Source organism: Sinohyriopsis cumingii, chromosome 15 (assembly GCF_028554795.1).
Source record: "Sinohyriopsis cumingii isolate HCF-2022 chromosome 15, ASM2855479v2, whole genome shotgun sequence".
Lineage (NCBI taxonomy): Eukaryota > Metazoa > Mollusca > Bivalvia > Unionida > Unionidae > Sinohyriopsis > Sinohyriopsis cumingii.
Window position 1 is genome coordinate 38,205,154 of NC_142975.1, and position 72,089 is coordinate 38,277,242.

At 37.3% G+C, this 72,089-nt stretch overlaps 1 protein-coding gene across 2 annotated transcripts; it reads left to right on the forward strand.

The window, feature by feature from the left end:
• The first annotated feature begins 23,932 nt into the window (after nt 1-23,932).
• LOC149781635 (uncharacterized) lies at nt 23,933-55,819 on the forward strand. Of its 2 annotated transcripts, none has more exons than XM_089935699.1 (4): nt 23,933-24,122; nt 40,268-40,403; nt 52,399-53,031; nt 55,091-55,819. In XM_089935699.1, exons 2-3 carry the CDS (start codon nt 40,325-40,327, stop codon nt 53,022-53,024), a joined length of 705 nt encoding a protein of 234 aa, XP_089791825.1. In that variant the 5' UTR covers nt 23,933-24,122; nt 40,268-40,324; the 3' UTR covers nt 53,025-53,031; nt 55,091-55,819. The 2 variants fall into 2 exon arrangements, with proteins under 2 accessions (XP_089791825.1, XP_089791824.1); XM_089935698.1 differs by lacking the exon at nt 23,933-24,122 and adding an exon at nt 39,785-39,914.
• Nucleotides 55,820-72,089: the final 16,270 nt, after the last annotated feature.

Consider the following 72,089-nt stretch of genomic DNA (forward strand, 5'->3'; position numbering starts at 1 on the left):
TGGTTGTGGATGTTGGAGTGGTGACTGGCACTGGCACTGGACACAACGTTCCCGTTCGAGGAGAATTTCAGGGAGGGATTGGGAAGCAGGTAACCGATGCAACTGCTCAATAAAATGGTCCACAATTGTTTGTCTCCTTGTTGCAAACTCAAATTGGCGATGGCTGCCCCGATGACACAATACACCACGAAGATTTGGCAGAAAAAGACGATTTGCGTTTTAGGCACACGTTCTCCACACCACACCCACAAGGGTTGTTTTTGTAAATCTTGCACAGAAGAACTAGGGGAAGAAGGACTGGTCGACGTAGCTGCGTCTGTTGCTGTGTGAAAGGGCATGATGGTCACTTCTTCTTTTTATAGTCGATGACTTGCGAAGCGTCGATCCAAGAATCGAAACTGGGTGGATATCCTTTCCAACGTACTTTGACTTCTTTGACACGTCGTTTGCCCACTTTACGGGTTCTGCGTTCGAGAATGCTTTCGATGTCGTACACGTCGTCTTCTTTTTTGGTGACACGTTGTAACTCGGGCAAATAAAACGTTCCTTTGAGTACTTCTCCGTTCATGTCTTCCAATTTATAGACGGCAGGATGACGGCCATGCACTCGTCCAGTGACGCGAAACAATTCGGTTGTCCAGTTAGGTAAGTAACCTTTGTCGAAAGTGCGTTTGGTTTTGCCAATGCGCACCCAATCTCCTACGGTCAACTCTCCACTTTTCTTGGGGACAGCCCTCGTCGGGGACGTACCGAACAGACGCTCAAACACCAGCACTTCGTTGTCGGGAGTCACGTCTTGCGGGGCACGTCCGATGCTTCGATGGTAAGATTGGTTGTACGCTTGCACCAGGTGCGGTAAGATGTCGATGTACTTCAGAGTGTGGTGATGCGTAAAATATTTCCACATGCGTTCTTTCAAAGTGCGTTGAAAACGTTCCACGATGCTGGCTTTGGTTTCGGGATTCTCGGTGGTAAAAAAATGAATGTCACGTTTCTTTAATTCTTTTTGGAAAGCTTGGTTCAGAAATTCGGTGCCTTTGTCCGTTTGCCATCGAAGAGGGCGACGACCGCTTTGTTTCAACACCCGTTGCAGGGCTCGCACTAACTCGCTGCTCGATTTGGAAGTCAAGGGCACGACCCAGGCAAATTTGGAAAAGACGTCGATGACACAAAACAAATATTTGTAGCCGCGATTGTAGCTGGCCAAATGAGAGACATCGGCTAAATCGGCTTGCCATTGATGATCGATGCCTTCCACTCGGGTGCGACTTCTGGCAAACTTGCGTCGAATGGGTTTGTGTAAAGTGTAGGTAGCTTGTTCTTGTAACCATCGTTGCACTTGAGGTAAACGGAGACTTTTCAGTCGCGTTTTGGCAGCACGATACAATTTTTGAACTCCTGCGTAACCTGCAGGATGCGAGGGATCGTAGTAAATGCTGGCTAAGACTTTTTCCATTTTTGTGTTAATAAGTCACCCACTCTTCGGTGATGCTACTTTGGGTGGGTCGAAAGGGTGGTTTGGAAACGGATTTACGTGTCCGATGGGCTACGGGAGTAGAAGTCGAAGGTAGTGGTGGCGGTGGAGGTGGCAATGGAATGGCTTTGGTTTTCTTTTCTTTTTTCGCTTCTGGTTTCCCTTCTTTCTTTTTCACTTCTGTCGAAGGAGGCGTGGACATCATCTTTTTAACCCAAGCTTTCATTTCTTCTCGTTGGGGTGTGGGGGACGGGGTCAATAAGGATGCTGCAATCTTACTCGAAATGGGAGCTGCTGACGGTGTTTGAAACACTTCGCGCATCTCTTCTTCCTCAGGTCTTTGTGGGGTAGCATCTCTGGTGACCCTTGGGGATGGTAGTGGTGGTAATGATGATGATGGTGCTGGACTTTTCATCAAGGTCTTAAAATCTTTTAGAGTGGGTAAAGCTGTTTCGTCTAAAGCTTTCTGGTGAAAGAGTTGCAGTCGTTGCAAGAGTTGACCGTACTTTTGCGATTTTTCTGTTTCGGACAAATCTTGGCGATCCATCAAGGACTGCAATTCGTGTTGTAACTGGGACATCTCGCTCAAATTGGGATTGGGAGGTAAATGCGGGGTGCGTTGTTCTTGCCACCGATGGTATTCCATCCATCGTTTGTAAGGCACTAAAGCTAGTTTTCGTCCTTCCATGGGGTTGTCAGGGGTGAATTCTGAGATCTTGGGACTTCCGAAGGCCTTTTTATCTTGCTCCCATCAGTCCTCCCAACATGGTTCCCAAGACTCCTTTTAGTATGGGGCCTAACAAGAGAGGTAAAATGCCTCCACGTTGGACCAACATCTTCTTTTTTTGACGAATGGGAATTTTCTTTTGAACCATTTTCCGAAGAACGTGACGATGTTTGCCTAAGCATTGTTTCTGGTGTTTGGACAAAGGGATCGTGCCTTTCAAAACGTTCAAACAACATTCGCACACGGTATCGATGACCTCTTTGGAGGCTGTTTGAATGAGTTTTTTTCGTAGGGGTGGAGAAGCTTTGGACAGGACAGATAACATGTCCCCATGTTTGGCTAAACGTGGTGGCAGTCCTTTCCTTTTTTTTCCTTGGGGTTTTCTGGAGGGTGACATTTTTTTGCTTGTGGGTTCCGGGACATTCACCGAACAGACACTAACGTCGATGACTTAACGCACACCCTTTTATCTTTTTTTTGGGACTATCGCTTTGTCATAAAGGTAACAATGTTTTTCCGAAAATCGCCAAGGAATCCTCCCCTTTGTTGGCGCCTCTTTTTCTTGGAACGACTGTGTCTTTTTTTAGGGTAACGTCGATGCTTGGCTAAGCGCTTTGTCGGATGACGCGTCTGCCTTTGTCTCTTTCTTTTGTGGCTTTTTGGAGGTGACATCTTTTACAAGTTCACTGATACCCCCGACTTGGTCACAGGTCTTTTTATACTGGAACGCGTCGCCACTGATTGTCTTTACGTTTTATCAGTTTGAGGACAGGCATGACACGTCGTGCAGGGGTACGTAACGGACTAAATCGAGCCAGTTCTTGTTTGGACAAATCCAGTAAACTTTGTAACATGCCCGATCTTTCTTGGACTTTGATTTTGGGAGAAGGTACTTTGTGAGCAGCAGCCACTGCCGCTAAATTGGAAGGTCCTGCCACTGGGGAAGTTCTTTTGGGGGTCATCAACGGAGAAGTTCTTGGTGTAATCAACGTCTCCAAGTACTCTTCAGTTCCTGGTGACATCAACGGAGAAGTGGACAAACGTGAGGCTGCCGGAGACGCTGTGGCAGGTCGTGGCTTGCGAGTGTAAGGTTGCGTCCTGGCCGAAGTGCCTCTCTTGCGACTAGTTTTCTTCTTCTTCTGTGGACTTTTCTTTTTCTGGGGACTTTTTCTCTGTTTCTTTTTCTGGGGGCTTCTTTTCTTTTTCCGGGGTGATGGTGATGGTGTCTGGTAAGAGGAGGGTCCTGCCACTGGAGAAGTTATTCTTCTTGGGGACCTGGTCTTTTTCTTTTTCTTCTTGGGGCTTCGTTGGACTTTTGTCTTGGGGATAACTTTGGGGGCATTAGGATCCCATCTTAAGAGTGAGCGAATGATGACCCCTCCTAGAGTACCGCTCCCTCCAGGTTTCAAAATGATTTGTTTTTTGGTTTGAGTGTCGATGCGGGGATCGGCCAGTTGGACCAAAGCGACTTTGTTTCGATCGAAAAAGCGTTGGGTTTGATGAGGAATCTGAATGATTCCTTGGAGTAATTGACGTGCCGTCACCGTGAACCATCGTAAGACTTCTTTGAGACTAGCTTCTAAGACACGAGCTCGTGTTTGTGGATCTTTTTCTCGGCTGATGCCATACAAGGCACGAATCAATTTGACGGGAAGATGCGACTGAAGGGACGTCATGTTCACACTGTGTGAGACAGACGAAAAAGGGTCTGAGGTTTTTATAGATTTTTTTCATGGGAGGAGTGAAATGAAGTCGAGGACGGAGACGTGTACAGGACAGGCCCTCCGTCTTGGCACCAGTGGTGAAACAAGTGGGTACGAAATCGCAAATCCTCGGGGGTCGTAGGTTTCAAATCGACGAGTAAATAGGCGTGTGGCGTTTGAGTGGCATCGTCGTACGCCTGAGTCAGCCAAGGCGTTCCTAACTGTTTGGCTAAGACTTGCACTTGCGATTTATCTCGAGGGCTTTTAAACAAGACCACGTAATGCGCATTGAGACTGATGGTGCGATGGGCTTTACTTTGTTGAAACAAATTTTGGGTGATGTAAACGACACTGGCATTACGGTGATGCCCTTTGCGCGTGAACCACAATTTAATTTCTTCTTCGTCTTCTCCTAACATGTCGTCGAAAATGACCAAATGGGTTAGACGGGAGTCAGAGACGATGCCATCGTCTTCTTTAGGAATGCCTTCCACAAACACGATGGAATCGCCTTGACTTTCTCGCAAGAGGTTGTACGCCGATTGCCACTCTTTGTAACACCACACGATCCGTTGAGGGGGTCGATCGATCAAATGATGTTTATGTTCGATCAAACGTTTGACGAATTCGGTTTTGCCTGAACCGCTAGGTCCAGCAATGAGCATGTTAAAGGGATGGCGAAGATACAAAGCCTCCCAACTGGCACGATCTAAGTGTTCGTCGATGACTTTGACAGTGGAGGAAGAGGGAGCAGAGACAGCAGAGGTAGCCATGGTATGAGAAATGTCACTTGTGACACGAAAAACAAACAAGACAAGAGTTTATATACTTTTTCAGAACACGTTTATTGAATGTTTTTTTCAAACATGAATACGAAAGACAAAAATAAATACAACCCAAATAGTGATGTACAGGAATATAAAACACAGCAAAGCGATCAAAGTGAAATATAAACAAGTGTCTGTACAACATGTTTTGGTTAACCAAGATGTCCTAGGGACAGTGTGTAATGTTCTTACAGTTTCTACATGAGGTATTGTCACACAAGTGTCCTCCCGGAATGACCTTTCAGGCATGTCCATGACAGTCCTGTCCTGAAGCGAGTGGTTGTTCTCGGTGACGGGTTCTTCTGGCACCGTCACTAACACGGGTTGAAAAGTAACTTTTTTCCTTGAACAACTCTTGTGCATACTGAGCCACTTCTTGGGTCCAAACCTCAAAACCCCCCTTTTTCCAATCACGAACATCTGTCCAATGAGGGTGTAAGTCACAAGCTACACACACATCGTCATACACGTCTTGGGTCGCTAAAAGTTGACGAATCTTTTTTTCCTGTTGAGGTCGAGAAGTATCCAGATGAAAACGCAAGGCTTTGAACAAAAGGAGTTTTTCGTGACCATTTAAGGCCATGGAGGTGGTAAGTACTGATCGTAAAGAGTCCACAAAGAATCGGCTGGTAAACGAAATCCCAGAAAACAAGTCACTAAGACACACACCACTTGTCGTCCAAAATTGAATGGATACAGTTCTTGTAATAATTGATGGTAATGATCCACGGTTTGAATATGGTCATTGAGTTCCTTCCACGGAATCTGTTGGATGACATGTGACATAAACCGTGGCATGGCAGCCTCTTTTTATATTCTCTTTTTTTCGGATGCAATAGACGTACTTTCTAGCCAGAGATCTTCGTTCTCCAGTAGGGAATCTAAATCTTGCATACTGTAACCGAAACGTCAGAGTTCGTTTAGGTGTTTCCTCTTCCTCTAAGTAGATTCCACGTAAAATATGTTGGTAATCCTTTAACTTGTCTTCCTCAATGCGTTGCACTAGGTGAATCTCGAAGTAACCATAATCATGAACATGTCGATCATTAGCGACCTCAAAGTGTTGAACAATGTCTGACCATTGAAAGAATTTCTGACGAATCAGTTCTTTTATACCATTCAAGTACCAGTGGTTAAAGATCTGGTGACGTATCGGATGCAATTGTTCTTTACGTTTCACTTGTATTTTCACCAGCTCTCGGTAAATGCGTTCTCTCAACTCCACAGGCAAAGCACGAATGTTCTCTTGTAAAGTATCCATGAATAGGTCATACTAAATCCTCTTTGGTCTGACACAAGAAATGTACTCTTTGCACAAACATGGTTTCACTTCAGTGTCGAATTTAAATCGTTGAGTCACTAATCTACACATTACAATTCGTTCAGAAGTTTCCTCTTTCACCAAGTTGACATTGTGTGAAAGATGTTGGTAATTCGTTAACTCTTCCTCTGGAATTCGATGCAGTACGTTTACAATGTAGTAGATAGAATCGTCAATACCAAACCATTCCTTTTTATAACCAGGAGGTCGTTGATCAATGTCTGTCCAATGGAACACTTTCAATTGAATCAGTCCTTGTATAGCCTGAAGGTACCAGTGGTTCAAACACCGGTGACGTATCGGATGCAATTGTTCTTTACGTTTCACTTGTATTTTGACCAGTTCTCGATAAATGCGTTCTCTCAACTCCACAGGCAAAGCACGAATGTTCTCTTGTAAAGTATCCATGAACAGATGATTATGGTAAAAAGTTTCTTCAATGTCTCGGTCCCACTAAGGGTAAGTAATGACAATTCGGTGACCATCGAGCATGTTCAACGTAGGCCGAATCTTGCGGTTCCCAGTGGTGAAGTGACACACCGCAACTGAAGCACTTGACTTTATCTCCTTCGCCCAAGTAGAAAAATCCGGCTCTGGCTAATTCTTCGGGGGTCGGTCCTCCCAGATACTTTGGCCATTTTCCTTTGAACGATTGAAGACGATTTTCAAAGTCGCAGTATTCCGACAAACGCACAGGAAACGAATATTCGTCTTTCACAGGTTCGTTTCGATAAGGGTTGGGTGACATGAACAGGAGTTTGCTCAGGGCTGGATGACATCCGTAGGGGGGTAGACGTGAAGGTGAACATTCCCCTTTAAACCCGGTAAAATGTCTAAGAGGACGAGCGGCATCGCTTTCGCATCCCTCAGGTTTGACACGCACAGCATCACTTTCCATGACAGGGGCAGTGAAAACAAAGTTCCCATGATGCTTTACGGCATCACTCAGGTCACAACGTGCAGCATCGGTCCCATCGCAAGGCTCACAATCGCACTCGTCTGCAAACTCCGTTACGCAATTACAATGGTAACCACATGGACAATCGCAGTTTCCTTCCGGACATTTTCCGTCGCAATGCATGGGTCTTATCCATCCAGTATTAGTCACACTAGAGGAAGATACAACTTTTTTACAATCCCCAAACTGGAACGATGTCTTTTTCAAAGTATTCATCTTGTTCGCTCGGTCTTGGTAGTCACAATGAACTATCGATCTTGACCATAGCCCTTTTTTATACTAGTCTCAATGCAGTCTCCAACTTGTACATCTTTCCTTTTTTACGTTTTTTATGTCCTGTTCTGGAAGGTACCGTCTCTAAGGTACCGTCAACATTGTACCGTAGTGTGATGGATGGAAAGGCCATAGAAAGGTAAGGGCAATTCGGAGACCATCGAGTATGCTCCAGAATAGCTGAATCTTTATAGATACATAGATCCATTCGTAACTTCAGTCCGCAAGCGAAACACTGTACCTCGTATCCCAATCCTGACTCAGGTCCCAAGTAGACAAATCCTGTTCTAGCTAAAACATGCGAAGAAGGTAATCCTTCCCTATCCGTAGGCCATTTCTGAAACGTGTCCAATCGACGGGCACAATCACAATAGTCAGGTAAGAAGACTGGAAAATGGTAGGGTTTGAACTTGGAGTTCTCATCGGGTTTCTCACTCGATTCTTGCTGTGGCGAAGTCATCTTTCTGGTGGGTGGCTATCCTCTTACAACCAATGTTTTATACCAACGTGTCCATACGGTAAGGTGAAATGATTGGGAAGTCGAACTCGCTTCTGGTATACAATTTGATAGACTTTTTCCAAGGGTCGACTGACGATGTGGTGAGTGGGTAAACGTACAATCTTGTTAGGTTGATAGGTGGTCACTTTAAAGTTTCCATCCTCTCCCGATTGCAAGGCTTCTTTCATTACCCCAAAGTTGACCACTCGACTGGTACGATAATTCAGAGTCAGTCCTTTCACTTTGCACGTCGTGTGCACTTCTCCTTGTTTGTCCCGGTATTGGTAGCCGTAATTTTTGGGACCGCCACTGACAAAACTTAGAATCTTGTCGTCGGGATGCTCGTCTGTCCAGGCTCCTAAACGGTCTCCTTCGATGCTAGGGTGATGTTGAATCGGGTGATGGATGTAGATGCAACTGTCCGTGTCAAAGTACAGGACGCGTTCTTCTAACAGTTCTAAAGCTTCGTACAATTTTAAGCGAGCATGGGCTGTCACGTAAGCCGCAATGATGACATTTCCAAAAGGGTCGTCTTGTACAAAGTCCAGATCTTCTTCGTAATTGACCAAGATCAAATTCTCTCGAACGACGTCCACGTGTTTCATGTATTTGGTTTTGTCGTGAATCATCTGGAAGTAGCGGGAAGGTTCTGTCAAATATTCCGTCTTGGGTAAACACGGTCGTTGTGCCATTTTACCCCACAAGCAATTTAACATCACTTTGGCAAACGATCGCCTGCCTTCGTTTTTCTCGATGTGGTCTAAAGTGATACCTTCTTGTTCGTAATATTTCTCTTTGAATTTTATTTGGTCTTCGGGAGTGTGACACCAGGAAGGATAGCCGCTAGCTTCTTGCTTCAGTTTCAAAAAGGCATCCACGTAGTCAGCGAAAATGCCTTTCTGCGTGGGGTCACCCTTGCGATACTGTTGTGTCTTGGGAAAGTGGCAAATTTCGTACACTTCTAACAGTTGGTATCCCATGTCCAGAGCTTTGAACAATTCCACGCTGACCCAGGTTCCCGTCAAGGCCCGTTCTTCCTGGCTGTGCTGACAAGGCTGGTCTTGGTTGCACGTTTCGGCACAAGTACGGCACAAGGGAAACATCAGTTTGCCTTGACAATGGTGAGGTAAGACGGGATGGTATAGGTTCGTGGGAGGCAAAACTTTGCACTTGATCAAGCCTTCGTATTGTCGAATGTTTTTCAGGTCGATGTGTTCCGTCAGCAATTGCGGGTGCCCTACGGGAAAGCGACAATATTTGCACACGTAGGGATACAGCGAACACACGTCCAAGTATTTGATTTCTTCTCCTTTCTCTTCGTCGGCTTGGTACAGCAAACAGGTGGCATTGGTCCTTCCTCCGTACAAACTATCCCTCGGATTCAGCGGGTCCACGAACTGGTAACTTTCCACGGCACGTTTAAACTTGGGATCGGTTTTCATACGGTGATCGTACTCGTGTTCCCACATTTCCACCACTTGGTATCCTTGCTGTTCTAACTTTAGGCGTCGCTGACAAGTGTCCTGGTACAAGTCTTCCATGGTTCGTTGCAAAAACTGATTTTTAGTGCCACGGTCAGGGTAACAGACGGGACATCCGTGAAATAAGCAACCGTTAAACTCGTACACGATCTTGGGGTTTTCTAAGTCCCAGCCATCGACCGAATACGTTCCGATGGTCTTTTCACCCCCTCCGTTGCGGGCATGCTGAATCCACTTGTCTTCCTTGTCGCACAAGTAATGTAACCAACGTAGGGCTTTGACCGAGTATTGACGTTTGACAAAGTGGGTCGTTTGAGGACTGATGACAGCCACGGTCTTTTCAGGCATGAATCGATGTCGATACACTAAGGAACACGCTTTGGCAATGGTGCAAGCTTCTTTCAAAGGATCGACCCCTCCGTGTTCCATGAACAGTTCTCGAAATTTTCCACAGCAACGCCGTAAAATGTCCACGTCGGAACGACAATACTTCAGCATTTCTTCCTGAAAGTCGAAAGGGTCCGAGGTGTGAGCCTGGTACCAAGCGTAGAAAGCTTCTCGTTGTTCGGTACGCATGTTGTCGGGGTCGTAATAGTGAGCCTCAGGTAAATGGGGTAGAACGGCATGTTGATTGGCTTCCGTATTGAAAAAGTGTGGAAAGTACCCTTTAGCCATTTCTGTCATTCCAAACGTTTTAGGCATTCGACTCAAAGGCATGGCCAAATAGCTCATCGAATCTTTAAACTGTACTTGTCCCACTTGCATGAAAATGATTTTGGCCCCGTTCAAAGTCACTTTAGGACGTTCGGTGCCTTGTTCCGTATAGTACCTCAAAAGAAACTGTCCATCGTATCCGGAGAAATTGTGAGCCATCACCGTGGCATGACGATGACAATCTCCGTAACGTTCGATGTCCTCTTGGCTCCACGTCTTGTCGACGGGGTCTAAGACCCATTGGGCAAAATCGGCTAACGTGTTGGGTCCCCGAAAGATTTTTTCACGCCCTCCAGGAATCTTGCTGCAGTGAGGGCAATGACTGAAGATAGGTTCTTGAATGCACTTCTCGCACGCTCGATGAGACACGCAGAAATTAGGAATGTGAATGCCAGTCTCTTGCATGCATTCGAAATCGAAAAAGATGAAATTGCCTTTCTTCTTGTGACCGTCCTCTTTCTCTGGTGGGGGTTGGTATTTTTGCACGTAACATTGGTGTTCCAAGTCCACGATGTGGTGACAAATGTGACATTTTTTCTTTCCTGAACATACGTGTGCCTTGGTATTATTGGTACGTATGACTTGTTCACACGTAGAGCACAATCTCAGCAGTTGACAAGCACATTTCTGCTGTGAACCTTGCGTCTTCAAATGTTGTTGGTAACATTTAGGGCTGACAAACGTGCGCAGACAAGTGGAACAAGGCACTGGTTCTTCGCTCAGACAGGGTGGAGAGGCCAAACATCCTGAGCATTTCCATCCACAATGTTTGTGTTGCTCTCGATTATTATAACCATGGTCACATTTCTCACAATAATAAACATATCTCAGGAATCCAGTGATACTGGTAATGGTATCGAAATGGTCATCGTGATGATAAAGGTGAATGTATTTTCCGTCCTTAAAGTCTTGGCCTCGAAACAACAGAGGTCCGCGCACTTCTTGAGGGTGCACTTTCAAGGTGTAGCGTGGAGCTAGGGCATCTTGCAATTTTTGCATCTCAGGAATGCCACAGGGTGTGTCTTTGGGCAGTCCGGCTTGTTGTAACAGGAGTTCTGCTTCGTTTCGTTGTTTGGCTCGGTCGGAACGTTGAATAGTGTCCCAGGTTCTTTTCCATTCTACCGTGTCGTTCTTGTTGGCATAGGTTCGTCCCACCACGATGGCACGGGCTAAACACATCTGGTCATGAGGGTTGTTAATTCGGACGAGACTCGTTTTGGTGTTGCGAAGGTCGTCCACCAATAACATCTTTTTGCGTCCTGTCCCTTGAGGAGGAGAGACGTGGGTCATGTCCAGTGTGGCTTTACCATCGGTGATGTCAAACTGATCGTTAGATTGTTGTACGTGTTGAATCTTGTCCATGACTTTGGAAGCAGTCAATTCTGCAGGGGTGCTAAACTCGATCCAAACAGGGGATTTCAAACCGTCGTGTTGTATGGAAAGTCTCAAGCGATCGTCTTCTTTGGGTTGACATTGCTGCTTGAGTGAAGTGAGCAAAGAATCCCACACCTCGATGATGAACCCTTCTGCTTTCTCTAACGGCACTTCAGCCTTGAAATCTTTAAACTTCACCGTGTATTTGTAAGCCGTGGTTCTAAATTTTCTAGAGGAGCGCTTTTCCGTCTCTCGAATGGAATAGTACTTTTCAGGGTTGACTAAGGGTGGTGAACTTGGTTTAGAGGGTTCTGATTCTGGTTCACTCATGTCCTCTTCAAAATCACTGGCATGAATTTGTGCCAAGATTTCAGCCCTGGTACGAGGCGATAGATCACGTTTCTGCCTCTTACTTTCTTCTTCTTTCTTCTCGAATGAATGGGATCGTTTCATCTTGAAAGCAAAAAGTCAAATGACTCAAGTTCAAACACCATAAACTACTTTATAGTCATAGCAAACCAGCGTATATAAAAGGGTGTGTGTCTTGTCCTTTCACTATTCATTTCACTCTCAAACCAAGCACAACGATGGAAGAGACTGACCAGATGGAACGTTTCGTCAGAGCTTTGCGAGGGGTCATTAGAAAATTCTCTTCAGACCAGCCTACGGACTACTCTCCTTCCTTTAGAGATAAAAGTCAAGATACTTGCTATATCTGTCAGAAGAAAGGGCATTGGTCTTCAGAGTGTCCAGACCGTCAAAAAAGAAAAAAAACAGGGGATAAAAAAGACAAAAGTCAAGATACCTGTTATTATTGTAAAGAAAAAGGACATTGGTCTCCAGATTGCCCAAAAAAGAAACAAGAGGAGTCAGAAGAAAAGAGGAATTCTTCAGAAGAAGAGAGGGATTCTTCAGAGGAAGAGAGGGATTCTTCTGACGAAGAAAGAAGACAGGTGAAGAAAAAGAAACAGGAGAAAAAAAGAAGAAGGGAAGAAAGCGAGGAGGAAGAAGAGGAAAAGAGTGTGACGGTGAAGAAATTCAAAAAACAGAGAGACTAAAGAAGGAGAAAAGAAGAAATTAATGAACTTTTAATTAAAGTGTTGTGTTATAAATTGTGAATTGGATTGTAAAAAATGGAGAAAAGAATAAATGAATGATATAAGGTAAGTGTCTTTGAGTTGTGATTTTAAAATAAGAAGCTACACTCACGCACTCATACACAGACACGTACTAAAAGGGTAACATGGGTGAGTTTTTTTTTTTTGAGTTATTGGCAAATTGAAATTGTATTTCTTTTCGAGAAATGTGGGTGGCCCTGAAAAGGGCCTTTTTTCTTCATGGTGTAGGGGTGAGTTTAAGCAATCAATTTTAACTGCCTTAAGCCTTTGCCACGGCCAAGGCCTACTTCTGGACTGCGTAATGTTGATGATGATAATGATTGGGTTGAAATCACTAAGGGTGGTAAGGTAGGCTTAGTCACAGGGTTGACATGTTTGGCTCGGGAAGGTCGTATTCTCTTCGGTCGTGATAAAGAAGTCTGATACATTTGTTTCAGACTTCTTAACTCCGCTAAAATGTCCAACAGTACCGTAGCCGTTTGATTTTCACCCTCTTGTTTCTTTGCTGCTACTTCTTCTTGCTGTTGTTGCTGTTGTTTTTTTCTTACCTCTTCTTCTTGTTGCTGTTGCTGTAGGAGAAAAGCCTGTTCCGCTTCCTTTTGTCGTTGTATAAATTTCTCCAATTCTTCTTTCTGTCTCTGTCTAAAATTCTCCACTTGCGGTAATGAAGAAGGTAACGAAGGTTCCGGAACAAATTCTTGCGAGGAGAGAAAATCCACAAAATCCCAATTCACCTCTTCTGAAAGTAAGTCCGAGTTCCCTTGGGCAGTCTCCCCTGCTGGTGCACCCCAATGGATCGTTTTCTGAGTTTCCGTCATGTTGAATCACTGTCGCATAGATTGACTGCACACAAGCGCTAGCGAATCTAAATAGACTACGTGACGTCACAGACTGGTCTCTTCGGATTGGATGCGAGCTGACTGAATTCTGTAACGCGTGTTCGGATTGGTAAATGAACTCAATCCGTTTCAATCCTTCCTCCGCCTATAAATAAGCGCCGTTGACTGCATTGATTCACCTGTTCTCGTCGCTTCAAGATGTGGACTACAGTTGAGTCATCCACCCTTGTGTCTTCCATGATGTTTCGGACAGACTTGCTCATGTATGTCCGATCGAAGTGGACCGTTGTCCACAGGACCAACACCAGCCTGTGGATACGTAGGATCTACGTCGAAAGACAAGGATGCCTGAAAAGAGTGCTGATGTACGGACCAACAGTGAGACGTAGCCTAAGAACAAGAAGAAGACCAATGCGGTGCCATTTATGTTAATGAATACATTAACATAAAACCCAAAGGCCCTTTTCAGGGCCAGCCATATTTCTCGAAAAGAGATAGTCTTTGAATTGCCTACCCCTTTTTTAAAAAAATTTTTAAAAAAAAAATCCCATGTTAAATTCCCCTTGTCCGTAGAGTGACCCACGATTTATTGCCATGTTAAATTCCCCTTGTCCGTAGAGTGACCCACGATTTTCTCCATGTTAATTCCCCTTGTCCGTAGAGTGACCCACGATTTTTCTCCATGTTAAATTTCCATTGTCCGTAGAGTGACCCAGGGGTCCCTGTAATGCTAATTCCCATTGTCCGTAGGGTGCCCCCCTTCACTACTGGTGTGACCTGACCAAAACGTCCCATACTTTGTTCTTATATAAATTTATAGGTTTTATAAACCACTAGCAAAATTCACATTCATCAATTACTATTGGGTCACATCACCTTCTTCAAAAAAAATACTTTTCAATTCAGTAATCAAAATCTTCAATCCTAGCTATTTTTCGTTTTTTTTTTTAAATAACTAAGAAATAGACAAATCGTAATGGCAGAACCGAATACAGTCCAACTAAAAAAAGAACTAGGATTTATCCAAGTTAAAATGTCAATAATTACATTTGTACAGAAACAGAGAGTACAAATAGGAATAAACATATATGCTGCAGTGGAAAATTTACAGAAATAACTGGTTTAAATGTAACAGCAAAATAGTTGGATATTAGAAGTGAGAAAAAAAAATCAAAAGAGACATTTGGAAACGTCAATTCTAGAGCTACTACATTTGCAAATCATTGTCAGATGTGGCTGGAACATCACTGATTAGCAGATTTCCTCCAACTGACAGCTTAGCAAATAAACTAAAAGACGAAAACACAACTTTAAAATGGACATAAATAACCTATTGAGAGTTCTGACATTTAAATATCGATCGCCTTTTTCTTCATTGAGTGCTATCTAATTCACATTGGAATTTATTATTTTTCAAAATGCAAACATATTAATAAAATGGAAAACGTACGACACTTTCCTCGACTAAAAAGTGGGATAAATGTTTCATAAATGACGTGTACTAGTTGCATTGTAGGTCAGGAATTTGTTTCTAGAACCAAAAATGTTATATTAATATTAGTTATCAGTATCAGAGTAGATGCTAATCTGAATGATTCAACATTTTAAAAATAAATCTGCCATTTAATTCTACACTAGGCGCTTTATCCTATTTTATATTATGTATGTATGTGTGTGTGTTTGTGTGTGTGTGTGTGTCGGTTTTTATTTGATTGCTCATGATAGAAAAATGTTATTGAACACTTTTTCTTAAGGATGGAAGAAACTGAAAAACGATATTTTGTAGAAACATACAGTCCATATTCCTTACAACAAAGAATGCAAATCAGTGTAACAGCATCAAGTTTTGTTTTGTTTAGGTTTTGACATTACTGGGCTTTTGTATGCCAATAGAAAGGTATATCACAATCAATAGAAAAGAAAATATGCCTTACCAATCCAAATGATTACATAAACAGTAAAGTATATCCCTAAATGACAGATATTATATATTTTGTAAATCTGAAATCAATATCGTCTAATAAGACAACGAGAAGATAATAATTTTCACAATCTTGAGATGTACATATAAAAGGTAGTAGACGGAATGGATACAAATGATGACAACAATGAAAGTGTAGATGTTGAATCCTTGAAACACAACTCAGAATTTAAACATTGCTTGAAATAAGACAATAATGCTAAAATGTTAGGATTTTATGGCCACAAACTATGCAACATTTCTTGAATCTTGTTCTGTTTGAGTGTTGTAAGTCTATAAGTGTATGTTTACCCAATTGTTTTTCTAAATGAGTGGTTGATATTCAAATATAATCTAACTTAAAGTTACATTTTTGGATTAAATTCTTGTTTCTTGATCAACGTAGCCCACGATGACAAAAGCATACTGATCGCAATGCTTTCTAATGTCTCTTTTAACTGCACCTTTTTAATATAAAATCCATTAGTAAATATAGAATGGTCACACTACTTCAAAGATTGCCTTCAGCTTTACACTGTTCTTGTACAGTTATGATTTTATTAAATATATAAACCAATGAACCATCCACATTTGGCTTCAATTAGCTTGAATTCGTCGGTGTGATAAAAGTTGGAACGACACATTGCATCGCAGTGCTTCCAGACTTAGACACTTACCGAGAAATGTTGAAGTAATAATTGGCCATCCAGCGGATTAACCCAATATGAATATAAATATATTGAGTAATATAAAGTAGTATACTCAGAAAAGGTAAAGTCATTTCCGACATAATAAATTTTCGCCTTTAGAAAGTTTGATTACTTCTGGTTCAAAGACCTTTTTATGTGATGACTATGTAGAAACAAATCTACACAGTGATTACTTGGCTTCGATTCAACTTTGGATAATGACGTTTTCCACATATTTTGCAACAAAAGTCTTGAAAATGTTACTTATATCACCAGCACGGAGTAGGTTATTATTGGCTAACTATCACTTTGAGTAACGGGACTACGATCTGGGTACCAATCTCAATGATGCGACATATAAAACCGCATGAACATGTAATATTTTGCAATCGGCTACAGTATATTGTCATCATTGTCTTTCTTGTATAATTCTGTATTTCATTCTCTGCCTTTACATTTTATGAGTAGAATGCATAATACAGGCATGATATATGTTTTTTTCATTCTTTAAATACGTTTCGCCATGATTCAATTCACAGCATGTTTCAGTTACACGTGGCGTTTAAATTTCTGTACTATTCAAGCTTGTTCACGCCTGAAAAGATTTCTAGTAAAATCCTCAAATTTCTATCAACTGTAAGTAATGAAGATGACTACGCTACCATATGTAAAGAAAACAATACGATGAAACTACTCCGTTGTCCTAAGTGGTTAAGCGTCCACCTCGGATACTGTAAGTCGTGGGTTCGAGCCCATTAATTCCCCCCCTTAAAGGTTTCAGTCTTTATTCATTTTTTCTATTCACTTTAACCACTGCATCACAAATGTTTCCATCCAATGTCTCAATATCTCCGTGGCCATCTAATTAAAGTGCTACAAGTTTACAATATTATCTCCGTGAATGGTTTGATTCATCTCACCGAATTTTAAACAGAGAGCATTTTACAATATTTTAATTCGCTAAAACAATTGACATCCTTTGACAAAACAGTCATGACCAATTGACATACTTTGATAAGACATAGTCATGAAAAATGTGCATCCTTTGATATAACACATTCATGAATAATAGACACCATTTGATATATCATGGTCATGATGAATTGACACCCTTTGATATAACATAGTCATCAACAATTGACATCCTATGATATAACATAGTCATGAATAATTGACATCCTGTGATATAACATAATCATAAACAATTGACATCCAGTGATATAACATAGTCATGAATAATTGACATCCATGGATAGAATAGAGTCATGAACATCTAACAGCCTTTGACACAACATAGCCATCAACAATTGACATCCTATGATATAACATAGTCATGAATAATTGACATCCTGTGATATAACATAATCATGAACAATTGACATCCAGTGATATAACATACTCATGAATAATTGACATCCATGGATAGAACAATGTCAAGAACATGTGATGTCATTTGGATTTTAAACGTAGCTTTAACAATGCTTCAGTCATATCGGTACGATGTCTGCAATGTGGCAGTTTAAAGTAATGTCTAGCAGTGTCTACATGTGGCATGATGTCCCGCCCAGTCATATTATCATGACACCAGGCCGACCAGTCCTAACACTAACCTCTTAATGCTGAGCGCCAAACGAGGCAGCTGTTAGTACCATTTTTGCAAGTCTTTGGTATAACTCTGCCGGGGATCGAACCCACGACATCCCGTATCCGAGGCGGACGTTCCAACCACTAGACCATCGGAGCGGTCTAATCATGAACAATTGACATCCTATGACACAACATAGTCATGAACAATTGACATCCTGTGATATGACATAGTCATGAACAAATGACATCCTGAGATACAACAGTCATGAATAATTTACCTCCTTTGATTAAACATAGTTACGAAGATCTGACATCCTTTGACACAACATAGTCATGAACAATTGACATCCTATGATATAACATAGTCATGAATAATTGACATCCTGTGATATAACACAGTCATGAACAATTGACATCCTATGATGCAACATAGTCATGAACAAATTGACATCCTATGACACAACATAGTCATGAATAATTGACATCCTGTGATATAACATTCATGAACAACTGACATCATGTGATATAACATAGTCATGAACAATTGACATCATGTGATACAACATATTCATGAACAATTGACATCCTTTGATCTAACACAATCATGAATACTCGACAGCCTGTGATACAACATAGTCATGAACAATTGACATCCTGTGATATAACACAGTCATGAACAACTGACATATTATGATACAACAAAGTCACGAATCTGCTTCGAAGGAATTGCATAATTAAGAAAAATAATATAAAATGTTCTGCCCAACGTGTACATTATTCTTCAATAGACTAAGAGAGAACGTAGCAATGCACGATTTACGAAAAAATACGAAACGTTTAAATAATCTTTCTAATAATTGCAGTTATTGGTATGAAAATGTTAAGAAACTCGCAACATCCTTATGACAAATTAATATTTGTCAGTTAGGACAGAGAATAAACATACAAGACAAAGATATAAAAGAGAATCTATGCGGACAATTTTTGCAGAGGTTAATGTCCAATTACAATCGAAAAACTTACCTGTATAAAAAAACACACATTAAACAAAACTTAAAGCAATAAAGCACCAGGTCTTGACACATTTTTCAATTAAATAATTATTCCTTAATCTCCACTTGTATCAAAATTGCATGCTGGTTTTTTTAATTAAATTTAACAGCAGCAATTGATCCTTCAAATCGGAACACGATCTTACTATACCAATAGCTATTTATGGTGATCCATCCGATGCAAATGCTTTACATGGATAACTATGCTTCGCTGCATATGAAAAGTATTCACTATTATATTCAACGAAAGACTCCTCTTCGGTAAATAAATATTATATTAGTACTGACACAATTTAGTTTTAAGAAGAATAAGAGTACAGTATAGACAATATTGTTTTATTAAAGTTTTTTATTTAAAGATATTCCATGAAATGAAAATTCATTTTGTCCATTTATTGATTTTATAAGAGCACAAGATTGTGTCAAATAAATCAAGTATATGGCATAAAATTGTTGATTGTGAAGTGACTGGGAAAACGTTAACAATTATCAAATCTGTTTACAGTTCAGTACAATCATGTGTCAAGGTCTTAAACTCACACTAACACTGTTTCTATAGTTCACTTGGGCTTTACATGTTTGTGAGTCATTTACATTTGTTCTCGAGCGAAGAGATAGAGAAAACAGAAACTTCAACAAAAGTAGCTTTATTAAGGCTGCTATTAGTTGCCAATACATATTGATATGGTTCCATTCTGTAAATAAATATGTTTGAGCGGAATTCAAAATAAAAGAATGTAGATGTAAAGAAAATTAGCAAGTACTAATTTAATAATTCGTGAAGTGGATAAATTCTTACGCTACAATCCTGAGACTGATGAAGACGACGTTATAGTCATTGAAAGACTACAAATAGAACGTGTTTTCTCCAGAGAACAGGTTTCACGTTTATGATCGCACCATAAATATTATAGCACAGCCGAAACACAGGCGATGACAGTGGCAGAAGGTTCAAACAGTATATGCACCAGTGAAGGTACACTGAAAGCTTGCTAAACGAAAGTGCACCGTATAATGTGTCGGAAGAGAAAGTTGCTAAAGATGCACAATGCCAAGCGACGATGGTGAGTCAGACCAGAAAACTATATCAATGTTCTTACAGTAGCATAAGGTACACCCACTACAGGTCTCCGAAGTTTTATATATATATATATATATATATATATATATATATATATATATATATATATATATATATATATATATATATATATATATATATATATATATATATATATATATATATATATATATATATATATATATATATATATATATATATATATATATATATATATATATATATATATATATATATATATATATATATATATATATATATATATATATATATATATATATTCACACTACCGAAAATGGACCAACACATTTAATATTGAAATATATTTGGAAGACCACTGCACATCCGTTGGAACTTAATACATTTGGTCCTGTGATATAACTCTTGTATGACTATTTGGAACTTGATTTACAGTACTAAGTTCTTTTCAAATTTTCAGTTTGTTTTCTATGGAAATAAATTATTTGTTAAATTTTACAAATCTTGTTGTCTTTCGCATTTTTGATACTTTGTTTTAGACCATAGAGTTATACAATATGCAAAGTCATAAGTGTTCAAGGATTAATAATATGCTTTCCACTTCATAAGGACATGATTTTTGCTGCTTGTCCGTTTTGTTTGCAATATCTGTTCAGCTTTATATATGTCATCTTGTTTATAATATAGCAAATAGTATCGCCCTAACGCATGTTAACTAACTATTCAATTTTTGTAAACAAATGGATTGTATACAATTATGTGCTTAATTGTTAAATATTTTCTCGTTAAAGTTAGTGGAGTAACCAATTTCGAAAATTATTTTGTATTTCGAAATTCTGACATTTAAACAATTTTTCCTTAGAAACTCAAAAGTATAAAATGTCAGGGAGAAGAATATATCCAGTTTAACAGTTTCGCCATCCTCATATATCAGGAACAAGACAACTTTTAATTGTAAATGGTAAGACATTTCTGGGATAAATTTGTGATAGGTACTTTGACTAATTTCTTTCAATCAACATTTTATAATTACAGAATACACAAACAAAGGGTATTTTTAAAGCGTCATGGAAACGTGCATGTTTAATGAAGGAACATTCTGATTCTTGAATAGAACATACAGGTGCATTTTTGTAGCCCTTTGGTTGCATACACGAGATTGTATGGGAATGGCTTTAATTCGTGTAGCCCATTTTGCTGACAATGGACCTACCTTATTTTAGACCCATGGTATTAAGCACAATATTTCTCGACCAGTAGACGTATATTTTGCTAACCGCTTGGTTCTGTCTACATGATTCATCTGACGGTGGTCTTACGTTTTTCTACACCTTTGGTTCCATCCACGAGACTTGTCTAATAGTGGACTTATATTATTGTAGCCCCTTGGTATCAAGTCATATGATGTGTAGGACACTGGACATAAATCTTTCAAAACCCTTGGTTCCATGCACCAGAATGGTCTGAAACTGGCCTTAGTTTATTTAGACCTTTGGTTTATTTTGCCATTTGGTAACATGCACAACATTTGTCTGATAGTTATACTTCTAGCCGGTGGTTCTAGTCACATGATCATCTGACAGTAGTCCATTGGTTCCAGGCACAAGATCATCTGACAGTAGTCCATTGGTTCCAGGCACAATATCATCTGACAGTAGTCCATTGGTTCCAGGCACAATATCATCTGACGGTAGTCCATTGGTTCCAGGCACAATATCATCTGTCAGTAGTCCATTGGATTCAGGCACAATATCATCTGACAGTAGTCCATTGGTTCCAGGCACAATATCATCTGACAGTAGTCCATTGGTTCCAGGCACAATATCATCTGTCAGTAGTCCATTGGATTCAGGCACAATATCATCTGACAGTAGTCCATTGGTTCCAGGCACAATATCATCTGACAGTAGTCCATTGGTTCCAGGCACAATATCATCTGACGGTAGTCCATTGGTTCCAGGCACAATATCATCTGACAGTAGTCCATTGGTTCCAGGCACAATATCATCTGACGGTATCTGACGGTAGTCCATTGGTTCCAGGCACAATATCATCTGAAAGTAGTCCATTGGTTCCAGGCACAATATCATCTGACAGTAGTCCATTGGTTCCAGGCACAATATCATCTGACAGTAGTCCATTGGATTCAGGCACAATATCATCTGACAGTAGTCCATTGGTTCCAGGCACAATATCATCTGACAGTAGTCCATTGGTTCCAGGCACAATATCATCTGACGGTAGTCCATTGGTTCCATGCCCAATACTTAGTAGAAGTAACCTTAAATCATGATCTTTTCTCCAGACACAATTTTTGTCTCACAATGGACGTAATTCTTATATCCACTTCGATCTGACAGTAGACTTGTTAATTGCACGAAAGGCAATCCATTGCGTTAGTAGGGATCACCTTTATTACAATATGTTTGGACCACCTGCTTGCATTCAAGGTTTATGTCGTAACATTTAAAATGTCATTGTCCGTTTACTACATTTTCAAAGAAAATTACATAAGTAATCTTCAAGAACTTTGTATAATCGAGAACGAAGATCGACTTTGATTCTTCCTGGGGTGGGTGGGTTATAAGATATATTTTATTGGCTACAAGATTTTCTCTTGACAAAGTCTAAAATAGACTTACATCATATCCAACATTTCATTTCTGTAATATTTCATTTCTATCAAGTTGCTAAATATGGGTTACCCAGACCTTTCAAACGAATTAAATTTACATATCTTTGAGATATTTCATTTATGCATCTAAGCTCATTTTACCGTCTAGCTAGTCATTTTTGCCGGTTTACATGATTTGGTTTTCTTTCTAAAACGTTTTTAAGGCAGTGTGCCATTCTAAATTGTATGTTCTGGCTGCAGAGAAGTCATATCTTACGAAGACAGAAGTATTCAAATGTTATTTTATTTCTGCATTCGTCTTCAAACCTATGAAACAGGTAGAAAATTAGACCGCGCAAAATAACGATTCGTACGGTACTATGTATGTCTTATCTTTGTGTCCTAGCTGCAATGCAGTAGCTATTTATATGGCTGATGTTTCTGCTCTCGTCCTGGCTATCTTGCAACATTTCTGTTTTATTTCTGCCTTTAGAACTGGGAATTTCATATGTAAAATCGCGTACCATTATTTATGCATCTAATTCCATTTAAAGAAAGTATTCCCAAGTAAATTGTGAGAGCCTGTAGCCCGACCCTAGCTGCCGTATGCCTGTAGCCCGACCCTAGCTTTTGTACAATTTACAATGCAGAATAGTTAAATTGTTTTGTCATTAAATTTTAAGCGTCGAGCCTTCCTCTAATTGACGCTCAAGTCGGCAGAACCAATAATAACTTGGAATCTATCACAATGTCTTTTTTTCAGGCTTCTATGTCTTTTCTATATATGTGACAATGTTTACTTTCATTTATATTGATACAGAAACGCAAATTAACGTCTATCGTTGCTCGGGGCAGTCCACGAAATGCAAATAAACGCTTCGAAAGGTCTAACCTTCAGTTTAAAATTTTAATTTTAAATTTTAAAACGAAATGATGTCATGTGATGTGGCTGAGCGATGTTTAACTCAAAGTATACAAATGCAATAACATTGTAATACCGTATTACAGACATTGTACGGATTCCAATTTATCTTCATATATTTTTGACACTTGGGATTATAGATATGTTGTTTGCCCTTTGACTGAAGACATTTTTTTCTCCCAAAGATGAGTTAATTCTGCATAAATAATAATAATAATAATAATAATAATAATAATAATAATAATAATATTTGTAGTAGTAGCAGTAGTAGTAGTTGTTGTTGTTGTTGTAGTAGTAGTAGTAATATTAGTAGTAGTAGTATTGTTGTAGACAGATCTAGACTAAAACGATCCAGACTAGATAGATCTAAACTAGACAGATCCAGACTAAACATATGACAGATCTAGACTAGAGATATCTAGACAGATCTAGACTAGAGATATCTAGACAGATCTAGACTTTATAGATCCAGACCAGACAGATATAGACTAGACAGATCTATGCTAGACTGATCTAGACTAGACAGATCTAGACAGATCTAGACTAGACAGCTCTAAGCAGAGTATAATATTCAATGTAGTAAGTAATAGTTATATTTGCGAACTCGCTCTGGGGAATCTACAAATCGCTAAAATTTCAACGCGGCTCCAAACTCCAGCTATACGGTATTCATTCACAAGGAAGTGACTTTTGCAATATAATTTAGGCATCGTCAATTAAACATTCAAAACAGAAACTGAAAGGGCAGAAACACCTTCTTTCATATAACTGAATTAAAACATTAAGATCTCCATTTGGTACAAGAGTGGTGAATAAGTGACAGTTGAATGTGACATCCAGACGTGTCTTGATTGAAACGGCAGGATTTAATAATTAGAGTATCACGAACGATTTGCGTCTGTACATTCAGAGTGGAAAAAAGCTGTAAAGGTAGGAACATTTGTATATATTATTTAAAATTAAAATACAATCTTATATCAGGTGAGACATATTAAAATTTTTCTATAAGTTTTGAGACAGATATACATTTTGAGACAAATACACATTTTTTTCTATCAGTTGAGACATACATTTTTAATATCATTTGAGACAGATATGCAGTTTTCTATCATTTGACAGATATACATTGTTTCTATGAGTTGACAAACATACACGTTCTTTCTATGAGTTAAGAGACAGATATACATTGTTTATATGAGTTGACAGACATATATGTTGTTTTTTATGAGTTGACAGACATATTTACATTGTTTGTATAAGTTGAGGGACAGATATATATTGTTTATGTGAGTTGACAGACATTGTTTATATGAGTTGACAGACATTGTTTCTATGAGTTGACAGACATTGTTTCTATGAGTTGACAGACAGATATACGTTGGTTCTATGAGTTCACAGACAGACAGACATTGTTTCTCTCTAAACCAGCCCCTACTGCAGAATTTCATTTTTCCAATAGAATTGGTGTATCTGTTCAGTGCATCGTAAACAAACACAACGGCTCTGACCAATCGCATTTTTATGTGTCAATACTTATTATTCTTAAATATACAATTACAGGCATATCATTTGTGTCATTGGCTGGAAAAACGATGCGGAGAAAAAAATAATCATGATAAACACTATAATATAACATAGGACAAGATTAATCCATCATTATAACGTGAAGGCTGAGTATGATCGATTTAAAATAAAATTATTTACATTGACAGAGTATCAATGATACTATTTTGTCCCTAAGTACAGATAATGTTTTAGATGAATATTGTGGAAGGAGATAAATCATACTCAGATAGTGTTAATACGAACTCAACTTTACATGTCAAGCTATATTAAAGTCAGCATCTCCATGCTTCCAGGAGAGACTGGACAAAGACTATATTTGCATGACTTAAGACTTATTATATCTTCGACAGACTGATGACTATTCATTAGTAGTAGTCCCCCCGTCTTCGAAATACAGTTGATTAGGGGACGATCACCAGTTATTATGTACTTTTGAGAGAGTGACATATGCATTTAAAACATGCACAGTGGAGAGAATGCTGGCATACTTCTATGCTACATTAATGTAATATGGGTGATATTTCTTTGGATATTGTACTTTTGGAAATCGTACATGATCTAAGCACAATGCTCACTAAAATGACTGATCCTTTGTGCTAAAAATGTCAGCCTGAATTAGTCTACTAAAGTACTTTATCCATAGAAGCTATTAAAATAGGGAAAATGAATTTTGCCAGACTAGACAATACCAGCTTCTGAAAGTGCAATGAATGAATTACCAAATATATAAAATGTATTAAAAAAATTAGACTTCGACTCTTTTTTATACAATTTACTCTGACGTTAAGGGAAATAAATGTTCTCTGAATCACACCTAAGATATACAATATCTTTTTTTAAGTAGCAAGTATAACCAGTGAGGAAAACTGGAGAAATTCTTTTTCTTTAAAATTCTAATCCTATGAAAAATACGAAACTGTAGAGCGCCACCTTAAAGCAAAACTGAAAATGTATGCAATTATTTTTTTTTAAATTTTCATATCATTATACATGATGGTGTGAATAAAATATTAATTTCATATTGATGTTAAGCATGAAAATAAGCTAATTATGCTCATTTTGCTCTTGCTTACATGATTTGCCATGAGGCATGTTTGTGGGAGCAATGACCTTATTTGTGGGGAAATTATAACTCTTAGAATATAGGAATAGAGTCAATTTAAATTTAAAACTGTTGCAATAAGTTAAAGAAATATATAGGGTAAATGTTTATTTTCATTTATTTGCAATGAAATAAAAAAATAAATGATGGGAAAGCGAATTCGCTTCTTCCATATTAAAAAATAGGCAAATATATTACACTTTGACCTATGACCTTTATGAACCTGATCTGTTCCATCCCTTTTCAAACTGTAAAATTCGTTGTTGATATCTCAGAAATAATTCTGGCTAATGTCATGTTCCGTTCATTCAGCATAACATTGGTTGCTATGTTTACATAATGTAATGTGCATTTTTAAAATAGCTCACTTTTTATCATGGGGGAGGGGCTTGACTTATTAGAGACTCTGACACTCATAACTACTGATCTGTGGGGGGATACAGGAGAATTATTCAAAAGGACTGTTTAGATGCTTGCGACTTAAATGTTTCAGCCATACGATCAAAATTAAATCATACAATAATAATACTTATGTTCTCTTTATGTTACTCACCAGTTTTTGTGTGCGTTTGAGAGAGTGACGTATGTAAGGTGAAGTTGTTTCCATTTAAAACATGCACAATGGAAGGAATTTTGGCATACCTCAATGCTACATTAATGTAATGTGGTTGACATTTCTTTGGATATTGTACTTTTAGAAATTGCACATGATCTAAGCACACTTCTAACTAAAATGACTGCTCCCTTGTATTAAAAAATCAACCTGAATTAGTCTAAAGTACGCTATCCATAGCAGCTATTAAAATAGGGAAAATGAATTTTGCCAGACTAGACACCAGCTTCTGAAAGTGCAATGAATGAATTACCAAATATATAAAATGTAATGAAACGTTATTGGCTCTTTTTATACAATTTACCTTTGAAGTTCAGGAAGTGAAAATAACCAATTGGAGCTATCCCTTTTTTTAAATATGCACATCTGCAGTAAGGCCAAGCTGTATACTCTATAACCCATATTACACCCATCAGTCATACACCAAACTAAAGGGAATTACAGGTTCATTGAATTATACCTAAGATAAACAAGGTCTTTTTTAAATAACCAGTATAACCATTGAGGAAACCCAGGGCAATTCGTTTTCTTTAAAATTCTAATTCTATGCAAAATACGAAACTGTAGAGCACCACCTTATCTAAGGATTACCTCCTACTTATGTCTGGGAGGATTGTGTGCGTATATCTCTATTTTCATATTTCAAACGGTTTATGCAATTTGCCAAATAGATGATCTTTATTATAATGTTTATGCCGTATAGGTAACACGTTTATCCAAGAGAGATTACAAAAGGGATGTGTTGGAGGTGTCATTAGGAATAAGAATTAGGCAGGAATGTCGACCTGTATTACCTTTACCGAAATTAATTCCAGCTTCAATTACCCGAAGCAACTCCGGCCCCACTTTATCTCTCTATATGCAATCCTTTACACGTTTTAAACTGTAACCATATTTTTGAAAACGTAGTTAGAATCTCTGACATAATTGCTTATTTTAGGCCTTTTCTCAATAATTCGTCACGTAATCGTAAAACTCCATCACTGAAACAGATCAACTCAGACCTCTCTGCTTTGGCGATCTCAGCTCCCTTACGAGATCAGAGTTGTGTTTTGACGTTGTTCAACTCCCTTACGAAATCATGGTTCATACCAATGCTTTGGCGTTTTCAGCTCCCTTGCGAGATCAGAGTTGTGGTTCGGCGGTGTTTAACTCCCTTGCGAGATCAGAGTTGTGTTTTGACTGTGCTCAACTCCCTTGCGAGATCAGAGTTGTGGTTTGATCATGATTCTCTTTTGGCGGTTCTCAACTTTCTTGTGAGATCAAGGCTGTGTTTTGGCGACAGCCTGACAATAAAGATATTTCTGTTTGATCACTATCTGGCCGCTTTGTTGACGTGTTCGTGGCTGTGTGACAGCTGTTCTGACCATCCAGTTATGGATAGGAAAGAGTCTTAAACACCAGGACTATGCAAGTCGCTAGTACGACCTTTAAAAATGATATAACATTTACAAAACATCTTTTATTCGTAGAACTAGATCATGACAAATTCTAAATAGAAATAAATTGTGTGTTAGTTTACTTTCTGTCTGGTTTGACTAAAGCTCGCATCGCATGATAACAAGACAGTATTTAGATTCGTGAAGATTTTCCGTCCAGAACAGACCCGTTTTGATCAGACAGCGAAAACACGTAACTGGATTCACACAGAAAATGTTAATATAAGTGTCAACATTTATTGGGTCAAAAGTCTATCTGAGACTGGGGCGACTTTCTATCCATGAATTAACAAGCGTAATTTGTCAGATCGTGGGATATGAATAACCGCTTTCGCACTTTTATGTTGGTGCGATTTGTGTAGATTTGTAGTAGTGACAAAAACAACTGGTACGAGAAAGTGTGTTTTGGGTACATTGTTGCAAAAAATGAACTAAATCTGCAAAAACATTAAAAGCAAACATTTGTGGACTCTTTTTGTGAACTCCAGTGAGCCAACATGTCCCATTCGGTTTTATAACCACCTTGCCGTATCTAACAAATACCAAAGTGATACAGATTTCATCTCTATCTCAAACAATTTAAACTTCTCAATATCACAGAATAAACGCTAATTTGATAAGTTAATGACATCATTAAGCAACAACAATCAGCTAGGATTCCGGTCCTAGATGTCCTTAACGAACCGAGTAATCAGCTAGGATTCCGGTCCTAGATGTCCTTAACGAACCGAGTAATCAGCTAGGATTCCGGTCCTAGATGTCCTTAACGAACCGAGTAATCAGCTAGGATTCCGGTCCTAGATGTCCTTAACGAACCGTGTAATCGGCTAGGACACCGGTCTCTTGCTAAATAAAATATGAATAACATTCAATCTCTAAAAACATTAATTAATAAATAACTTAAAGAGGTAATATCTAAAAACTTATAAATAACATAACGTAGGAAGCACACCCTAAACACCTCGACTAGTAATACCATAATAACCTTGAAAATCTCTCTTCATACATGATTTCTACTAAGAACCTCTATAAACAGCATAGAACATCCCCCCCCTCCTTTTAGAACATTTTAAAGAAGAAATAAAAAAATAAAATCGAAAGAAAAAAAAAATCGCAAGAAACATCAGGCAAATGCAACAAGAAACTAGCGATGTAAAGCAAGCAGGACCGTTCCCGAGCTCTACTTCCCACTAATGACAGCCAACCATTCAACTGTAGGGACCTTTATGGACCCACAGATTGAGGCCAAACTATCAGGGTTCCTTGAATCCATAAAACCCTGGGGGAGGTGGCACCATCCCCTTCCCCAGGAAAAACTAGGAGACTGCGGTGCAGTCAGAAAAAAATGGCACATGCACAATTGTGCGCACGCCACTATAATTAACCTCAACAACAACAAAAGCAACAACAATAATGACGGATGACTATCTCTCATAGACTGAACCATATATTTTTATATAATTAATCAAACGCATGACACAGACGATATTCTTGAGGACTCTTGTCCTGGAGAATACTTGTGACCTCAAAGGAAGTAAGGTAGATTCTCTCTCTCTCTCTCTCTCTCTCTGAAAAAGAGACAGATGGACAAGCAGATGCAGAAAGAACCACCGACCCACAAGAAGCTACTGGCAAGTTTTCTCACGTACCCATATTGGCCAAGCCCGAGACTCGAACCCACGCAGACAGAGATGAGGTGGCAGTAATCCGTAACGGTGAGCGCTTTAGACTACTCGGCGCCCCAATAATAATAATAATAATAATAATAATAATTGTAACTATGAAAAGTTTTATCAGTATATTCATGTACGTTTTAACGTCACACCGTGAACGTTTGTCTTTAAGATGATGTTCATAACGTCAGTTGTCTTCATGCGACACCTATCTTGAGAAAATATTAAAGTTGTTGAATTTTTCTTTTTAATTTTATTTACGGATTGTTTTATTTTTTACATTATCACAAGGTGATTCTCAAAACTGGAATATTAGAGTACTTTTTTCTTTTTCAAACTTTTAATATCCGTGTGTGTGTGTGTGTGTGTGTGTGTGTGTGTGTGTGTGATTTGGATTTTTAACGTAGTTTTAAGAATTTTTCAGTCATATCGCTGCCACGTCTGCAGTGTGGCAGTTTATAGTGATGTATAGCACTGAGGCATCATGCAGAAGACATGTAGCACCAGTCACATTATCCTGACACCAGGCCAACCAGTCCTAACACTAATCTCTTAATGCCGAGCGCCAAGCGAGGCAGCTGTTAGTACCATTTTTGTAAGTCTTTGGTACGACTCGGCCAAGGATCGAATCCACGACCTCCCGCATCCGAGGCGGACGCTCTAACCACTAGGCCACCGGCGCGGTCGATTAGTAAAGTATTACTACAATATAATCTATATTGTGTGTGTGTGTGTGTGTGAGAGAGAGAGAGAGAGAGAGAGAGAGAGAGAAGGGGCGTGTGCGGAAATGCGGACCCCTGAACATTAATGCCATCAGCATAAAAAGTAGTGGTGTTTTAATAACAGTCAGTTAGTCGTTCCCACAAAATACATAATGAGTCAACAACCCTCATGGTGAAATCAATGTAAGCAAAGCTGTTCGTGCCAATCTATAACAAGGTTTTACAACAAATACTAAAGGGTGTTTATTTTGGGAAATACTAAGTATACAGACAGACGAATGCATATTTATATATATTTTATGCGGTAGTTGTCATAGGACTGAATTCACACAAAGTCGGTGTGAAATTATGCTTTTCAGTAGTCAGTGTTCTAGGTTGTTACTGAATATTATAAAAAGCGAAAGTTGTTATTATTAGATAAATTTGGTTTTATCATTGCGCAAATACATTACAGTACATTACTTAATTAATACAATATCATTGAAAGTCTTGCGAGGCGGTCCTTCTCCTCTGGAGTCACAAGACTTCAGTTTTGGATATGTCAATACGCACACAGATGGGGACTTTTATTCTGGCCAGATTTTCGGGATAATAAATGAACTTTCTGTAATTGATATTACAGCTTTGAAGTTTTGAAAATTATAGTCATAACAAAATGCAGACCCATCGAAAGAGACCAGTTAAAGTTTTGTACAAATAGAGAACAATCCGTCTCAAAAGCCTTCTTGATCGAGTGTAGGTTAATTGAAAGTGATAGGTTACACTTATTACAACTTGCATGTGTTTATGTGTTTATCCAGCTTGAACATATTAGCCTCAGGTGGCGATATTTGCATCATACTCGGGTGGGGACTTTTTTATCACACTCATGTGGGTACTTTTACATCACATTAGGGTGGGGACTTGTACATCACACTCAGGTGGAATGTGTACATCATACTTAAGTGGGGACTTCACATCACACTCAGGCAGGGACTTTTGCATCATACTTAGGTGATGACTTTCACATCACACTCAGGTGGGGACTTTTACATCACACTCATTTGGAATTTGTATATCATACTTAAGTGGGGACTTTATATAATACTCAGATGGGGACTTTTAAAATCATACTTAAGTGGTGACTTTATATCATATTCAGGTGGGACTTATACATTATTCTTAAGTGGGGACATTTATAAATGCTGCCAGTGGGTTGCAATTTTAATAATCGATTGAGTTCGAGGGTGAAAGCAAAAATATATCAGATTTCATGTTAATAACCGTATCATTAAGCACGAAAATCTATCCAATTATATCCCATTCTTAAATTAGATATGTAAACAATGTTAATTAATTGTACATGTTCCTCTCTTTCCGTATTAAGTTTAACATAAATATGCACAAAAGGCATGTTTAGTATTGTATGCCACGTTATTGCGTTCCCTGTCATCAATAAGTTTTGTGCAAGTCTTAAGAACAATATTTTCATGAATATATTACACTGTTATGTTTCTGAAAATGACTTTCTGTGCCATAAAAAAAATGCCATCACAAGATATTTTAATAATAACTAACGGTAATTCAGATGACTATATTTGCAAAAGAGATTCGTTTCTTATCTGGTAGATATTCGCACAAGCGATATCAATAAACGGACATGAAATGTTGACTGTAGAATTCAAATTACCCGTCAAATATTGGGAATTTCGTTGAGCATTGCACATTGTGTTTGAGACTGAACTATCTTCTTGTGTATGTACTGTGTTTACTCGCTTATAAGCCTAGTCCAACTGAAAACAGAAAAGATCCTGATACACAGTAGCATAATGCGTATGCAAATCAGGATCTATGTTGTTTGTTTTACTGAATACTCCTACCAAACTGCATAGTCCCAGATCTGCCTGCACATTATGCGCCGGCAGATCTGGGTCTGTACAGTTTGCTTTTGGACTCCTCTTATAACTGAGTAATTACGGTCACACTTTTTTTTGTGTGTGGAAAAATAAGTTGTCCGTTTTGTAACATGTCTCGTTTGCATTATTTATTACAAGACTAAATACCGATCAACCAACCGACATTATCCAGTTTCTTCTCTCTGGCTGATGACATTTTAGCATCATCGTGAACCCAAGGCGAACTAATTAAGTTCCTCTGCACGAGTTCATTAATTTTTTTAATGGCAGTTTAATGATTTTATCGTTAATTGCGGCCTATACGAGTTTTTACCTTTATTTTGGACCAACAGGTGGCCTAAGTGGTTTGAGCGTCCACCTCGGATGCGGGAGGTCGGAACCCCTTCCGAGTTATACCAAAGACTTATAAAAATGTACTAGCAGCTGCTAGGTGCTCAGGTCTCACTGGACAGTTTATCTGGTGAATTTTCATCTGACAATGACCTATTGCAGAAATATGAGAATAATTTTACACTGAAGATACAAATAAAAACAAACTAATGATTTTTGTAGAAAGCATACATGTAAGACTTTGCGGCAATCAGGTTAATTCCCGATGCAACTGGTGGCTTTTATGCTGAACCAACACTGCCACCAACCCCTAAATTTTACATTCATTTTTGACAGCAAAGAGCTATTTTTAATATTTTCCTGTGACAAGGCAACTAAACGAATCAGTGTGTACCTTATGCATGAATAAAGTTCACTAGTACTATAACAAATTAGCATACTTTTCATCCCCCCTCAACCATCTAGATTTTTAGATATTTACATCTGTAGCAGACACCTGTAAATACGTAAGTCAAGTCGGCTGCTCATTTGCAGCCCAAGTTACGCATTTGATCTCCAGTGATCGTCTAACTGTGACAAGCAGTCACCAACAACCGAACCCGTTTCCAACAGAACTCAAAGTAAATCTAAACCACATCACAGATTTAGCTTCTGTGTGAATTAATAAATGCTATACTTGTGATAATTAGGTTCATGCCTTCTACCTTAAAAAGTAGGTGTCAAAATACGAAACTATCCAGAAAACATAGCATTAAGAGGTTAGTGTTTGGACTTGTCGACCTGGTGTCAGGATAATGTGACTGGGTGGAACATGATGCTACATGTCTGCGGCATGATGATCCAGTGCTAGACATCACATATACATATACACACACCTTTATCTAGGATTCCATAAGCTATTAAAGAGTTAAACAGCTATACCTTTAATATCCTATTTTTGTATACTACAGGTTTACGTTTATCTTGAAGGCTCTGTCTTCTAACTTGTTTGTTTGTGAGATTCTTTACCATTGCATTCTTAGAACTTAACTTATAATCGGCACAATATGATCACTACAGTAATGGTGGGCCGTTAAATTCTATATATACACAAGTAACTCGTCATCAAATCTTTCTCTGAAAAAAATCCGTTATTAAAATGGACTGAATGATGAGCTATTGACGAATATACGACTGATTAAGAAAGGTAATACTAACGAGAACAAAAAGTAAGAATTATTATTTTGTTTTTGGTATACAAATGCACACATCCACCTGCAAGTGTATATAAATGCACAACTACACCTATAAGTGTATACAAATGCATACATACGCCTACAAGTGTATATAAATGCACATATACACCTACAAATACATGTATTTGTCTGATATTAGTTCATTAACATAGAGCCAGAACGAAAAGAATATGTAACTGTCACGTGAATGGCACGTGAATGGCACGTAAATGGCATTTACTATAAATAATAATATAATAGCTCCGTATAAAGCCTTAGCTTCCATTGGTATATATCTATTTTTAATTTTCCTGTTGAATATATTACCAGTCATTCAGAGAGGAGAATGATAGCTTTTAATTAATGTTTCCCTTTCTCTGGAATTTCAACAATGTACCAAATATAAAGTCAGTATTTAGTGGACCGCGTTATAGCGTATAATCTTTAGCTGAACTCCAAGCAGTGATGTTTTAGAGACATCATTCCCAGTATGTACCTACTGATGTTTAAGATGAAAATATAGAATAAATTCTTTTCAGCTTGTGGCCTTAATTTCACGCGTTTAGTGTATAAAAGAGGATTCTTCCAGATCTGTCCTTAGCGTGAAGAAGAAGTAAGTCCGACTGTAAAGCGTTTGCATAACGACTTTTGGACGTCAAGTTATGCACCGAACAAGCCATGAAGAAACATCGATTTCCTTACTAACGACTATACGGGTCTGTATGTACTGGAAATAACTCTCAACCGCGCAAATCGTTAACCATAAATTCGTGTCGGCACTCTTATAGACAACTAGTGGCATTCTTACATACATACATACATACATACATACTCAGGCTAGTTAGATACTAGTTTCGCCGGCTTGGCCGTCTGTAAGCTTGATCATGTAAATTTCCACATATACAATCCGTAGTGAAATTTCAACCACAGTATATGAATGAAGCGTATAGCTATGCCAACATTCTCTCACCTGTGCATGCTGCAAATGCAAACAACTTCACCTCACAAAAGTCACTCTGTCAGAAGTACGTAATATCTTTTGAGCGCCACCACACGGCCTAATTTTTGTGTTTCGATCACATAATTTTTACATGCTACTTTACCTCTTAACATTTTTGAATAGGTGTCGACTTGCGTAGAAAGGTTCAAATTTTTTAACTATTAAAGTAAAATTAAAAACTAAAGATGTTTCAAATATTTTGGCATTTGTTAGACGTATAAATTCTCTATGGAATTTATGTAAAACTTTAGATCCATTGTTATGAATGGACCATGGAAGCCTAAATTTAGGAAAAAGAACATTAAGGACACGATATTGTAAAAACTACATTATTTTAACTCTCATTGATTCAAAAACGAACAAGCGAACAAATCAAACACGTGTGCTTAATAAGTATGCTAATTATTTTGCATTCACACCCATGCATCGAAAATATTATATTCATATTGGAAACAAGCTAAGATTATCACGACTAAACTGATTCTGTATAGATAGTTGTCATTATCTTTGTTTTATATGCAAATCGGGGGCCCCGAGTGGCCGAGTGGTCTAAAGCGCTCTCCGTTACGGATCACTGCCATCTCACCTCTGTCTGCGTGGGTTCGAGTCTCGGATTCGGCTAATGTGGGTATGTGAGAAAGCTTGCCAGTAGCTTCTCGAGGGTCGGTGGTTCTGTCCGGGGTTTTTCCGGGTTCTTCCTCCACCATTAATACTGGCCGCCATGTATAGCCTATCGTGTGCTGAAAAATGGCGTTAAACCCTACAACAACAACACCAACAACATATGCAAATCACTAACCGTAATTCCAATCAGCATCAAAAAATGTTTATTTTTATGTACTCTTTGGACAGATAATCGGAAGTGTATTTTAAAATAATATGACATTTTAAACTATATATATATATATATATATATATATATATATATATATATATATATATATATATATATATATATATATATATATATATATCCAATTGCACACATTAGCATTTGTTTCTCTTTGTCAAAATGAGCGTCCTATATACATGGAATATTCGTGCGTCCATCATCCGGACGTCTTTGGTGAAATACATTTATCTGGATATGTGAATACATCAGAAAGAACACTGCTATGAGGCACCGTAGCGGACAAACTCTGGTCCAATCAGAATGTTGTCGTTAAAATTTTAATTTCGTATGTCAAAACTACTCCAATTTCACGTGTTGTATCAAAACTGCTTGTCCTTAAAGTTCCATTTTCTGGGTCGAGATTTTAAATTGGATCTAATGAATTTAACAGTAGTGGTTGAAAGTTGTATTTCCTATATCTAGGTTTTAGATTGTGTCGTGTGAATTACACGACGGTGGTTGAAATTTCAGTATCATACGTCGAGAATTCTTCATTTACGAAGTGATTCAAAGAGTTTATGTTGAAAGTTCCATTTCATATGTTGATTATTTAGATTTCATGTGTTGATTGACACAGCGCTGGTTGAAAGTTCGATGTCCAATGTCGAGTTTTTAGATTGTATCATCTGAATTACACGGGGGTTGTTGAAATCTTAATGTCATCTGTCGAGAGTTTCAGTTTGACATGTTGAATCACATTGATTGTGCTGAAAGTTCCATTTCGTATATTGAGTTTTTAGACTGTATGTGTTGAATTACACAACGGTGATTGGACAATTTATTGTGCTTTTCAGAATTGTTATTTTTATATGGTGAAAGGATGCGTTGGTGTTAAAATATTACACAATGTCCACTTTAAGAATTCAAAATAATATCGAGTATTAAGATAAATCAGTCGTGTATTCAATTATGAGGCACCGTTACATTTCAAACAGTTACAGTTTGAAAGTTACCATTCACAGGTCGAGAAATATTATGAATTTCTTCGCTAGAGGTCGCTCTCGTTAATGGACCGCGTTATTTGCAAACAAGGAGGCGGCTTCTCGTTGCTGTGAAATTCGAAAGATGAAAACTAAATACTCGCCATATGAAATGGAACTTTCATCACAAACAGTTACAACTACGTGTGAATTAGTGATTCTCGACATATTATATTGAAATTTCAACCACCGCTGTGTAATTCAAAATATACACTGTAAAACGTCGACATAGGAAATAGAAGTTTAAACCACCACTGTATAATTCAAGATGTAAAATCTAAAATCTCGATCTAGAAAATGGAACTTTAAGGACATGCAATTTGATCCAACATGTGGTATTGGATTTCTCGACGTACGTCATCGAAATTTCAAGTGCATCTTTCTCATTGGACCAGCTTTTGTCCGCTACAGCGCCTCATATAGAGACAGAGCACATTTCAATTGTTCGAATGAGAAAAAGGACTGCTTCAGTGACTGAGCAAGCTTTCAGGCAACCCTAACTACTGACCCCCAAAACCATCCAACCATCCACCTTTTTCCTTGTGGAGTGAGGGATGATGTTTCAGAATTAAGTTGCGGGGGGGGGGGTATTCTAGCTACACCACTGGTCTGTTGAACGTCTGTCTATTCGTATGGAATTCAAAAGAAGATAGACCCGGATCTGAAGTCGAATAATTCGCCAGACGGGTGTAACTTCCTCCAAGGCGCTAGCCAGACAACGATTGTAAAATGTTCAACGGATGATGTAACTATATTTGGATAAATCCAGATCCCGGACAGGATATGGTCCGCAGACCGTATTCACGCATGCTTGATTCATGCCGTTTGTTAGGACTAAACAATGAGCCTGATCAGCCTATTCATGGGCTATGTTGTTTGCAGTTGGATCCGATTTATATGAGAGTATGAAACCATAGTTGAGTTGTTGCTATCGAGGATTTCTTTACAAGTGTTAAATCACTTTAATGTACGTCATACAGTTATCGTTTATTACCATATGTGGTATATTCAACTTAAAGAATGTATATTGTTTTCAGTGAATGCATTCTATTAGGTTCATAGTTTTGCATGCTATTTTTGTTTTGATTTGAATATTAAATATGTGTTGCATCCTCTTATAAAGATTTATATGAGGTTTTAATTGTAGAGAATGTCGTAATAAAATGACCATTGAAAATTCGACGATTCATCAAATGCATGTAAATGAAATTAACATGTTGCTTGGGCACTTGCTCATGCACCAGACAGTTTTGGAGGTACCACAAAAAGTTTCGAGCTTCAGTTTCAGAATGTGTTTCGAAGCAAATAAAAAGATAATTGGCAAACGCAACGAACTTTTTCTCATTGATTGGCATAATGGCTTTACCTCATACTCATAAAGACTTTACCTCATAGTCATAAAGACTTTGCCTCATACTCATAAAGACTTTACCTCATACTCATAAAGATTTTGTTTCATACTCATAAAGACTTTACCTCATAGTCATAAAGACTTTGCCTCATACTCATAAAGACTTTACCTCATACTCATAAAGACTTTACCTCATACTCGTAAAGACTTTACCTCATACTCGTAAAGACTTTACCTCATAGTCATAAAGACTTTGCCTCATAGTCATAAAGACTTTGCCTCATACTCATAAAGACTTTACCTCATACTCATAAAGACTTTACCTCATACTCATAAAGACTTTACCTCATACTCGTAAAGACTTTACCTCATACTCGTAAAGACTTTACCTCATACTCATAAAGACTTTACCTCATACTCGTAAAGACTTTACCTCATACTCGTAAAGACTTTACCTCATACTCATAAAGACTTTACCTCATACTCATAAAGACTTTACCTCATACTCATAAAGACTTTACCTCATACTCGTAAAGACTTTACCTCATACTCGTAAAGACTTTACCTCATACTCATAAAGACTTTACCTCATACTCGTAAAGACTTTACCTCATAGTCATAAAGACTTTACCTCATACTCGTAAAGACTTTACCTCATAGTCATAAAGACTTTACCTCATACTCATAAAGACTTTACCTCATACACATAAAGACTTTGTTTCATACTCATAAAGATTTTACCTCATACTCGTAAAGACTTTACCTCATAGTCATAAAGACTTTACCTCATACTCATAAAGACTTTACCTCGTACTCATAAAAACTTTATCTCATACTCATAAAGACTTTACCACATACTCACAAGAATTCATCTCATACTAACAAAGATTTTACATCATACTAGCAAATATTTTATTTCACGCTCACAAAGGCTTTACATCATACTCTCACAGACTTTATATCATGCTCACAAAGACTTTATCTCACACTCATGAAGATTTTACCTCATACTCACAATGACTTTACCTCATACTCACAAAGATTTTGCCTCATACTCACAAAGACTTTACTTCATACTCACAAAGACTTTACTTCATATTCACAAAGACTTTACCTCATGCTCATCAAGATTTTACCTGATACAGGCCCGACCCTATGGCAAGGCGAACGACGCAACCGCCTTGGGACCCGCGCTTTCATGAAATCAACTCCGCAATGCAATTTTGTTGGTTGGGACCCCGCTCATCGCTTGCTGCCTGGGCCCAGCATGCCGCCTGGGGCCGAGTACATCGTAGGGCCGAGCCTTACCTGATATTGACCTACATCATACAAAGAAAGATTTTACCTCATGCTCACAATTACTTTACCTCATGCTTATAAAGATTTTACCTCATACTAACAAAGACTTTACCTCTCATACTCGCTTAGTTCCATCATCATGATCAATATCTGAAGTTTTATGATCTATAATCCTGGATACTCTGATGTGACAAATATGCGATCGTTTTCAGAAAACTATGGAAATCTCAAAGGTGCGCGTCTTCGTCGGAGACAAAATCTGACCTTTTAGAGAAAACCCTGCCATCTGACAAACAGACTGAGTTGCTACCATATGATTCGCGGTCGTGAACTAATATTTGAGGTTATACGCGGTGTAATCTCCGTAAGGTATGCAAATGAGGGACCACTTAATAAGACAGTTATGCTTATCTAACAGGTTTCGAAGACATTTTTTATTATAGGAACTTATACCATGAATATTATTTATGACTGTGCCATTCGGCCTGACAGGTAATATGGGTTGCTGAATAAAATGGACCATACATAATTCAGCCCAAGGGGGTAATATACGCGAGGATTGTGTAAGCCTTTCTATCGCGTGTTGTTTATATTCGATCTCTCATGGTAGGGCAGTTCTGTCTGACAGCCGTTATCAAAGCAGGAGGTATAACAGCAAATCAGTCTATCTAACATCTCTCACTTTCATTTTAATATAAGGGGCGTTTTGTCGATAACTCCTTTTTCTACTTTCAATCCTTCTGCGATTAGTTATGGACGACAAGAAAATTAGCGTGAATTGGTGTTTGCATTTTAGCATTGTTGCAATAGCCACACGGCTAACTGAGAAGCAAATCCTTATGACGACTGTTGAAATTATCATATATCGGAGATTACAGACATTACCCCATATGGAACCCCCAAGACGAGGGCAAGCTGGCCAATTAATTAATACGCGCAAAATAGATAGGAATAAAATAGTATTAACTGACTAGGACTTTTTGATACTTTCCATTGTAGGGACACGTAATACTTCGAGAGCGCCAGCAGTGTAGTGTTCCCTTCCGAACGTCCAAGATGGTGAAGCGGTTACTGGTGTTACTGACCATTTTTGTAGCAGCTCAAGTGATTTCAGCCTTTCTTGGAGAAATGCGCGGTAAGAAATTAGTTGATTTGAGTTTTTTTTTTTCTTTTTGTTTTCTTGTTCTATCTTTATCATTAAGATCTGCTCAACGTGACTGATCTTTTTTTGCAAAGGTGGTTATTATATTACATTTTTCACGGATATAAATGCAATATTTCTACATTTCTATTTCTTCTTTTTCTACTTCCTATTATTATTATTAGTTTGTGCTAATTCTGAAAACGAATTCATTTCTTAATGCTAGTGTTTGTCTTAAACGGAAACCTATGGGTCCTACTGTTTCAAATGTGCAAGGAATTGACAAACATACTTTGAAGCTTGCGATGACTAACTTAGCAAAACCCAAATCCAGAAATATTAATCTTATCAGAGAAATAACAATTTGATTATGTTTCGTCGCGTTTAGCGCAATTTTTCAACACACGATAGGCTATGCATGGCGGCCAGTATGTTTGGCACAGGAGAAATCCGGGAAGAACCTCTGACTCAATGAAGGCAACTGGCAAGCTATCTCTTACACCCACGTTGGTTGAGCCGAGACTCGAAGTCACGCGAGGTGATATGCAATCTAAAATGGCGGGCTCCATAAACAACTCGGCTACCCAGGCCACTGAAATTAGTTTGAACACGCTTTGTTAGCGCCTGCTTCAAAAAATATTATTTAGCAACTGATTCAAACGAGCCAAAAGAAACCCACAATAAAACCATTTAGACAAATAAAACTACATAGACGAATACGCGATACTAACTTACCTAACTTGATTTAATCTTATCAGAAATCGTGCTCTCTTTCTGTCCCAACACATTGACATGTATGTTTATTTCTATTATTTCCTATTTTATTTGAAAAAGGACAATTATCATTTAAACACTTTAGCTATTATTTTGATTGAGCTTTCTTTGGTTCGATTTTTTGTTCATCCTTACGTCTTTATTATTTTTGATATCACTGTTTTCACCTGTCTTAGCGACGAACATAATGCATCGTGAAGAAGTAAATCTTAGAGATTCAAAATATCATGATCGAAGACAAGCAACAAGATCGTATCGTTTACAACTGTTGTAGTTAATTGCCCTTTCGTCTTTGAACACGTTTGTTGTCTTTGTTTTACTTCCTCGTGATAACCAAATTAAATACAACGAAAACATTGATTACACCATGATCAGCTTGCACGTAGCCATCGGGAAACGTTGAAGAAAGGAACTGTTTTGGTAACTTAGAGATAGACATTGTTGCTTGGATGTCTTATACTGGACTTTATACGAAGGACGAAGACAGAGTTGAAAAGAAATGATCTCATTGTCTGATTCCATAAGTATTTTGACAATCCGATTGCCGTTTACTACTACTACTACTACTACTACTAATAATAATAATAATAATAATAATAATGATAATAATAATAATAATTAATCAGCAGCCGGAGCAACATCTCAGTATAGCAATTTAACACAATGTATACTCTGTTCGTTTCAAATAATTACGAGCTCTGATCTACCGGCAACGTCTCGCGACGGCAGACACGAAGCTCTGATCTACCGGCAAAGTCTCGCGACGGCAGACACGAACTTCTGATCTACCGGCAACGTCTCGCGACGGCAGACCTAGGTCTACGCCGTCTGTAGTCCAGCAGATATCATTCTAACAAATTATACGTCTTCGATTTACAGCATTACGTAAAGTATCTGAAATACTACTGATCAGCGACATGAATGCAACTCTGAAATATTCACCACACAACTATACAAAAAGAAGGGACGTAATTGCAGACGTTCAGTTGAAAACCATGTGACAAATTAATTAAGGAAGTAATACGCTTAAGTACCATTATACTTGTGTTATAAAAGTTGTTTGATGGCATAGCAGGAAAGCAAATAATTATATATTGACAGATGACAGATGTAGGGTCTATAGAGTACTGCTGCTATCACAGTGGTTCTAGTAGACGTATTTCTTGACTTACCACAGGTGGGCTGCATGTAATAGAAGATCTTTATTGTTTTGAGAGTATCTCATGAACACCTGTCATGTGTGTCATTTTTATGACCTTTGACTAAGTGTCATTGTACATTTAATGTTATTGTCCCAAAAATATTATACATGTAACAAAAGGGAAGTATTATCCATTCTCTTTTAATGAGAGCACGTACGACTTGTATGACTTTTATGCATTGCTAACACAATATAAAATCCTACGTTTCTGACTAAACTGACCACTCCGGTGGCCTAAGTGGTTAAATCGTCCGCCTCCGTTGCGGGAGATCGCGGGTTCTAACCCCGGCCTAGTCGTACCAAAGACTGATTTAAAAAAAAATGGTACTAGCAGCTTGGATCTCAATATTAAGAGGTTAGTATTAGGACTGGTCGGCCTGGTGTCAGGATAATGGGACTGGGTGGGACACGATAAACATGTCTGCGGCGTGATGCCTCAGTGCTAGACATAACTATAAACTGACACACTGCAGACATCGTAGCGAAATGCCTAAAAGATTGTTAAAGCTACGTTTAAAATTCCAAAACACACACACACATATACAATAGAATCTTCTGAGTAAAACTTAACTAATCAATGTTTAGAAATAGCCGTCATACCTTGTTCTGTAACATCCATGGGATTATCCCATACATCAGATGGGTTACGATCCATCTAAAGGACCTGAAGTTATTTAAAGAAACACTAGCCCTGTTACAGAATCGGTGGGGCCCCGAGTGGCCGAGTGGTCTAAAGCGCTCTCCGTTACGGATCACTGCCATCTCACCTCTGTCTGCGTGGGTTCGAGTCCGATTCGGCTAATGTGGGTATGTGAGAAAGCTTGCCAGTAGCTTCTCGTGGGTCGGTGGTTCTTCCCGGGGTTTTCCTGGTTTCTTCCTCCACCATTAATTCTGGCCGTCATGCATAGCCTATCGTGTGCTGAAAAATGGCGTTAAACCCCACAACAACAACATAATCGGCAATTATTTAACACAGATAGCCTACATTTATTTCTTTTATCTGCAGTCTTGTTTGTTTTTTGTTTTTGTTTTTTATTCTACGGGCCCAAGCCAGACATTATATGACCTTCAACAAAGCGTTTACGGTCTCTCTCATTTCCATGACTCTGGTCATTTTCCCGTGTTTTCCGTGCGCTTACCCAGCGAAATGTAGTTTAAAGATACAAGGGAAACAAAATTATGATCAGATGTTCTTGATTTTTTTATATAAAGTTTAACGCCATTTCTCACCACATGATAGGCTCTGTACATGGCGGCCAGTATAACCGGTGGAAGAAGAACCAGGGGAAAACCCCAGGTAAAAACCACCGACCCAAAGGTAGCTACTGGCAGCTTTCTCACATACCAACAATGGTTGAACCAGAAACTCTAAACCACGGGGCCAGAGGTGAGGTGGCAGTGATTGGTAAAGGCCAACACTGTTTTTGTACTTAGGGAGTAAAATTTTATGAAGGCGATATATTTTAAGGAACATTAAACAAAACGTCGCATTGTTCCTAACAGATCATGTTTCTTACCACTGGCCATTCCAGTCATCTATACAAATTACCTTTGACCACTGTCCGTTCCAGTTAGCTATACCAGTTTATGTGATCTGTTCTAAGATCATTCGCAAGAGGATCCTTTGACATAACGGTCGGATACAGAATATCCTAAAGGGGTTTCAGCTTAAAAGGGGTGGTCCATATCGGTTCAGTGGGCCATTTCTGTTTTCAGCATGGAAAAGAAGAGTAGTTTTACTAGAAAATGGGGTGGTCAGCCGATTTGTCAGAGAAGGAAACCCTTGAATTCCCTCTAAAATCTGTCTCTGGACATTCATGCTAAATTTGTAAACAGGCTACCGTATATGTTAAATTAAATATCTAATCAAACTCACGAATCTCCCTTGGATGGGCCGGCATCAATTTACAAGAAAAGCCAAACAGATGCAGATGAACTTACTTGCTGTTTTATTGGCTATTTTATATGATCAACTGAACAATGGCATTTGTCTTACTCCTAGAGCACTAAGAGATACTCAGCCCATCAAGTTCTTTTGGTGGCTCGTAAAGTTCAAAATTACCTTTTTTATATAAAAAAAAACAATTGTGTGTGAACCGTTCAATCATTACAAGAGCTTACTATATTTATGGGCTAGGGAGATACCAGTAACTGCAAACAATACAGACTTGCTCTTTCTTCTACGTTGTTTGCAGCGGAATTTGATTTGTATGTGAATATATACGGTAAGATTAATGTTATGCATGGTTTCGAAAATGAGTATGCGTCTTTTATGCTGTCAGGATAAGATGTTAAGGTGGAGATGATGTCCTTGAAGATAGAGGAGGAGGATATTGTTTCGAACGCAAGTTTCCTATATCCAAGTAGCTTGAAACGAACAATCTTACTCTAATTTGTTGTTGTTGTTGTTGTATGGTTTAACGCCATTTTTCAGCACAAGATACATGGCGGCCAGTATTAATGGTGCAGTAAGAACCCAGGAAAAGCCCGGAAAGAACCACCGACCCACGAGAAGCTATTGGCAAGCTTTCTCACGTATCCACATTGGCCGAACACGAGACTCGAACCCACGCAGACAGAGGTGAGCTGACAGTGACCACTAAGCCACTCGAGGCCCCACCCTAATTTGTAGGGAAAATAGTAATTTCTATCCATCATATCAGCTGTAAAATGTATAATCTTGAAATCATCTTGATAAGTCGTTCACACTCATCCCCCGGACAGGTGCCCCCCCCCCCCGCCCATCATTGAATGGTAGATCCAATAGGAAAGTGGTATATATATATATATATATATATATATATATATATATATATATATATATATATATATATATATATATAATCGTACGTATTTGTAACCTTCATTCGTTAGGCTTTTGGGTATACTTTGTAACACTGGACCGTCTTCAAATGTGCCTAAGCTTAATCTAAAACGAAGAATAGATGTTTGCTTAGTGGTGAAGAAAGAATATTTGGTAAATTAGCTCCGCAATTCACGTCCAGAAGCCACGCTAGCTCGGCGTTTCGCTCGTCAGACTCGCGATCGAGATAGTGCGGGTTTGAGTTCTACCTGTGGTCGGTACGGGTCAGCTATTGTGGTGTGCCTTGGATAAAGCAATTACTCCACTTTCCTCAAAACTGAGCAACCTACCCGCGTTGCTGTGCCGTGAAATACCAGCTCAAAACAAACTGCATTCCCTCAAAAAACTGTAAAAGTATGCTTTTTCTCACAAGAAATATATGTGTCTGCGTGGTCAGTATAACATACTTATGGACATTAATAACTGGTTTCGTTGGTGGATGAAGTTGTGGCTACTTCAGGCCTTCGAAATCTCCGAATAAAAGCTGGATTTTCCTGCCTTATAGCTGCGTCACGGGATCGGTGTAAATATAAACTCCGTATTTCCGGTTCCCAAACTGTGATTAATTATTTTGGAGTACATTACACATTCGACTGGTTATCAAGTTTCTGAGCATTAACATTCATAACCCCAGATGTTTGGATGCGATTTTAGTTTTAAAAGTTCTTTTTTTAAAAGCAAAAAGAATCTAATAACGCTTTCTCTACACGCACACTCGGTCATTTTTTAATTACTAACAATAAAAACACCCAAATAATTATGATTGATTAATCAGCACTTCATTTTTACACTTTTAACAGGCCTACTAAATCTCCGGGAATGAAAAGCCGGATGCTAGATAACAAGCTTACTATTTTTGACCAAAACGTTTTGGAAAGCCTGCCAGGTAAAAGGCAGGCTATATAACAAGATCAAGAATTAGAACTATCACCAAATGTGCAGCGAGACATGTGAATATTAAACGTTGTATGCCAAATCCTTGGCGGTTATTACATTTCGAGGTTTTCCAATGTTAAACGGGGGCCCCGAGTGGCCGAGTGGTCTAAAGCGCTCTCCGTCACGGATCACTGTCATCTCATCTATGTCTGCTTGGGTTCGAGTCTCGGGCTCGGCCAATGTTGATATGTGTGAAAGCTTGCCGGTAGCTTCTGGTGGGTCGGTGGTTCTTTCCGGGGTTTTCCCGGGTTCTTCCTCCACCACTAATACTGTATAGCCTATCTTGTGCTGAAAATGGCGTTAAACCCTATAACAACAACAACCAATGTTAAACAGGTTCGCAACGATGTGATTAGGAAGAGATGTCACTGTTTCATGTTATTTAATATCCCTCAAATGTAGGCTACAATTCATTGAGTTTTAATCTCAACCACAAGGCATCCTGTCGTAAACTTGGCCAACATAAATAGGTCATACAATATTGATCTGAAGAGAGAGAGAGAGAGAGAGAGAGATACTTGCTATTCGTTTATTGCATTAGCCATTTACTGTAAATATTTACTATTGTTTACTGGTATAGACTATCAATTACGAGCAGTTTAGAGCAGTTTACGGGCCGGGTGATATTATCGATCAAAGACTCCAAGTTGTAGAATCAAATGTACAACTGTTTTGTCACATTATTTTAAACCCTGTGAAAAAGGCAAAGACGGGGAATTAAGCAGATGTACAGCTGATCAAAGTTTTGGAAACATATTTAAGAAATACAGAGATACGACTTGACGGACGCACTCAGACAAACTAGAGAAAGAGAGGCTTTAGTATAAGCAAGTTTATCTGTGTGTGTGTGTGTGTGTGTGTGGATCAAATGCTTCCTCATATTTTGTTTGCTCTCATTAATTGATTGCCTTATTTGACCGAATCACATACAATGGACATAAAAGAAACCTTGTTAAGACATTCTTTATGTAGGGTTCTCACTAGGCGATAAAATTGTAAAACCTAACATTCTTCCCTTGCTTTACAAGCGTCTGATATAATTTGTGACAAAGGAATAGACAGTATATAATCAGAAGCTGTCTTACCTGACAAGAGGAGATATTGTATTCGTGACAACGTTATTATGTTGACACTTGCAGATAGTCTGAGGACCTTTTTCAAAGGAGAAGTACAATCTGTATACTAAAAGAACCTCCATAGCAAATAGGTCAAAATATTCTCGGCTTTGAATTTTATAAATGAAAAGATAATGTGGACCACCATATAAAAACACAACTAAATTTATAGGTAATTGTTATCGTATGGTTGGTAATAAAGGTTAGGAAGTCCTGTAAAGGTTTACAGAAATTCGTGCTATCGTTCTACATTCCGTGACTTTTCCTCTCTCTAAAATACATACTAATGGTTTTATAATCGGAGTTTGAAGAAAGTAAAACTCTACGTTAAACGCTATACCGTGATGCGCTAAGGTAGAGCCATCTGTGGTACGTCTCCATACAAAGACGAAGATCTAGGCATTTTTTAAATTATGTTGGGAACAGACAGGCAAAATTTGCACTGGTCTAGCTATAGTTACAAAACTGTCTATATACTGTCACCATCTGGTGTAACTATAGTTACAATGCTTCCTATATACTGTCAACATTTGGTGTAGATATAGGTACAATGCTGTCTATATAACGGTATTTAGGCCCTATAGTGCTACACATATGATGCATGAAGAATGATTATAGTTTTGTGTATTATCAACTTGTATTAGAAAAAAACAACAAAATTAAAATTAAAAATTACCCTTACGCTAGCGCAATCGTATTTTTGCATCAGCCAACTCGTGTAAGGATGGATACGATGACAAATATAATTAAAAATCTCCATATTTCTAGCAGAACAGAGCAGTTAAGTTTTGCACCAACCAACTTTTGTTGGCATGCTACAAGACTAAAATAAAAATAATTATACGAATATGTAAGAAGTTATGCAAACAATAGTGCAAGACAGAAGGTTAACACTTTGTCTCATTATTGGCTGAGACAGCTAGACTGGTTCAAATCGTGCTAAAATAGTCGGAATCTGTCAAGCATCTATAATATTCTTAACACGGATATATTAGTGACAAGTCCCATATCAAACATCTGTCCGATAACACACCACCATTTGCATCAGAATGATAGCACATACACGTTATAAAGGAATGTCTAGACTATAGAGGAAAGAATTAAGTTGTTTGTCATTCACTTGTCAAACAATATGATCGTATGTGTTGATTATTGTATAGATATCAAGCAGATAATTTCTGAACTGATGCTTGATCTCATCATTGGACTTAATTTTGTATAGCCTTGGTACCTATAATCTCTTAAGCAAGAGCTTTTATAACAGTTCCACCTGATATTCTTATTAAGAAAGTGCTTGGCATGCTTAAGGTCATACCATTACTAAAACACATTAAGACATTCAAGTATTTCACATTTTTCGACGAAGGATCTGGCCTGTGTAGTGTAATGCCAGCACAACGTGCATGTTGGAAAGGCATCCATGCATTGACATACCATTGGCATTATTTTCTTCCATTTGTAGCAAAATCACTTTGGTACAAAGTAGGGGAGAAAATTCTGACCACATTTTCGTTGGCAAATAAGACTTCAGGAAAATAGAAGAAAGGTAAAATTTTGCTATTTTCCAGTAACTCATGTCATAAAATTAAATTTTGTTTTATAATCTTTTTTAAAGAAATCATTAAGTTATTTTGACCATTGCATTATACGACCTGATCATGACGGCAAACTATTCAGAGTACTGGCAATATGCGTATTATGGACCTAGTTGATATGAATACAAATTGTTTTATTTACTATGTTTTGATTTTATTTCACCAGTACACTGAAAAAAATATACTCGTTTTATTGCTGTTCCCTACAAAAAAATACAAGCAATATTGATATTATTATTTTTTTCTCTCTCTCTCCATCCAATATAAAAAATGCAAATAGATTTTTAAAAAAATATTTAAAGAAATCAAAATAGCTAAGGATATCTTTAAAAATGTATGCTAAAACAATGAAAGTAAACCGCGAATCACACAAAGTGCAGATCTTCGATACATGATATGACAAATCCCAAAATGATTGAGAACGATTTATAAGCATTTAATAGATATTAAAACTAAGAAAGAATTAATATAAACAATAAATAAAATGTCAACAGAATTGCCTTCATTGCTGTATTGTGCATTCATGCACACGTGTCTTGATGTAACAAGACAGAGACCGACAAATTTTGGATTAAGTGAAAAACGCCGGACAAAATGTATGTGAATGAAACACAATCTATGATATGATGTAGGCGACTCTCAAAATTCTCATCGAAAATATTAACCTAACAATGAAATGAATAAAAATATACAACAACACATGTATGATCTAAATATTAACTGCCTTACACACTATGTTTCAATTAAAAAGACGAACCTAGACTCTCGTAAATTCCATAAATAATTAAATCACCAAATGATATGATATCACCATACTGTGAATATGTTTGTAAAAACAATGATCGCGATTCATATAACCATATGCACTGACAATCCATATACAAAATTCAAAGTCGTATTACCCATTTCGAAAGTCACATTCTTGGAATTAATTCTTGATCTTTCTTCTCTTTTTTGTGGTGACGCCTCTGTTCTGTTGTCAGCCATGAGGCTATACGTCACCATTCTGCTAGCTACGCTACCACAATAACAGCTACACTGCCATATTACCAGCTACACCACCACACTAACAGCAACGCTGCCACACTAACAGCTACGTTGCCATACGGCCAGCCCTATGCTGCCACACAGCTAACCTTATAATGTCATACTGCCAGCCTTATACTGTCATACAGCCAGACCTATACTGTCATACTACCAAATCTATACTGCCATACTGCCAGCCTTATACTGTCATACTGCCAGACCTATGCTATCATACTGCCAAACCTATAATGCCATACTGGCAGACCTATACTGTCATACTGCCAGACATATACTGTCATACTGCTAGACCTCTACTGCCATGCTGCCATCATTATACTGCCATACCGTCAGACCTTTACTGCCAGACCTCTACTGTCATACTGCCATCCCTATGCTGCCACAACGCCAGCTCGAAATAGACCAAACCGGCTAGCAAATTATGTTTATTAATCGTCATTAATAATATATACTTCCTGCAAGTCATAACCAACATATGAAAATACACATTTTTAATTATTGCAAAAATGCCATTAAAATATTTACTAGCTTTCAGTTTCTACTTCAATATAAAAACCATAACAGTAAGCTACATAAAACCAACCATTATCCGTACAAAGACTAGGTACATTTTACCTGAATTCCAAAAGATAAAAAATAAACTTTAAAATGTGAAAGCCACACGGGGATTTAAAAGTATGGTAGCAATTACAAATAGAACTTCGTAAAATAAACTACAACGCGTCCCTATCGCTGTAGTATATTGTCCAAAGTCGACAATTCCTGGCAAAGTCTTGGGATCACTGTGCCCTCTTGTATCACAGTCAACTTTTAAGTACTAAAACCGAGTGCCAGCCCCAAGCGTAAAGTACCCGCGTACGTCATGAAATATGTGTATGATGCAAAGTTTGAATCAGTTTTAGTTTTCATGTGACTCAGACGATAAATTATTTTTAATTAATGTTATCAAATGTTTATAAAAAGTCATTATATCTTTTTAGCTTTTAAAGTTCTTTGTTTACGAAATTATTTAATTTAGTTGTCATATACTGTGTGCTTTCAAATGAATAGTGTTTACATTTATTGATTTCGTCTGTAAATGTAATAATGAGAACACTTTTTAAATCAAACTATCTCTGTTTTCTTTTGAACAAATCGAAACTAAAAGGATGCGTTATACTGTTATTTCTACGAAATCGCTTATAATATTAGGTAATAATATTAGCTTGGTTTATTTATTTATTCACTGGCTCTTATTTCAGATTTGACTTTTACTAGTCCACAAAAATGAGTTTAGCTGACCAGGCTAAATAATCACAGAGTGTGTCATCATGATTTTTTTTTTAAATTTCTGTCTACCAGACTAAAAGTAATATCATTGTATCGTCATTCTTCTGTTATTAATTCCGTCTTTAAGATTTATATTAATATTCGGGGATCGGTCGTACACGAATTGCATATTCCAACCTGTCACTTATTCAACTTCCGTGTAGTCATTTAAACGTCACATTAAACATACTGAGGGATATTAATATATGCTGAATTGTACAATATGAAGTTCTTGTATATGCCAAGTGTTGTTAATTTTTAACCATTTTGCTGCTAAATTTTGTGATGAATGTATGCATAATTTACTTCTGTGTTTGTATTTGTGATTTTTCTATTATTTTATAATTGCACACTGCGTGTCAAGCTATGTGCAGGTGCGCGTAATGTGTGCTATGGCTGTAAATAAGTTTAAAAAGTATGTTGTGTCCTGTGTTATACAAAACACATCATGCTATTATAGTTTTAATAACGTGCATTGTATATATTCATCAATGTTGTTATGTATAAATAAATACATTGAGGCCTAGATGCTCGACCGGATTATTGTAACAAGTACAGCCTTTATAAATATAGCAAAACGAAAACAAGTATTTAATAATTTTGCTTTAACGTTTTACGAATTAATCATTCATTCTTTAATTGAACTACGTAGTCATTACGAAAGCTCAGTGAGTCAGTTTCTTCTAACAGTTGTTGCTGGACAAGGTTTAAATCACAGTGAAACTTTCCAATAGTGTGCTGTGTATTGTGGAGACTTGTCAATTGCGGTCTCAAAATTTATTTTGTTTTTGCCCTTGTAGAGATGTTTGTCACGGAGAACTTCGGCTGAGTCCGAGTCCACGTTTAAATTTAGTGCCGTTCGTAACTGAATCAGAAAGATCCTAATGTACAAAGTTAGCGTTGGTTGATTCATATCTCTGCAGCTTTCATTCGTGACTTCACCGTTTTGTCAAACATATGGGTTTTTTTTTTCGATATCTCGGTGAGGAAAAGACATTTGTCTGATTTACATTAATGCTTTGTTCCAGTAATTAAAGTATTTAAGATTACATTCCAGTTTTCACAAACATACGTATTTTTACAAGAATATATAAACTATTCATGAGCCTCGTATAAATGTGCTGTGCTATAATTATAGTTATTTCTTTTGCAGATATTATGGGCAACTGTAGAAGGGACGGAGGCTTTTGTATAAACGTCCACGTTCCTCCGCCACCTCCACAGAGACCGAGAACCCCACCCAGACGTCAGCCTGGTAATATGGGTAGAGGACAATGGACAGGTCCAACAGGTCAGCGTGGATCTGGTACACCGCCTGGAAGAGGCCAATGGGACCGTCAAGCCCAAAGACCAGGGTCAAGCAACTCACAAGTCTGGAACGTGACACAGACTCCTTCTGCATCATTTACTCAAGGTCCAGCACCATGGGGGCCCCGTTCATGGTCTCAGCCTCCCGTACAAAATAACAGGTGGAATAACCGCGGGCCTAACTCCCCGAATTGGCAACCCACAACTACAGTGGATCCACTTTCAAGTATGTTTAACAGCTTGTTCAGTATATTTGACACCGGACCCACTCCTACCCAACAAGGCGGAACGCGAGTCAAACGCCAGGCACCGCCTGACCCAGAACAGACACAGGAATTGCAGGCGGAGGCCGGACAAAGACAAAGGGGCCAATCTGTATGGGAATATCTTAGCCAGAACTGTCGAGACTACCATTTTGACTTTGGTTGTCAAAGAGAAGGAGGCTACTGTTGCTTGCCTTTCCTCAAGTAAACATTAGGTAATATGCAGAATAGTGAACAAGAAAAGCGCCTTTATTATTATGTCATAAATGCCGAAATAGGAACAATAAAAGCGCCTTAAGTACTATGACTATATTCGACATAGGAACAAGAAAAGCGCTTTTATACTATGACTTAAGGTTCGACATAGGAAAACAAAATACTTCATCTGTTAGTATTGTAATTCATTTCGATTTATTGCTAGGTTGTGCATTTAAACAACCCGATTACGAAGTGGTAATTTTGTCTTCGTGTGAAGATCCCTTTTGACACGGACTATGCAACATATCCAGTCTATATCTTTATCATATCGGTCGTCATTGTGGACGTTACCGCAGATTTACGTTGGATTATTGCAACGGTTTGCCATATGATGTTTTTGTATTTATATTTTTATTCCTTTATATGTGCCTTGTATGAAACGCGTGATAGGTATGCCAGCAGAGTGTTCAGATGTTACTTTAGCAAATGTAGGTTGATGTGATCACGCTTTATATTTAGGCTTTATGAATATTGTTTTTGTTTCGTATCCAAATAACGTTTACCATCACATTCCATCTTCGATAGTTAGTAGTTGTCGATCACATTACCTCCACATCTACCCTAATCAAAGAAGTCGATCGACGACCCTCGAGCAGTTAGATATTTTAGAATCATGATAGATAACACCAGCATTGATTTCAGAACACTAAATTGAATGTAACTCATTTCCATGTATGTATTAGATGTTTCAAATATTATTAGTTACTGTTATAGTCTTAATATAGCATTTGTTATCATTTATATAGTCATGATACTTGGTATATGCACACACACTTTACAGTACCAAAAACCTACATTAAATGTACAAGGTTAGTAAATCCGAATATAACGAACTAAATGAAACGGGTTTATTATATGCTTCTTTTTTTTCTCTGTTAACTATACGTTGTCAGAATCGTGCAGTATTTTTCCATGCTGCACGGTTTCACACTGCACGAAATTTTTGTCAAAAAATAGCATCGCGTTGTAGGAACTACTTTTGATTGTAAACAAACAACGTACTTTGGAATCCAGCATAAATTCAGTTACTTTGTTTCTTGTAATGCGTTCTGTAGTATTATTCAGCCTTAAGCGGAATAGCAAACTGGGTATATCATAAAAAGGATACTACATTTGTATGGGAAAATATGAAGTATTTTTTCCTGAGGAATAAGTCGCTCCTAACTTCGTGCAGTATTGCTTGGAAAACCTTTTCCATACTTTCCCAGTAAACTATAATTATGGCTTGTGTAATGAAATCATGGCATGGACTGAGTACCGCAATTGACTGGCATAGCAATTCTCTACATATTAATATAATATAATATGCAGCACGGTGTGCAAGTATTATGTTTTCTTCAAGATGCCCAGGCTTCAGGAAATCGTTTTGCTCACGGAAACATCTTATGGTACCCGCTCAATATGAACTGGTTGACCAATGAGACCAAGGACGATTGTATCAAGAGAAATACTTACATATGAAAGCTATAAAAAGTACAACTTCTTTCACGTTAGTAACTCAACGTTTGAATAAACAACATTGCCTGAATTCATAACTTTTTTGCTGTCAAGTGAGCATCTGTAACAGGTGACACATAACCTTTGCAGAGAGTTTTAAACTATTTCCTGCAAAACAACTAAACAATATTTATTATTATTATTATTATTATTATTATTATTATTATTATTGGTAATCATGATATGACAATTAGAGAATGGGGTTCTGGTTGGTGGAGTGGTCTAAAGCGCTTGCCATGACCGATCACTGTTATCGTACTTGTGTCTGTGTGGGTTCGATCCTCAGGGTAACCCAACTTGGGTATGTAAGAAAGTTTGCCAGTAATCTTCCGTGGGTCTGTGGTTCTTATAGGGAGCTTTATCATGTTTTTCCTCTACCAGATACACTGGCTGCCGTGTATAGTACATCATGTACTGAGCATGGGGGTTAAACCCACACAAAAAACAAGAAAATGAATAAATCCAAATTCTCTAGGAAAATAATGTTATAATTTTGTTATAAATTTTCTCTTTTTTCAGAGGCCTTATTTCGAAAGAATTCATCCGAAATTGTTTACCAGAAGTACAGAGGCGGCAGAGCAAACTTTTTGATAAAACATATTGAGTGATTTTATTCACGTTGCTTAGTGATAGTCCTATTTTTACATAATAGTAAAATATATTACGATTCTCGATTTTTGCAGTTGTGTTCATGTATTTGGCCTTATATATAATGTATGAAATTAAAGAATAATATGCTAATCATAAATATTTTCCATTCTGGAGTTTGTTGCATAAGTAGTTACCATTGGGAATTCACGGCTGGCCGGCTATGAACTCGTAAAGAAAGTTAGAAGCAATAGAAAAACGTCTTTCGTTGGTACATTTTACACCAAGTTTTAAACAGAAATGTTAAGCCTCAATACGCAAAACAAAAATTACTTGAAATCAGATACCTGTAGATTACTTGTTTTTCCACCCAAACCTACCTTTAGATCTTGCACACAAGTATCGTTTCGTGTTCCGATTAAAGGGGGTTGGTTACAGTTTAATAATCATGTATGTATATGGTATAATGTGTTAAGTGAATGTTATATATTCTCATACAAAATAGACGATTATATCACGCTCATGAATTCGCAAATGTTATCAGTTGTTCAAACGTATTGTATGTTAACGATGGTAGGTATCCAAGCATATATTCACTTTTTACAATCCATATTAGATTGAAGTCATTAATTTCAATAGTAATAAAAAGAACATAATATTTGTCTGTCTTTTGTTTTTCAATCATTATAGTTATTGAGAAAATTCAGATAACTAATGTTGAAATGAGAAAAGTCAGAAACAACGAATAACGTAGCATTTTGGAATTTCTCCGCCTTATAAATACTGCATAAATAGTATTGAGCGCCGAAAAATGATGCAGTCTTTAACTGATAGATTTTAAAACCACTATGATCAGTAATTACCGTATATACTCACTTATAAAACGAATCCCATGGATCTAGTTCTGCCGTCATATAAGAATTCATTATTTCAGACTACATAATCCATACATCTAAATTAAACATAGATATAAAGTAAAAACATTGTAAACATAACAGAACTGACACACACACACACACACACACACACACACACACACACACACACATATATATATATATATATATATATATATATATATATATATATATATATATATATATATATATATATATATATATATATACACACAATTATTGTGCCCGTATATCCTGATCTATGCAGTTAGTTCAGTTACTTAGAGAAATTCTGCAGTTTTACTTTTGTGAAAATCGTGAATTATTCAACTTAAGGATTTTAAATCACTATGATCAGTGCTTACCGTATGTACTCGCTTACAAGTCGAATGCATTCGATCTAGTTCTGCCGTCATATAATGCGCCTGATATGTGCAGTTAGTTTCGAGTAATAAATAGAACAGGCAAATTATTCGGCAGATCAGGGTATATATTGTTTGCAATCAAAGTAGACTTATAAAGCTAGCAAACATGGCAATTCTTTTTTGTTAACATGTATGTATGTATGTATGTATGTATGTATGTATGTATGTATGTATGTATGTATGTATGTGTGTGTGTGTGTGTGTGTGTATGTATGTATGTATGTATGTATGTATGTATGTATGTGTGTGTGTGTGTGTTTGTGTTTGTGTGTGTGTATGACTGACTGACTGACTGACTTTGTTTATTTCCTCTTCAGAAGAGATTTCATTCAGTCAATTTTTCGTTAATACAGAAAAAATTATATATATATATATATATATATATATATATATATATATATATATATATATATATATATATGCACATATGCATATATATAGATACATACATGCACATATATGCTTATGTATGCATACACACATATATACATATATACACACATACACATATATACAGGCTTACATATATTCATACATATATATACACACATATACATACACATATATATACATACAAACATATACATGCACACATATACACACATATACACATATTCATACATATATATATATATATATATATATATATATATATATATATATATATATATATATATATATATATATATATATATATATCAAGAAACGTAAAGAAAACGCAATATCTAAACACATGAGTGAGAGAACTAATTACAAACGAGATGTATGTATGTATGTATGCAGGTAGGTAGGTAGGTAGGTATGCAGGCAGGTAGGTAGGTAGGTATCATTAGTTTTCCTAAAAGAACTGGCCTTTTAAGTAGCTGAATTATTTGGTTGACGTTTCTGAACCCATTGTTGTATGGAATAGTGTGTGTGTGTGTGTGTGTGTGTGTGTGTGTGTGTGTTATCGACATGGCAACATTCGTAATATGTCATATTTTATGAAAAGAATTTTTGATGTACAAATGCTACACAGTGCCACGAACATGCAAGTTCAGCTGTTAATATATCACTAAAAGAACAATTGAAACAAGTTAAAAGTTAATCATTACCAAATCTAGCAAGGCGGACGCAGAATGGGGTTAGCGGCAATTCTCTGGGATAATGAAAAATTAAACAATATCAAGCTGGACTTGCTCTCGAGGTTTTCCTGATTTCATATTCTGAAGGCTTCTATCCTTACAACATGATCTCTTTGACTATCTGAAGAAATGACGAATAAATATAATCAGTAACAAACCATTATAGCAAGGGATGGATATACATCGACTCTCAGCTGGTCTATCTTGAAGATAGTAAGCTATCTCGGTAAAGTTATTACTTCGTAAACTCAAGCAGGCATTAAGACCCTAGCAACTAATACAAACAGTTGGTTTTATGCTGAATATCCGTCCGGGATTTCGCCAAAGCCGAAGTTCTTAGTCCGCAAATACACTGCCGGTTAACGTTATCCAATCTATTTCTGTCATGCCCGAATTGCAAGTGGTGCGGATGTAAATGGTCCTATCTGGCAATGATAGCAAAACCCCGTATTCAGCGATAGACAACAACAAAAGTCAAAGTTGATATGTCAGTGTCACATTCTTTCAAGTGTTCCTAAATGTACTTAATAATGTTAGAACAACAGAAATTGCATTGACTTTGCCTTATTTGGCTTACAATTTCATTATATGTCAAAATAATTTTTGCTAGGAACTCATACTTTTTCAAGAAAAAAGTTTGACCTTGACTGTTCACGTTAATAACCACCCAACGTCGACCTAGATCCTGACCTTGATTCAAAATTAGTAATAGCCATGTAAATAAGTTCTATTTTTATTTTAAAATAATTGGTTGTTGTCGAGGTCATGATTTCACTACGAGATTTAAGATGTAAACACTTTTTAAAAAAATATTTGCTTCTCAGAGTAAAGTGATTGGTTTGCGTCAGTGTTATGTTAGGCGTACGTGATAAAACATGTTCACATGACCCCCTCCCACGTTCAATTTTGCAACTTGGGAATGTTCGAAACTGCGTTTTAGAACACGATATAACCTTTGTTTTGGAGAAATATTCTCAGTTGGGCTCTTACACTGAAAAGTGACGCTTGTGTCATTTGGAGTTATTTCAAATTATTTGGATTCAAAAGGATTCTTTTTTTTCCCTGGAAAAATACGTGTGCCCCTCTTAGATTCCTAAAAAAAGACAGCTCTTATTAAATTTTATTCGGATTTCCAAAAACGGAGTGATATTTCTTGTTTTTTAGAAGGAACTGTAGACTTCAACTCACTACAGGCTACAGCATACGTCATCGTCTTCCATCTTGGACTCTTCGTCGGGATTATAACTTTCAACTACTCATTCGCTTTATTATAATCAGGGTGATAAAACCAAGTCAGGTAATCAATACCTGTTGACCATTATGTGTGCGTCAACATGGTTTCCAGAGGCAATTCCTTGGAGGAATATTAAATCTAAAACAATAGTTAAGACTTTGATACAGCTTGTTTACTCAAATGGGACTCACCAAATCTGTCCAGTATGATCAAGGCTCAAAATTTCATGTCTGGAATTCTTCAGCCAATTATGTACGAATAAGTCATCCAACAATTATTCTGCCTATCACTCGGAGAGCCAAGGGACATTAGAAAGATTCCATCAGACTTTTAAAATACGATTCGATCATATTGTTTTGATACGGGTAAATAAAGGGATGGAGGCATTCAGTTACTATTGTTTCCTGTTAGAGAATCAGTTCAAAAATCGTTAGGTTTCAGTCTCTTTAAACTGGTTTTTGGACACACTGTACGTGGACCATTGAAGTTATTGAAAGAGAAACTACTTTTTAATGAAGATTCGGAAATTAATCTTCTTGACTATGTTCCCAATTTTAAGGATAAGATGTGAGGTCGCAAAAGCAAATCTGCACTCTACTCAATCCAAAATGAAGTCAAGATATGATAAAAACTCGAAGGAAAGGAGCTTTCAGCCTGGTGATAGAGTTCTCGCTCTCTTGCCCATACCACAAAATCCTCTTCAGGCCAAGTATTATGGTCCCTACACAGTTGACAGGAAAATAAATGATTTAAATTACATCCTTAATAGTCCTGGGAGGCGTAAACAAAAACAACTCTGTCACATAAACATGCTAAAAGAGTATATTGAAAGAGATAGTCATGTTAAACATGCAATAAATTTGGTTGTACCTGTCCAACTCAGTGAAGATTTAAGTGAAGGAATATTATCGGATTCTACTGATATTGGAGTGACAAATCTTCGGAATGCAGAAATTATGAAAGATCTGGACCAGAAACGTTCATATTTGCAAGAGCAAGAAAGATATGAACTTAAGCAGTTATTATTTGAATATGACCACTTATTTCCAGATGTTCCTACAAGAACGTACAAAATTTTCGATGACGTTGAAATCGTAAATTCGGAACCTGTGAAACAACACCCGTACAGGATAAACCCTCTCAAATAAGAATACTTAAAAAAAGAAATTCAATATTTGCTGGAGAATGATTTTATAGAGCCCAGTAAAAGTGATTGGAGTTCACCATGCATATTTGTTCCAAAACCAGATAAAACTTTCTGCATGTGCACTTATTATAGGAAGATGAATAGTGTGACAAAAACATTTTCATTCCCATTTCCAAGAAATGATGACTGTCTTTATAAAATCGGGAATGCCAAGTATGTCACGAAATTTGACTTTCTGAAAGGATTTTGGCAAATTCCACTACTGTAAAAAGCAAGTAAATTCGACATTCGTGACTTCAGATGGACCAATATAAAGTAATGCCATTTGGGACGAATGGGTCGCCGAGTACATTTCAATGTCTCATGAATATGATTACCTGTGGTTTTTGACAATCGTGATGCTTGCATCGATGATGTCATCATCTACAATGACACCTGGAAAGAACATTTAGCAACAATTCGGAAATTCTTTGACGGACTCACGGATGCATGATTCACAATTAATTTATCTAAAGGTGAGTTCTGCCGTGCTTGTGTAACAATGCTTGGACATATAGTGAGACATTGACAAGTTAAACCTACAGATGATAAAGACAAGGCTATCTCTGAATTTCCCGTGTATAACAACTTATTATTTCATGTACACCATGTGTAATTTATATAAGTTCTTATGAACCACATGTATAATTAGTCAGTGGTAAAAGAAAGCTTTATCATATAAATCTTTCTTGACTTTATGGGGGGAGGAGTATTATGCATATTTGATTTAATTATATCTGATTTAATTGTTTGTAAATTTTAAAATCTTTTTATTTTATCTTTTTAATTTCATTATATGTCAAATAATGTTTGCTAGGAACTCATACTTTTTCCATAAAATGGTTTGACCATGACTGTTCATGTTAAAAAACACCAAATGTTGACCTAGATCATGACCTTGATTTAAAATTAGTAGCAACCACGTAAATAAGTTTTGTTTTATTTTAAAATGATTGGTTGTTTTTTATATCATGATGGCACTAACGTGATTTAAGATGTAAACAATTATTTTAATTTTATTTCTTAGGGCAACATGATTGGTTTTCGTCAGGGTTATGTTAGACGTACGTGATATAAACATGATCACATGACACCCACCTCGTTCGATTTCGCAACTTGGGGATTTTCGAAACTACATTTTAGATTACGATATAACCTTTGTTTTGGAGAAATATTCTCAGTTGGGCTCTTACACTGAAAATTTACTATTGTGTCGTTTGGAGTTATTTCAAATTATTTGGATTCAAAAGGATTAATTTTTTTCCCTGGGAAAATACGTGTGCTCATATGAAACTCCTGAACAACGACAGCTATTATAAAAATGGATTTGGATTTCCATAACTGTAGTGATATTTCTTGTTTCTACAAGGAACAGTGACTTCAACACACTATAGGCTACAGTATACGTCATCGTCTTCCATCTTGGATTCTTCGTCTGGATTCGAACTTGAAATCATTTGAACATATTATTATTATGACTTCAAAAGTTTTATTCGTGGATTATTCTTGGATTATTTTTTTGGGATTTGATTCTTACAGCCGTAAGTTCATAGTTTGTTCATTTTTACAGAATTATTCCAGGGAAATAAATTATTATATTTTTCAAAACTTGTTGTTTTCACTCTTTCGTGTGTTTCTGTTTATTCAAGCCTAAACACGTAACATAAGAACCATAGTAAATAATTTCCAGCAGTATATTCTTAATAGCTATTTTTTCACTCAATATTAGTAACAAACAGAGAACTACAAACTCTTTAGAATTATACTTTGTTGCTATCTTGTTGAAAATTTAGAACACTTTCCCCGCTGGGAAGAACATAATTGAATCAGAATTGACAATATAAAGAAAAACAGAGATATCATATCTGCAAACTGATGCGCTAAACGGAAAGAACCACACGTAGGCAACCATTGTCTGTCTAAATTTGGGAAGAAATTAGCAAAATTCGTAGCTGTCCATTTGAAGTAAAGAACATCTCTTGACACCTTTATTAGGTGCATACTGTTCATATATTGCATTAATATGTATACAAGTAATATATGGTATTAACATGCATACTAATCATATATTTCATCAATATGCATACTATTCACCTATTGCATTAATATGCATACAGGTCATATATTGTATTAATATAGTACTAGTCATATATTGTATTAATATGCACGCTAGTCATATATTGTATTAATATGCATACTAGTCATATATTGTATTAATATGTACGCTAATCATATATTATATTAAGATAAGTACTAGTCATATATTGTATTAATATGCATACTAGTCATATATTGTATTAACATACATACTAATCCTATATGTATAGGCTATTGCATTTGTAAGGGAAAATATGAACGAGTTTTTTGGATGGAATACTGCACGACCTTGGGAGTGCAGTATATCCATCCTACAAAACGAGTTCATATTTTCCCATACAAATGCAGTGACCTTTTTATTATATGCTCATTTTCTTATTCTACCAAAGGCTTAATTATATAAACAAAATACACTACAAGAAACAACGTAAATGAATGTATACCGTATTCCAAACAAAATGCACAAGCACAGATTCATCATTACACAACAACAACATTATTAATGTGCACATAACTCTGCCCAGATAAATTTGAACTTGTCGCGCGCTATACATAGGTTTCGAAATAAAATGACGTTTTTGTCTACTTAAAATTGAAATTTGGAGTCATATTGTGTATGAATGCGTATTGCAACAAGTTTTCCATTTGAACTGGAATGAATAGATTTTTGTATTTTTGTCGATTTTAAGAAATTTCGTGATTATGGACTAGATGTATCTGTGCAAATTATACATGAAATACGTTGGATTGAAGCAGCTAGGGAGAAGTGTGTTTACATCTGCAAGTGTTTTCGTTCTGTCATGGCCTATTTGAAATCATAATGTGTGAAACTATGTAGTGTTTCAATTGCAATTATCAAACAGACGCTATTGAATTTAATGTTTATTTCATTTTGAGTGCAATAAGGATGATGTAAATGCACTTGTAATATAGTCGAAATTACAGTACAATTTCGAAATGTGAAATCAAGATTGAGAACTCATGACATGGCCCGTGTAATTCGGATTTGCAAAACTAAGAAAGTACATCTTGAGGAAATTTAGAATGTAAAACTTAAGTATATTTATGCCATTATTATTACCAGCTGAAAAAGTAGACATTTTATGCCTTTATAACTTGCATGTTATTTGTAGGTAGCAAGTACTTTTATGAAATCTGGTGTCTATCGCCAAAATCAGAAACATTGTATAAAAAAGTTAACGAGGAATATAGAACGCAGCTGGTGTGTGGCAGTCCACGAAACATCTGCTTTAGTTCATTCAGAAACAAATTTAATCAACGAAAACGTAAAGCGTCTGCTAAACAAGATTACATGAGTTGTTTGCAAAGTAGTTCCTAATACACTATTGGGCACACATGTCCTGCGCGTGAGTGCAATATGAAGGTGTGCAATATCGTAAAATACTGAACGATTATGAAAATGTAAAGTTAAAGGAGGAAAAAATTAACATATAATAATGTATCAATTTCCATACTATTCATATATTGCATTAATATGCATACTAGTCATATATTGTATTAATATAGTACTAATCGTGTATTGTATTAATATGCATACTAGTCATATATTGTGTTAATATGCACGCTAGTCATATATTGTAGTAATATGCATACTAGTCATATATTGTATTAATATAGTACTAGTCATATATTGTTTTAATATAACACTAGTCATATATTGTATTAATATAGTACTAGTCATATATTGTTTTAATATAGTACTAGTCATATATTGTATTAATATAAGTACTAGTCATATATTGTATTAATATAAGTACTAGTCATATATTGTATTAATATGCATATTATTCATATATTGTATTAATATGCATACTATTCATATATTGCATTAATATGCATACTAGTCATATATTTTATTAATATTAGTAATAGTCATGTATTGTATTAATATGCATACTATTCATATATTGTATTAATATAGGTACTAGTCATATATTGTATTAATATAAGTACTAGTCATATATTTTATTTATATAAGTACTAATCATATATTGTATTAATATGCATATTATTCATATATTGTATTAATATGCATACTATTCATATATTGTATTAATATGCATACTAGTTATATAATGTACAAATATGCATACCATTTTTCCACAGATGGGTTATTGACTGTTGGGTTTTTATTTTGTGCTTTTGATAAAGAGTTCCACTTTTTCCACAGAAGGGTTATTGACCGTTAGGTTTTATTTAGTGCTTTTGATAGAGTTCCTCTTTTCCAAGGAAGAGTTGGGTTTTAATTTCGCGGTTTTGAAACGACCAAAAATCTACATTTATGGACAGCTCCGGTGGCCTAATGGTTAGATCGTCCGCCTCGGATCCGGGAGGTCGTGGGTTCGATCCCCGGCCGAGTCATACCAAAGACTTACAAAAATGGTGCTAACAGCTTCCTCGCTTGGCGCTCAGTATTAAGAGGTTAGTGTTAGGACTGGTTGGCCTGGTGTCAGAATAATGTGACTGGGTGGGACATCATGCTACATGTCTGCGGCATCATGCCCCAGTGCTAGACATCACTAAAAACTGCTACACTGCAGACATGGTAGCGATATGACTGAAAAATTGTTAAAGCTACACACACACACACACACACACACACACACACACACACATATTTACGGAAGAGGGCCCCGAATGGCTGAGTGATTTAAAGCGCTCACCGTTACGGATCATTGCCATCACACCTTTGTCTGCGTAACTTCGAGTCTCGGGCTCGGCCAAAGTGGGTACGCGAGAAAGCTTGCCAGCAGCTTCTCGTGGGTCAGTGATTCTTTCCGGGGTTTTCCAGGTTTCTTCCTCCACCATTTATACTGGCCGTCATATATTGCCTATGCTGTGCTGAAAAATGGCGTTAAACCCTACAACAACAACAACAACATTTACCCAAATTGTTGCTTTCATAAACAAAACACTGTATTTGATCTTAAGTAACTGCCCTGGAGAAACGAGAGATTTGAACGTCATCTTTAGAATCTTCTTCTCCGGTTCTTGCGATAGTGGTAATTGTTGTTGTGGCAATTTCCTGCGGTTAATATCTTTGAAATAAAAGTTGAAGCAAAATAGTGAATGTGTCAGCACGTTAATCAGTCGATAAATAAATAAATAATACATATATTATGCAGTTGGTTAAATAGTTAATTAAGTATTAATTTATTTAGGTGGATAAATATTGATATAAGTTAGTAGTTTTTGAGCTACATCGTTATGTGGCTGTTATCTGGTTATGTAGTTAGGTAGGGAAGTAAACATGTAGATGGGTAATTATATATATATATATGTGGGGGGGGGGTTTCAGATAAGCTTGTCTATAGGTAGGTAGGTATTTAAATTAAAAGTTGAGACTGTTAGAAAAGTATTTTTTATTTACGTTTTCACATCAGATACGTATTCAGTTTTTATAATGTTTAGCTGCATGGTACTGTATTTAATAGTGTTTGGAGACTATATGTAAAGAACACAAGAGCTTAACATGAAATCAACTGCGTCGTTGTGTAGAAAGAATGTCTTGTTGTTTACAAGTGTGAAGAGAAATAGTGTCTTGCCAAAGCTGGCTGTATTGAAGATTGTAATTTTATACTTTGAAGATCTCTTAAACTGTAATTAATCAAATTGCAATGTTTGAAGAAAACTCTTTATGGGATGACAAACTTTGATTTCAACAATGCATGCTGATTGATATGAACGGACAGTAGCAGGAAAAATGTTTCAGCAGTCGTCATGTATGGTGTCTTGTTGATAACACCTACAGACAATTGTTAGTATCCTCTGGATATTTTAATTTAGGTTAAAATTGAAAGAATGTTTAACTGAACAAATCATCCTGCACACTGCTCAAGCAAACGAGACATATATTTCCAAACAAACGGATAACCACTATTGTGCTGACATGCAAGTATATACAAAGGACAAAGATGGATACAAAGACATTTTAATATTTAACTATATCTACTCAGATTATGCTTCAACTGAAACAAGTAAAAGAGAAAAAGTGAGATAGCATGCGGATGCTTTTAGAGATATTTCCAAGAGAGCATGTACGGAAATATACAGTTTGAAGAATGGAACTAGTTTTCGAACAGGGACTTGGTAGAAAAAGAACACAACTAATGTTTTTCAATCCACAAAGACAAGATTGCATATGAAGTGGAAAGGATTAAGATAAAATATAAAGACAAGTAAGAGACCAGAACAAAGTATTGATGAACATAGTTCATTAACTTATAGCTGACACATTTGGAAAGCTCTAATTTAAATTGGTAATAGAGTTACAATTGCAAACCAAGAACGAGCTTATAAAATAGCCTTTCTCTTTGACTTTATTAGCAATAGTTCAATCACAACTTAAGCTGATCCAGTCGTACAGAAACTCGAAGCTTTGAATGGAGATGTGATAAAATGTATGTGTTACGGACAATTGTTGTCTCTGTGTGACATACACTTTTTACACGATCCACAAGACCAAAGGAATGAGTGGTAAAACTAATGAGCGTAAGAAAAGCAAAAAATATGAGGAATTGTTTAACATGTGTACAACAAGCTGAATACATTAATGTCATTACAATGAATGGATAAAGTACAATACACATACTATTAATCGTGGAGGTTGTGAAAGATAAATAGTTTTTAGAATATGAAAGATGTGGCAAAACAGCTCCTTGAAATATAAAGGAGTTAAACATAAACGCCATGTGAACTTCTGTTGATCGTACAATCAGTGGATAAAAAACTACACCTAAAACATGACAGTTAAATGACAGTCTACGCTGTTCTAGCCGGGTAATATCGTTACCAGGAGAAGATATGCAACAAACAATAAATATGAAAATGATTCCAGATACATCTTTAACAATGCATGAAAACGGAAGCAAGCTAGTCTATGAAATTTTCATAACTTTTAAAGAAAATGACCATATTATTTAAACTTCTATCGAATTTTATTAAACGAAGATTTGGTAGAGCCTCGTGCAATTATAAAATCAGCTAGTCATTTTCCTGGAAATTGCTCCTTTATTAATCATGTACAATTTGCAAAATTCTTCGGCTAAAATCACCGCATTGGAATTAACCAAAAGTATTTAAAATGAGAGAATATTTTACGCAACATTAGTAAAGTAAGATTCAGTACAAGTTTCTTCACGGTGTGCACAATATAACTTTAAGATGCAACTTTTGTTGGTCTTTCATTTTACATTAGCACTAAATAAGCTACGTAACAAAATGGTACAATTGGTTGGAAAATGTTACAAATATAGTAGGGAAGAACTGACAGAGGAAACGGATGAAACAATGCAAAGGTCAGTACAAATATCTCAATATGAACATATGTTCTCAATCAACAAAGTATTAAAACGGTATCACAGTTGAGGCTATACATAAGTGCAAAAAGAAGTAAACGAAATTACTTCGTGAATGTGGAAAATAGTAAACAGAGTTGAGTGTATCACCAAAAACTAATTTACATCACTCCTTTGGATATAAATAAAGGAGGCAAGGTACTGACTTATCTAAAGTATTTAGCTTTTAAAACGTTTTTAGAAACATGGGATGTCTCCAGTCATGAATAATAAGGCTGTATATCTAATTTAATGGACTTCAGATTAAAAACAGCATCGACATTTTACTTTATGAAGGCACTGTAAATCTGTATAACAATTAATCTTATACTTTGTTTGAAAACAAAATTATGTTATCTTTGAAGACATTTTTGTTGCTTTTCAGTGTTCCAAAAACGCCCTACAGTCCAGGTAGGTAGTAAATTACCATTAAAACATCGTCTGGTGGATGACAAGTTTATTAATGTAGCCTACGTGTCATTCTAAGACGACGTTGATATGAATGAAGTCGGGTCCATAATGCCCATCAACAACGGTCAGGCATTCATATCTTAAAACATAAAGCCACATGTATATCATCCTCTGTACGAAGTAATACTAGCAACGTAGTATTTCTATTTGTATATTTTGATATCCTTGCTCCGTTTCACAAAGCTCTCAGTAACGTAAAATTCAGACGTTTTTTGAACTGTATGACAGGAATATTTGAATTAGAATGCGATCTCACAATGCAACGTAAATAGGGGTGGTTTTAATTGTCATATTTTAACAGCCTTTCCAGCTCAATAGTGGCCGATTCATGTTGAATAAATTGGAATTATGTGATAGTTTCAAACTATAATACGACTTACATCATCGTCAACAGAATTTTGACGCTGTGTTCAGGGTGCAAGTGCTATGGTTACGATGTATTAAAAGCAACGACAAAAAATAAACCTTTCTCAAGCAGAATATTCTAATGTTTAAATCACCCGCAAGTTTACTCATTCAGCCGAGTTAGGATTGTTAACTCGTTCAGACACGCATTTGTCGAACAATTAAATGGAGTATTTTCCCCCTCGAGCTCAGACTGTGCTTACACTAAACAATTTGTGGTTTCTTGCTAATGCCATCGTTCCATTGTCTCATATAACGGTGGTAGACTTGTTTGTGATTATTTTAGATAAGTAATTATATTAGCCGAGTCATCGAAATGAAATTTCCACAGTGGTATTTATAGCTCACGACTTTCTACTGAAAACATGTAGGCCATATTGATTAAGAGCTTGACCGCCTCTCTAAGCTAGTAGCTTCTGGGTCGGTGAAATAATATGTAGACCGTCCACTTTATCTTATGGAACTCAAGGCCATGATCATTAAAGATGTTACAAGAAACTATGTTCAACAGGGGCTAGGATTACCGATGCATTAGGGTCGTCTCTGCTTGGCAGGTACAAAACAGTTGTGAGCCACTTTCTTCACACAGGCAGCCGCGAGCACTTTGTGGGATATTTAAAAGATTATACATTCATCCGGGCCTCTTTAATGAGCGCAAACAGCCACAACAACTTCAAGTTCGGCCCTGTACTCTCACCAATTGCAGCTGTCATGGTAACATATGATCACGTTGAAACCAATTAGAATCAAAAGTACATGAAACAGCGGGATCAAATACAAAACCATCAGACTTAATAAATTCGGAATGGTCAGCAGTTTGGTAGCTTGTACCGTCAGAGGTACCACCTCAAAAAGTGATTCGGGTAACCAAAGTTAAAAGCAAAAAAGAGTTTGATTCTGGTTAAAGACTCACTGCTATAATGGAAAAGCGACATACTCAGAAAACTCCTACACTGACGCAAACATCGATATTTACAAGCGCATCGATTGAACCACGAGTGCAAGAGAGTGCGATGCCATCATATGCTCCCTGTGTCGGCCTAACTTTGGGGACCGTCCTCAAGTATGCCTAATTCCTATGCGTGCCGCCGCAGCCCTAAGGGCGGCGAGGTATGGGACCTACCCCAGAATTACAGTAAGAAGCAACAAATGCTTTTAGACACGGCATGACATTTTGTATGATACAGTAGTGTACTAAACGCTGTTACAAGAAGTGTTTCCCAATATATATCAAAGACATCGCAAACCTTCATTACCATGGAGCAGAACTCGTAGGGCTTGTGATTTTGTACACAGTGATATCCAAATGCATCTTAAGAATGAAACCTGCCTACAGTGTCAGCCGAGATTTTGAAGATGCAGAAAAGGCAGTAACCAACACAGCGCTGAGCCTTTGAACACAGAATATACTAATGAGACACTTCATCAGTCCTGCCAATATCGTGACGGCTGCCTAATGGGCTATGTGGATTTTATGATCGGCAGGGATTCACTGAACGTTCTCATATTCATTGGCTCAATTTGTCTCTGCTCGACATTCAAACCAAATGCGACTAACGAGGAAGTCATTCGCCACAACAAAGCTCAGGCTGATTACCATCGTCGCAATGAAAGGAATTTGGAAGAAAGTAAGACGAACTGCATGATTTCGCGACGAACTTACATATATGCGCTAATGTTCACTGATGTCGCCAGTCATTACAAGAAGGTGGAGACTATGGTTATTGATTAGGGGTTGACGATTGCCGACGCGTTGGCACCTATCTACAAGCTGGGTCACTAACGTCGCCCAAACTGCTGCATTTTGAAGCCGGTCAAACGTTGAAGGGCTTTGTGCTGCAACTCTGAATCAGTCATGAGATACAGTTTAGATTGATTGGCACCAGTACGCCAGAAGATGCTACTTTCGGAGAGCAAGAACTCGCCTATACCTGGTATAGATCTTTTGTTTTGATGATCACCAACAGTCTGTTGTTGTCCGTACATAGGAGCATTGCACTGTATCTATAGAGCGTTTTTATCCTGTGATAAGAAATGTTGTACATCAGGATAAGGCTGAAATACCGACATCCCTTTGTTTATCAGGCTCTTGAGCATAAGGATGGTCTTTGTTGAATACACAACAGCCAGATTTCCACTGAAGCGTTTCCGCGTCTTTATCGACGGTTAGAAAAACGGTGACACGGCTTGTCTTCCTAGTCTTTCGGCCTAACCAGGACTACCACGACCAAATTGATCAGACTTTCCAGGTTTTCCCGAAGGTCAAACTATTCAATAGCATGAAGAATTTCGTCTCCTGGTCAGTCGCCTCGGTTCTCGGGTCATTGTTAAGCTGGATGTAAGGCGCCATTTGATCGCTTTGACGGAACCTTTGTGCCAGGAGAACCTTGGTAGCCCACATTCCGACTATGGTGAAGTGATAGAGTAAGTACTCTACTTTGCAAAAGCTTGGAACTAGCTGATCGATTTCAGTGAAGTTACCCCCTCCCCCAAAGTTACTTCACTAAAAGTGTTAATAGTAACTCAGACATTAAAACTTTCTCTGGGACTAGGGTGTGGTTGCAGCGCGCGTCATGAAGCTCCTCACAGAGTTTGGGAGGAGCGACCCAAATAAAACCGCTATATGGTAGACTATGCATCATGGCCTAGTCCTAAATATTAGTTGCAAAGTGTTAGGTTATCCAAATGCTTGGCATTTGCTGTCATACTCCGGGTACATTGAATTGTTAGTTTTCGTATGACGACAGTTCGCTATTGAAAATATGCCACTGATTCCCGTCTCAGTAAATAGGAGCAGGTCGATGTATGTCGGCAGCTCCAGCTGAAAACCATTATTATTCAGGATTGCGTACCTGCTCATGCCAAACGAACACTAATCTGGAGATTGGTCCAATCCATAAACATTGATAGAAGCAATAATTGCCTCTGTCGTCAGTTTGAGGTCTGAAGGGTACTTTAATACTCCTTTGATCACTCTGAGAATCGGTTGGCTATCTGTGGGAGTTGCGTTTCTTCGAAATGCTCCAGCAATTCATATATTCATACCGGTTGAGACCTTTTTTTCTTGGGCAAGACCATATTGTTCTTGCTGAAACTTATCATGTGACTCACATGACTGGGAAGCCCTACTCCTTCGTAACATATGTGGTGCACACCACCGAAGACAAATCACCAAACCCATCGAAATTTGTGTAATCCTACAGCTGCATCCGAGATTTGTTGTAAACTTGACGGAAATGGCACATAACGCAGCTAATCTCGAATTGATAGAGTATTAAATTGATACAGGATTAAATTCTATGCTAGGTATACAATAAAATGGTTCCTTTGCTGAACTTTGTAAATGACTTTGGACTTCTCATTGAGACCATCTTAAGTATTTTGAAAGGCCCACAATAAGAGCAGTAGGAGTCGGCTTTTTCCTATACCTATATGGCAGGCTCGGTTTACAGGTTTCTAGGGGAAATGGTGCTGTGAGCTTAACGACGAAAATGCATCAATTGAGTTTATAAAGCTAGTTATCGATCTTATTGGATGACAGAAGAACTGACAGAGGTCAGCTGACTTGGTCTACTCATTATGCATTCTGGTCGAGATGACTGATTTGTTTTGTATTACACGTAATTTAATGGAAATTGTAACCTTATATTTCGACTCGATGCCTTAAAATATGTAACCTTAAGAAGTGAAAGCAACAAGGTAAGTAAAATCAGCAAGCAAATTATTTCTGCACAA

What these genes read in the sequence shown, in the direction of transcription:
- LOC149781635 (XM_089935699.1), top strand. Translation starts at nt 40,325, where the DNA reads ATGGTGAAGCGGTTACTGGTGTTACTGACCATTTTTGTAGCAGCTCAA. An exon ending in CTTTCTTGGAGAAATGCGCG is followed by an intron (nt 40,404 to 52,398) that starts GTAAGAAATTAG and finishes TTTCTTTTGCAG; the next exon opens with ATATTATGGGCAACTGTAGA.